This window comes from Periophthalmus magnuspinnatus, chromosome 16, assembly GCF_009829125.3.
Source record: "Periophthalmus magnuspinnatus isolate fPerMag1 chromosome 16, fPerMag1.2.pri, whole genome shotgun sequence".
Taxonomy (NCBI): Eukaryota; Metazoa; Chordata; class Actinopteri; order Gobiiformes; family Gobiidae; genus Periophthalmus; species Periophthalmus magnuspinnatus.
The window spans coordinates 8,859,323-8,931,411 of record NC_047141.1 but is presented as its reverse complement, the minus strand read 5'-3'; the positions used below and the strand labels follow the sequence as shown (position 1 = coordinate 8,931,411).

The 72,089-nt window shown below is 40.2% G+C and overlaps 1 protein-coding gene across 6 annotated transcripts; it reads left to right on the top strand.

Moving 5' to 3' along the window:
• The first annotated feature begins 15,528 nt into the window (after nt 1–15,528).
• cspg5a (chondroitin sulfate proteoglycan 5a) lies at nt 15,529–71,431 on the top strand. Of its 6 annotated transcripts, XM_033981391.2 has the most exons (7): nt 15,535–15,991; nt 36,857–37,820; nt 55,275–55,463; nt 63,043–63,118; nt 66,533–66,589; nt 67,388–67,489; nt 69,568–69,636. In XM_033981391.2, the coding sequence occupies exons 1-6, from the start codon at nt 15,919–15,921 to the stop codon at nt 67,472–67,474; spliced, it is 1,446 nt and encodes a 481-aa protein (XP_033837282.1). In that variant the 5' UTR covers nt 15,535–15,918; the 3' UTR covers nt 67,475–67,489; nt 69,568–69,636. The 6 variants fall into 6 exon arrangements, with proteins under 6 accessions (XP_033837279.1, XP_033837282.1, XP_033837278.1 ...); XM_033981387.2 differs by lacking the exon at nt 67,388–67,489 and having other exon boundaries at nt 69,568–71,398; XM_033981388.2 differs by lacking the exons at nt 66,533–66,589; nt 67,388–67,489 and having other exon boundaries at nt 15,529–15,991; nt 69,568–71,431.
• The last annotated feature ends 658 nt before the right edge of the window (nt 71,432–72,089 follow it).

Below are 72,089 nucleotides of genomic sequence, written 5' to 3'. Positions count from 1 at the left end.
ATTTTTGCTCAAATACATGGAAGCAAAATTGGATACAGGCCCTTCAAGGCAAACAGTCCTCCAGGAGGAATTTAAACAGTGACATTTGGTCCCTATTGAACTGGATGGCCCGCTCTGTGCTACATTAGCACGGTACATGTGCTCACAGCCAGTGCGCTGAAGTGACTCGTATACTTTCCATTTTCCACTCCACTGAGCCCACTGCACCGCTCAAACACACTCACGGCGCTATCTATAGAATCCACAGTCACTCACATGCTAATGCTAATGCATATCACCAATTATACCACGCCATCTGAATGTCAAAGCTGGAGGACTGGATTTTTCTCATAAAAAGTAGTTTGAAATGTTATTCGCGACCCAAACTTATTCCACATTGCTACAAGGCCTATTTGCTTGCCTCACGCACAAAACCTGCCAGGTGGTCCACCCATACACTGCACAAGTATTAGACTACTTCTTCCAGGTTTGAAATTGATCAAATTTTTTATAATTAGAAGCAGACAGTGTGCAGCAGAACAATTTCATCTCAATGTACTTAAAGGGCCCATGTTTGATTTTGTCCATGTATTTGAACAAAATGTGCCTTGTCCCAGTAAAGAAATATTGCATAAGCTGCTCTTGAGGTCAAAATATGTCCACTCTGTGTGTGGTTAGCATGCTAGTTGTTGTTAGTATTACCATGATAGTAAAAAATGCAACTCTGGACTCTAAATGTTGTGAAACACGCTGAAAGGAGATAAGCTTATGGAGATAAACAGGAAGGAGCCCTCCTGCAGGACAAGTAAGGGCACATATAAATAACATACTTCGACTTTAGTCTATATTTTGTTACATGATGGGGCATTAATGTATATGCATTTTGAGAGAACATCAAAAGTTTTTTTTGCGATACATGCCACATCAAATATTCCTCTTTTTAGCAAAATTACGTTATAGTTTATGAGGATAGAATTCCATTTAACCTGCATGTTTCTTTATGCCACCCCCCACAGTGTTTCTATGCAAAGTGGCCAACTGGACACATTGATTGTGCTGCCCTGTCTATATGTGCTGTAGTTACATTGTACACGTGTGACTGTCAGATGATTCATTATTAACACTGTCCCCACATGTGCACTGATTCTGCTGCTTCTCATCAGCTCCCACACTCCCCCTTTAAACTCTGGCCTTCACTGAACAGGGGTCTCATTTACAGACTTTACGCAGAATAATTCTGACCAAAAGAGTGAGTCCGGACAAAACACAGACTCATACCTTAAAATCAAGTGAGAATCTCTCCTCTTTGCAAAGTTCATGAAGGGTTTTGGGATTGGACCACAATTTTCTCCATGTATCTGAAGAAAAATGACCCCAGTACAGATTATATAAACAGCTTTCAGAACAAAATACATCCACTGCGTTGTATTATCAGATAATCAGGAAGTGTATCGTTAGCATTCTAGTTGTTGTTAGCTTTAACGTGATGGCAAAACTTCGACCGATCTCTCAAATTTGTGAAAAGCACTCATCACTAATTCCTGTAGTGGGACATGCCTGTAGGATTCAAACCACCAACACTGTCTTACAACATTACCAAACCCAAAGAAGCGAGGCTAAACAGCAAGCCTTGCAAATTCCTCCCACCTCTCCTCCATAACTTGCTACATCAAAGCTGCAGTACCCGATTTTTACTGTCTTATATAACGTGAAAAACAGTTTGCAGTGGTCCAAAGTTATGCCTCACTTACCTTATACATTCCGAGCATCATAATTATCCGCTGCAATGAATTTATCAGCGCTTTTCACAACTTTCAAAGACCAGAGGTGACGTTTTCCATCACTGTAATGCTAACAATAACTAGCATGCTAACAGCTCACTTCCTGGCTATCAGACAGTAAAACATTTCAGATGGATACAGCATGTAGTGGTCTCATCTTAACCCTATGAGCTGATTTTGACATATATCTGTACTGGGGCAAGACACATTTTGCTCAAATACATGAAAAAAATAAAATAAAAAAATCATGTACAGCCACTTAAATTATCCATCCTTGAAATAAATAACAACAACACAGATTTGTAATAATAATAGCTGTATTATGTGGCTGTGTGGGTGGTAGAATTGCACATGTGAGCGGGCCCAAATCCCCTCGTCCCCGGGTCTTCCCAATACCCCGGGCACCATTTGGAACCGTGCTCTGAAATATTCATGCGGAGCTGCGTTCTCACGTAGTCCCTGCATGCGTGCACGATGGGCTGTGAAGCGCCGCGGGTCCTTGGCCTTTTGTTGCTGGAGCCTGTTGCTATGACGACGCCTCTGTAGACAGTAGCTGAATCCGAGGCATGCAGCGCTTTCTCTCTCTCTCCAACTCAGAGTATGACATCACTCTCTTCATATGCAAAATATGAAATGAAAAACGACGGGATGGCCTTTGATGATTTCTACTTTTGATAGAGCAGGAACACCCCATAAGTTTCTATTTGGGATATGGTCCGGACATGTTGTCTAGCCAGCGCAATTAAGCCCAAATCCTGATTGTTTAACCTTTACTTTACCAGGCAATTTGTACTGCACTTGACAGGTTTAACAAGCCTCTCAAAGTACCACAGTTTAATCATTCATTCCCTTCACATTTGGTGGTGAGATACATTTATAGCTGCAGCTGCCCTGAGGTAGATCTGGCTGCCAATTTGTGCCAACCACCAGCAACAACACACACACCTCATTAGCACAAAGTTCTCCATTTTCCAAAATGGACAAAAGGCTTGGCAAATCCAGACTGTTTTCTCATACAGATGGACACCAGTCTTGTCTCCACGTCCTGGCCAAACGCGATCGTGCCAACAGATTCGTTTTTTTCATTGACGCATGTGAAACGAAGGAGTAGGCCTGTCACGATAACATTTTTTGAAGTGCGATATATTGCTGAAATCTGTATAGACAATAAACGAGAATATTGAAACCAAACCATAAAGTGGAATTATCCCCCAAAATGTATTCCAAATGTACAAAAGTATGAGCTGCAAAAGATAAATGGCCGAATCCAACACTTAATTAATTAGTTTGTATCTAAATGAGTCATAGAAGTTCATAACTCAATCGTCTACAGCTCAAATCTCATTGTAGTACAGTACAGAAAAATAACCGAAATCCCAGTAGTGCAAAGAAAAGTCCCTACGATACATATTGGTCCTCAAAAAGTATTGCTCCATCTAACATCTATTGAACGATGAGTCAATATGTCTGTGTAATCCCTCAGTGGTTCAGGTCTGATTCAAAGCAAAAGAAAAGTATAAAATCTGGACAAAAAGTTGTAGGAATGAAGACGTTTAGCTGCTCATCCACGCCGCTTCTTCAGTTCTGGTTAGATTTAGATTGCATACTGCGTTAATAATAGTAATCTGACCAAAGCGGCTTGGATGAGCAGTGAAACGTTTTGCCTCCTACAGCGTTTTGTCCAGTTGACAGATTTTATATTTTTCTTTTGCTATGGATAAATCAATATAGTATTTATCATGATGGCCTACAAAGGAGCTTAGTACTTCGCTCATAGATTCTGCAGAAATCCGCAACTTTTTTCAGCCCCCTGTGATATTTTTTCCCTTTATTTTTTCCAATACAGATGGACCATGCCTGTCCCCGATTGGCTAATCCACAAACATGGACCCTTGGGAAAACGAGGAGATTCACCGGTGACCAGACTCACATCTCCGTAAAGTATTGAAGAAGTGTGGATTCTGGATCACAGGCAACACAAAAGCAGATTTTAAGTTTTACTTTTAAGTCCTACAGTTGGCACGGCATGTTTATTTGTATAGCACAATTCCTACACAAAGCAATTCAAAGGGCTTCACAGAATAAGAAACACATTAAAATCACAAAATAATCCCAAATAATAATCATAAAATTAGCATTAAAACAGACTTCAGTTGGTTCAGGTTGGATCGTCGTTTTTATTTTGACCCAATTTGACTAGTAAATGAAACCATGGGCATTTTTAATTTAATTTAACCAAACTTATTGTGCCAAAAAGTCTATTAAAATATCACAATGCAGAACATAGTTATTGCATATGGCATCTTTTTTTTAATATTGTGCAACCCTACTACTGACCAACCAGTATAAAAAGTGGACAAAATCAAATTCATATAAAAGTGTTAATCTATTACAAAATGACTGTAGGGAAAATCTCTTGTCTCTGAGCAAGATATCCTTAAGTCTTGTCTCTGAAAGCCCCGTACTGTCCATTTCTTTGTCAAGCTGTCTTTTTTCGAAAACACTTCCGTAGTTGTCTCTAGGGTAAAGCGCACACAAATCAGACAACAAAAGACAAGCCGCTCTGTTTAGAAGTCTTTATTTCATCTTGTCTAGTGAAGATGGAAACGCACACACCGACACATCCTTCATCAGGGCACGAGGACTAGCCTGAGTGTTGTGATAGGGCGGCGCAGGCTGGTGCTTGTGGTGGTAGCTCATGAAAAATGGAGGAGGTGAAAGTAGGCCAACGCTGGAGCTCCACAGGGTCTCCGAGCTACAGACATCCCCAATTCAAGCCACACCCTCCTCCGCCCTAGTCAGCTCTCCTCAACCCTCCTTCAGCCTCCTTCTCCACCCCCCAAATTGTTTTCTAGTACTTCCTAACATTTTTTATATATATTTTTTTACCAGCACATTTTGTTAATTGTAAATCCCATTATATACACAACAGAAACTCCTCTTTTTAACATGCCTCTGAAATGATAATAATAAGCCAATTTACATCAGCAGCCACTTCGAGAATCACAAATAGTCTCACACAACACTGAAACCAGGCAGGGTGGGTGAAGTGTGTTGCCTAAGGACACAACAACTGGAGCACTAGACACACTGCTGCCCCACTGTGGAACCTGGTAGTCTCAGCTGTATCAAATCCATGTACTAACCAGGCCTCACCCTTGCCATGCTTTCCAAATTATTAATCCAAATTAGAAAAAAATAAAATAAAATAGGAGAGCTCGGGGTAGATCTGCTGCTCCTCTTCATCCTGAGCCAATGTTTCTGAATGGAATCTTCTAAAACGACTGACTAAGAAGCAAGGGCATAACCTACGCATCACAGATAACAGCAAAAAGAGGCATGAAACCTCAAATCAGCGCTGTAGTTACTGCAGAGGAAAATGTGTGATGTAAAGTTTGTAAAGTTAAACAAAAAGAACGGACAGAATGAGAGCGGGAGTGATGTCTGCGTACACATCAATTGGGAGAAAATAGAAAGAGAAATGGGGTTGGCGCAGAATGCTGTCTGGATCTGAACTGTCGTCTAAGTATAACATACATATTGGTTGGGACTGTCTCCGGTCAGCGCAAAATTGGTGGGGACATGTCTCCACCAGAGCCTCTGTTAGGAAGAGGCAAGAGACGTAACAGGCTTGTTTTTGGTGAATGGGGCATTGTTGAGGTCTGGTTTGGGTCCAGTTCACATTGGTCTGAATGTTGGACCATGGGCTGATGATAGTTATGAAACAGAACTAGTTAAGCTCGCCACACTCTTCAGGATAATTTGCCTGATTTAGGAACTGATTTGTTTCTCCCCGACAATTTAAGATCCTTGTATTGTGATTTTTAATCCACTGTGCTCTTCCTGTGTGGTGTCAGTGCGACTCTGAGCTGCTGTGCCATAGTTACCACAAAACATCACCACAGCAGCAGCCAATAAAATAGAGCACCAGAGTCGGACGGAGTGAGGGACACAGATGTGCACGATACAAACTCAGGAAATATCAAAAATAATGTAAAAATGATTTTATTACTCACCTCTCGTAATGTTGTAGTTAATCTGCAGCATTCTCGTCCAAACTATCCGATAGGATCTGTCCAACGCAAATAATGACACCCACTCCACAAAATGTTAATCCAGTTTAAAGTAAAAAGGCGACAGAACATCCTCTCGTGTGTCTTTTTACATTAATGCACGTAACGAGGATATAGTTAAAGTTGCTGCAGATTTGCGATTGTGAATGTATTTCTCCTGTAGTTTATTGCCCGTCTTCTGTGCATTAAAAAGCATTTATCTGAACTACTGGGCACATTTCACTAATTATAACACAATTTTGACTTGCATCTAAAATAGAAATGCAATGGTTTGATATTTGGAACATTTTAGAGTTTCAAAGTGAGTTGTTTTACTCGTTTTATTCTAGACACAACTTTTAGCTTGTGGTGCATAGTCTCTTCGTTGCCATATCCCGCTTCTTCATCTTCATCTTTGTGCTTCTGAGATCGTAAGTTTTAAAATCTCATCTGATTCTCTTCATGTCTGTGATGTGTACCTTTTGTCACACATTTGAAAAGGCTGAAAAACCCTGTAATGTGTGGCGGGCTTTAGTTTTGCCCTGTTTATCAAAGACAGCAGAGTGCACTTACTGATAAGAACACTTCACAAGGGTGTATAAAACCAGAACTCATCCATAGTGAAAAATGAAGGTACAAGGAAACCTACATCTGTAAAAGAGGTTGTAGTCATTAAAGGTGGACTAGGAAGCTTTTATGGATGAAGTTTTATAACCTGCATATTTTCATGGAGCAGGGTTGTGAAAAATCAGATACTGTCATAATTCACGTGTTCCTGCTCCTTGTTTTGCCTCCTGTGTGCTCCTTCCCCTCCCTCACCTGCCTGAGTCTGGAGCTGGGCGGAGTTCCTGCCTCCTCCTGCGCGCACCTGAATTCCATCAGCGCAATCATCGCCACCTGCCGTGGATAAGAGGAGCCAAGACCAGACCCTCAGGGCCAGATCGTACTCTTGTCAACACCCTGCTTGCTGGACCGTCCCAGCTCCAGTGCTCCCGGCTCTGCTCCGACCCTGCTCCGACCCTGCTTCCCAGCCCTGGTACTGTCTTGTCTTGTCTCTGCACTCCACGTCACTGGATCCTGCCTTGCAACCTGCTCCTCGTCCTGGCTCTGATCACCTTGTCTACGCCCCTGCACTCCACGACCCCGGACCCTGGCTCGCACTCTGCTCCCTGCCCCGGTGCTGCCCGCACAGTCGTCTCCGCTGGCTCCACGTTCCGCCCCTGGATCCTGGCTCGTAACTTGCCCCTGTTCATCGCCAGATCTACCCTCGTTTCTGTACTATTTATCACTCCTGTAAATAAACACTGTAAATATTCCCGGAGTTCTGCATCTTTTGGTCCAATTTGCCTGCCATTACAACAGATACTAATCAATATTAAAACTTGTATACAAACTAGATACTAATTTGAGCAGGTATCAATACTTAAAAAGTCACATTCACAGGACAGAAATGAACCTTTCCTGAATAGATTTAGAATGATCTTGAGCTGTATCAGAACAAGTATAAGACACATAGACTAGTATACACCCATGGACCACTGTGGAACCTACAGGACACTGAGGGATTATACAGATATAAGACTGCATGGTAATATGAAAGTACTATGATTTAATGTCAAAAATCACATTTTACTGGCTAAATAAAGAGTTGAATCATTGTGGGATGGTAATCAGTATTGAGTATCTAGCATATTCTTTAGTATCAAAATTGAGTTTGAAATTTGTGCATTGTGACAACACTACTAAGGAGATGTTATTGCTTTGCCTGCTCTGGATGCCTGCGGAGAGGCTACTCGAGTCACAGTAAGCACAGTTTTTTGAGAAATAAAACAGCTGTACATTGAGAAATGCAAATCATTTTAATGCCATACTGTGGATCATTCCCTGCAAGCAATTACATCTCCATGGAGACAAACAGGTGATAGAGGTGTAGACCAAGGACATACATTAGGAGCAGACTAGGAGAGCCATTCAACTACACAAGGTAAGAAGCAGAAAATATTAGGCATATGTTTGGATGTGTACTGACTCGTTTTAGATTATCATCGTTGTAGTCCAAAACATTAAAGTGAAACTAAAACCAAATGGAGTGTGTTTATTTGTGCTGTGGAGAGCAAATAATTTATAACGCAGTTCCTAGCATATCTGAAACCTAACGAGATGCTGTTTATTTTTGGCTGGCAAAAGTGTAGTCATGTGTATGATAGTTGGTTTTATTAGGCGATATAGCTACAAAGTATTATTGCTAATGCTACATCACTAGACACACCTGAACGTCTCATAGCCGTCATTTGTGCTTATTTGGTTCTTTGACCTCCTGTAGACTGGGGCAAGAGTGGTTTTGGTTGTTTAGCACACTCTAACTTCTCTGTGCTCTGTAAACGTGAGTGAGTCCTGAGTAGCTTACAAACATTTGTTCGAAAGGTGTCTGTGTAATCTCTCTGTCTTCCAGGTAGGGTCCACAGCAAAAGAAGGTCAAACTTTTGTCCAGTTGACAGAATTCAACCTTTTTTTCTACCACCCTGTACCACTGAGGGATTACACTGATTTAAATTAAGTACATAAGTATACTGTGCCTTCTACTTTCCTTACTATAAGACATGTATAGAGTGTGCTGATGCTCCGAGGCAGCATCTCATTTATTAGCACGATAACAACACAATGTACAGACCAGGCTTCATGGAGGAGATATGGGTCATGTATGACTCCGGGAGCAGAGCACAGAGTACACCGGCTGTTAGCGCTGTTATGAGGAACACAACACACACACAACACATGTGAGCAAACAAGCATCAGTAATATGGGCAAGGCAAGTTTATTTGTATCGCACAGTTCATACATAAAGTAATTCAAAGTGCTTTACAGAATAAGAAAGACATTAAAATCACAATACAACAAATCAAAACATAATTAATCATCATTAGAGACAAATGCACGTAAAAGTCTCTCTAAGTCTGACTTTGACAGTATGCATTTAATTTTTGCAATGTTTTTTAAATGGTAAAATGCTTCAGATGTTATTGATTTGATGTGGCTGCTAAAGTCCAAATCTGAGTCAATTATTACCCCTAGATTTCAAGCCTTCCTACATAGAAACTAATCAGCAGAGATTTCAGTTACGTAAAAAAGTTGCTAAATCAACTTTCTGGAGTTTTCTGTCACGTTATAATGTTGTTCCCTCATCTCATATCGCCTTTTAGATGTCATTCAGGCATATTTCTGTAACTTAGCGAACCCTCCTTATGGTTAGCAGTAGGATTCTGTCTAAAGCTCGCCCCACAAGCCTACGATGCCCATGCTCCCACACCACCATTTTTTCATAACTATACAACTGCATACAAATGATATGCTACAACTTCACAAACCTGATGCGATGTGTGATGAGTTTCATTAGCACGCTGATTGTGTTGTGATATTGTTCTGAAGGAGGAGCGTCAAAAATAAAAATGAAACTTGGAAAACATGTTAATATGTTGTGTTTGGTGAATATAGCATTTTCAAAACAGTAAGCGTTAACATGGTGATGTAAATATGTTATGTGTTAGCAGTTAATACCCCATAGAAGTAAAATACCCCATCTTTTACTATTTACTAAAACCACATGCATTAGTTTTAGGTGAGACTGTAGAACATTTCAGGCAAAGATGTCTGTGTAATCCCTCAGTTGTCCAGGTCTGATCCAGTTGACAGATTTTACTTTTGGCATTTGCTATTTTAGGCAAAGGAAGAACATTTCCCTAATACATGCACGCAGAGGATCCTTCACAATTTTAAGTTACCAAAGAGCCTTTACAGTGGCTCTTTTGTGTTTCCTCTCATAAAACTATGCCCACATCACAGTTCATGCTTGTAAACATCCAAAAAGCAGGCGTTATACCCATAGTTCCATGGTGTTATTGTCAGCTCAGGCAGAGGAGAGCGGGGCTGTGAGGCGATCTGATCAAATGGCCTTAATCCTAATGATATGTCTCTGTTGTCACCTGTCAACATCACACATCACAACTGAGCACTGTTTCTATACTATTCATGAGTTTCATTGGAAAAACAGACAAAATGGAACCCAGTTGAACAGTGAGCATGGATAGTTAAGACTGGAGTTGTTGAAACCTGGTTCAGACACTGCAAACTTTAAGAAGTAGGTGTCTGTATAATCCCTCAGTCATCCAGGTAAACAATAGCTCCTCCCTTCAGACAGATATAAGGCAGTGTCCAAAAGTAATCTGACCAGAACTGAAGAAGCGGCTTGGATGAGCAGGGAAATGCCTTCACTCCTACAACTTTTTAGTTTTGCGGAGGGTGGAAGGACGCTGGCATTTTGATGATTGCATGAATGGGGTTATATTGCCAAGAGAATGTTAAAAAAAATCTGTAAAAATTCATCCGGTCTTCTTAGTACACTAATTTATCAGACTAAGTTGTAGTTTTTCATACATGACACTTTGGACTGCTCAAAACCTAAACCTTGGTCTGAGAAAAGAATCTACTAAAATAAATAAATGGAAGACTGAATGAACCTCACTGGATTAAGACTAATGTAGCACTCACACTCATACCACAATGATTACAGGCAATGTGGGGGAAGTGTCTTGCCAAAGGACACAACAACAGTTTTGCCGCTGCTGTCCCACTGCGGCACCTGATATTCCCAGAGGTCTCCCATCCACATATTAACCAGGCCCGGCCCTGCTTAGCTTTAACAAGGAGGTTTTGCGATGTTCCTCGTCAGACGCATCTTTGATTTTGGTGACGTTGGTATGATTTTGTTTTGTCATTTCAAAATAATAAATGCTTATGTAAAAATTCACGCTTCACAACAAAGACTTGATGTTGTATAACGCACAGGACTCCAGATTGTCCTCGTGACCTACTTTCCACACACCACTGAGCATCGCACTGCCACATCTGAATTTTGTATTGGATTCTGAATAAACAACTGTTACACACATGCAGCCCTATAATACACCTCTCTCTCATCCCTTTGTCTCTTTCATTGCTTTTCTTCTTCTCTCACCCCCCCACCCCTTTCTGCTCTAACTCTCTCCCGTCACTTTTTCTTCCCTATCTCCCTCCCTTTGTCAATCTTTCTTTCTCTTTATTGTTTCCGCTATTGTCTTCCTCCCCCTTTCACCTCCCCTCTCCCTTGCCCCCTCTTTAATTCTCTTTCTTTCCTCTCTCTCCCTTTCTTCTCTATCTCTCACCTTTCTTTCCTCTTCATCCTCCCCATCTTTCTCTTTTGTTCTCTCTTGTCTCCCCTCATTTCTCCCTCCCTCCCTCTCTCCCTCATCTCTCTTTCTCTCCTCTCTCACATTTCCCTCTCCTCCATCCCCGGCCCTCCTTTCCCAGTCTTTTGTCTATCTCTCTCACCCGCTCCCTCCTTCTTTTCTCTATCCTCTCTCCAGTCTTTCTCCCCAATCTCTCTCTCTCTTTCACCTTCCCTTCTTCCTGTCTGTTTCATTCTTAAAGCAAACATATTGTGCTTGTGTTATAATCTATGACACCTGTGGATCATTATGTTATAATCTGCACATTTTAAATCACAATATTCACCTAAAACAACCCGATAAAAGAAACAATTCTGCTGATTTCCGTGTTAGAAAATTGAGGTTGCCATAAACAACATCGCAACAAAGAGCGGTGAAGTCGTCAGCACCTCCAATGCTCCTGAATTATACACATATACACATATCAATGATTAAGAAAATAAAATTGGAGTACAAATAAAGTACGTCACAGTGGGCGTGTACAGGTGGCGGTAAAAACGTGGATTACTCTGCAAAACGCTTCTTGAAAATAAGCGATTAAAGATTGCTCAAATGTGCATGAATCACTCCAAATACAACTTTGACATGCTTAAAAGATCTGAAAACTTGATAGAGAGAGTAAATATAATAGGCCTGTTTTCATAGTAATAATAATAATAATAATAATAATAATAATAATAATAATATCAATAATAATAATAATAATAATAATAATAATAATAATAATAATAATAATAATAATAATAATAATAATAATAATAATAATAATAATATCAATAATAATAATAATAATAATAATAATAATAATAATAATATCAATAATAATAATAATAATAATAATAATAATAATAATAATAATAATAATAATAATAATAATAATAATAATTTTATTTATATTGCACTTTACATTTCAAGGAAGGCTACAGCAGGTAGATAAATCAGTGTTTTTTAAAAAAAAATCTTTCCCTCTCACCCCCCTTCTCCTCCCTGCCTCCCTTATCCTTTCTCTCCTCCCTCTCCAAACCTTTTTCTCTCACCCCATTCTTTCTTCCTTCACTCTCTTATCTTTCTCTCTCCCTCGCACACCCCTCTTCTCCCTTTCTCCCTTTCTCAATCTTTCTCATTCTCTCTTCCCTCTCTGATTCTTTCTCTCATCCCATTCTTTCTCTCTCCCTCACACACCCATCTTCTCCCTTTCTCTCTCCATACCTCCTTCACTGACTCTTTCTCTCTCTCCTCTCATTATGTCTCCTTGTGTGCTAGCCCTCCTCTATGGGCATTCATCACAGTCTCTACCCCTCCTATTCTGTTTGTTCCCTCCCAACCCTCCTCCACCGTTCACCCAGACTCCCCCTTGTGCCTGCCACCCCACTTCTAATGTCCCCGCCCCTTTTGTTTTCTGCTCTTTGTGTCACCCCATTCACCCCCATGTCCGGGAAGTGCACAGGAGACTATATAAGTTAAGTGAAATAATGCGTTTTATCGGCTCAGATGTGAACTTTAAACATGTTTGTTTACATGATTTGCAAAGGAGACAGAATAGAAGAAGGAAGTTGAAAGAGCATTTCTAAACTTGCTAAAAACTGTGAGGTAACTTTAGGGTTAAATGCTGATGTTCTGTTCATTGTCACCAAAGAAATAAGAGTGATTGGTACAGCCCTCCCCATTGACCCTGACATGGACCTTTAGGGAAAAGAGTTCAGGACACAGGTCAAACGGACATAAAAGTGCACTCATTTGTCTGGTTATTGTTGTTGTTATTATCTGTAGCTCTACGTAGGCAATACTTTAGTTAAACCTGCATTACCCTAAACTGGCAAACACCAAATTGATACCTGTTGCACTTCCAATGACTTCTTCCATTATCAGTCTGGAACGGCTCCCGTCAGTATCATTCTGCAAGAGGCTGAGCTCTTAGCAGAGTTTTAGCCAATCACAGCAATCGATATTAACACAACACATTTTCGGCTTAATTAAATACCAGAAAATACAGACTTTCTGCTCTGCACCAAAAGTTTTGTGGACTCAAACAGATCAGAAGGAGCCGTAGTAGATGGACTCTCATGAGACTGACACTCAAACCTTGTAACAATCCAGCACAATCATTATCCAACTTGTTTTCTTTCTTTCTTCCTAATAAATGAATCATTAATCATTGTAAATCTGGAATACCTTTCATCCTTTTTCATTCTCGTGTTGTTTCGTTACTATGAATTGCAAAACTGAAATTTTGAGGGACAAGTAAAGGTTCTCTTCTCTTGTCTTAAAGTTGAACCAAACGCTACATTTTTCACCACTAAACTGTGCATATGGTGTTTTAATAGTATTATCTACTGACATCATGAGAGACTGTCCTAATTAAAGGTTAAAGTTTCTGGTTACAAACACCTGGCTGCAGGGGCGAAGTTTCAAGTTTGAATAGTGTTTCTCAAAAATCTACACCCCACCCTTCGTCCTCCTCCCTCACTTTCTTCTTTAGTCCTCCAGGTACTGCCCAGATTAGCAGTTTTATTTGAAATGTGGTTTTGAGCGGAGTTTAGGTGTTCGGTCCCACTTTAACTAAACTGAAATACAGAGGTGACAGCATTAAAAGTGTTAAAAACTCAACTCAATAGCTGCCATATCATTTTACATAATGTTAGTCTGTTATATCAGTGTCACGTTGATAAAACCTGTGTAACGTCCATCTAATTTGTGCATGTTTGGAAAGTGAAAACTCAATTGCTGGTAAAAACTTGTCCTGTATTTAATGAGGCATATTGCAGCACTAGACCGAGCAGCTTGTTTTGACGGCATCAATAGTGGGAGTGGGACATAAAGGAAACAGAGGCCACCAGGAACCAAAGAGGGACACACGGCCCCCGAACTGAGAGAGTGTGAGCGGCTATTCACACCACACACTGAAGGAATGAATGAGACCAACGGAAGAGTGGGACAGACCGAGAGAGGGAAGGGGGGGCTAAGAGAGTAAGAGAGAGGGAAGAGGGGGGCTGAGAGAGAAAGGGGGGTCATCCTATTTTGTTGGGCTTCAGTACTCATCTGGTGGTAATACAGTAGTGCTCCTCTGTGTTTTTTAAGACTCATTTTGATCATGTTACATTTATTTTATTTTTTTTACTTCACATCTAACTAAATAAGCAGCTACTTCTTACTTCTACTTCTTAAACCAGAATTCCTTCTGTATATATACAAGCATGAGGCCTTGGATGTAAAGAAGGCAAGGCAAGGCAAGGCAAGTTTATTTGTATAGCACAATTCGTACACAAGGTAATTCAAAGTGCTTTACAGAATAAGAAAGACATTAAAATCACACAAATCAAAACATAAATAATCACAAATAATCATCATAAAATTAACATTAAAAGAGAAGAGTGCAGAATAAAAATCTTTAAAAAAAGAACACATTAAAGTTGATCACGGTTGATAAAATTGTATTGTAACCTTTAATACTTTGAAATAATGTTGTTGTTTTTTTAGGTTTTTTTTTTACTATATTCTTACAAATACCAACTAAAGGATATTTTTTCTATGTCTTACCAGACCAACAAACCGGCTATAGTGATTTCTATTAAACACAGTGCCTTGCCCATATTGCCCTAAGGTAAGGTATGGTACAAAGAGGTCTTTTGTCCCAGGCCCCGTGGACTTAGGAGTCTAGAATTAGAACCTCTGCTTATTAATATCAAAAGGGGGGGCCCATGTGAGCCTCCTAGCTTTGGGCCCCCAAATTTCTGCAGACGGGGTTGGATAAGGTACACTTTTATTGTTCCCGAAAATTGCCCCATCCTTCAATGCCACAGGACAATCTGTCAGGAGCAGTGAGTGCCGCAGTGCAGCGTCCAGCCAGGGGACACATCTCCATATTTTGAGCTAGTCTTGGTCAAGAGTACCTTAGCTGGATTATAAATATGGTACATGTTTTGGGTTGATGGGGGAAACCGGAGTGCCCCAAAGGAAACTCACCCAGACACAGGAGGAAACATGTGCAGGAGTTGAACCGTCAACCTTGTCGTGCTCAGCTACAGTGCTTTATATGCAACCGACATGGGACTGGAGTTGAGCATGGAGTGTCTTGCACAAGGACACCACAACAGTATACAGTCAAGTGAAGTTTGAACTCACTTGACCCATCTAAAGGAACACTACTTTTAAAACGCATAAAACCACTATTGTGCTAAACATACGATCAAAAATAAATGCAGTTTGCTTGTCATCCATTGCACTGCACTATGGCTCAATAACACGACGTAATGAATCGAAGGGACTCGTTCAAAGTTGAAGGATGGAGGGAAAGAGGGAGGGAGGAGGGGGGAGCGTGTGAGCGAAGGAGAGGAAGGAGGAGGAGGAGGAGGAGGAGAGGAGGGGGGTCTGTTTGGAGAGGCAGAGGCTGAGGGGGGAGGGGGAGGGGTCCGCTGGTGCGTCTGCCTCCTCAGCCCCAGATGAGGAGGAGAAGCCCGCTCCGCCGGTACGCACCGCGCTCCACTCACACTGCGCACACACTGACGCCGCACCGAGGACTAACCAACAGCCAACAGCACCGACCGACCCACCGTACCGCCAAGACCACCCCTCTCCCCCAGCCTGCACCTTAATCTGATGGACCCCTAAACCCCACCGCTGCCAAGAAGAAGAAGAAGAAGAAGAAGAAGAAGCAGAAGAACCATCATGGACGAGACGCGCGTGCTGGCTCGAGTCTAGACATCGCCAAAACCGAAAACTAACGCGCTCGCTCTGGATCACTCCTTCAACGGGACGATCTCGAAGAACTAGGCTTTTTTTTGCTCACTTTTTTTCCAATTGTCCTCGCTGGTTGGATTTGTGGTACCTCGCTGACTCGCAGGGAGGATGGAGAGAGGCGGGAGACTGGCGCTACTCGCGTGCGTCCTGGCTGTGCACTTGATGCCGCTGGCTGCGCACGGTAAGATTACACTGACTACTCCAAAACCCTCCATAATTACAAGTAATAACTCAATATATTCAAAAGTCCACCACGAAAATGACTTCCTTTACGCATTTATAATTTGCTGTCAAAACGTTACTATCAAAACGCACGGATTTGACTAGAACTGTGTAGTCGAAATGATCCACCGCTGGTTTGAATTCGAGTAAACGAGTAGACTAACCTTTACATGACAAGCTTGCCCAATAACGCCCTATATTTGCAATGTATTGTGATGTTATCGTTCTCTGATTATGCTTTTATGATTGTCATTTAGTGCCAAACAGTCCATTTTCCATATTGTTCTGTTGGAATTGTGCCAAACACTCAGTCACTTTGGTAATGCTGTCCAAATTTGGCACATGGGTTTTTGACTAGTTTACGTTATGAAGAGTGAAATTTGTGCTGAATTTTGGGTATGAATTCTTTGCACGGTGCACGCTCGTTGCAGCTTTCTTCTTGCAACAGTGTCCCTTGGGTGCAGCAGCGGCACGGTACAGAAAGGAGGTCAGTGAGGCTGTGATTGTGGGTTAGGGAGACAGCGTTAAAACACCTTAAGATTTGTGTTCATTCAAAGACTATTCGGTGTTAAAGGTGAAACCAACGCCACAAATGGAGTCAGAAAGGCCTAAAAAAGAAGACAAGAAGAACATTTATGAAGATACATGGGAAGAATGAGTATGTTTTGGAGAGGATATTGGCATCAGTGTTGCAATTGAGAAAGCTGAGGTTGTGTTATTTTATCAGTTTGTGGATGGAGGAGGCAGTGTAGGTTTGATATGACTTTTCATCCCATTGTCAAACTGGTTGTAATCGATTTTCATGGCAATTATTGGAGTTTACTGAATAATGTGCATTTTGCTAATTTGCATAGGGAGAGAGAGACACAAAAAAGCTAACATTCCCAAAGTGTCAAAGGTATTGCTGACGACTTGAATACAATGGGAAATTATATTGAACAAATCATCAAAACAACACGATGGATTAGGACGCCTGTTATCTCAAAGTGGGGTTTCAAGTTCAATTCCCAAACCCGTCAGAACTCTGGAGTTTGCATATTCTCCCTATGCTGCTCCAGTTTGACACCCTTCAGATGCAGGGCTAAATGTAGATTTCTATTTGTTGGCCTATCAAAGGAATTTATCTTCGTCAATGTCCTGAAAAGTAAATAAAACATTAAACATAAGGCAGCTTTATATTTTTGCAAGCAAGCTATGTTTTCTGTTCTATAGCCTCATTGGTGCTTGACCTGGACCCTGGATCAGTTTACAGACGACCTACTGTGCTTGTGTTTGCTGTATAGTTATAATCTATGACACCTGTGGATCATTATGTTATAATTTGCACGTTTTAAATCACAATATTCACCTAAAAAGAAACAAGTCCGCTGATGTCCACATGCCCAATGGAAGCTGACGTTGCTATAAACATCATCACAACAAAGGGCCATGGAGCTGTCGGCTCAGATTAAGAAAATAAAATTGGACAACGAAGCAAGTAAAGAGCAGTGGGAGTTGTTTGGCCAAATGGTGTTGGAAGTAAGCGATTAAAGATTGCTCAAACGTGCACGAATCACTCCAAATAATATTATGGTGAGAGAAAACAACTATAACATGGTTAAAAGCTCTGAAAAGTTGATTTGGGTCCCCTTCTGAAAGGTTACCCCAGTGGCAGGGACAGGTCAAATGCCAACAAATTCCCTATCATAAGTCATAATAGGTCTATCATAAACAATTGTCGAGTTTTCATGTAGGATCAATGCAATCCTTTCAGGTAGGGATGTGCCATTTATCAAATTTTAATCAAGATTGCCATTTGGTTATTTCTAATTGCCAGGCTTGGGTCTTAGGTCTACAGCCAGTAAAAGCATGTGTTTAGACCAGAATTCTGTCCTGCCCTACTTTCATGGACAGTTAAATAATTTCTTCTATATACATTTAACACAATCTGGGGAACTCATTTGGGATCCCTGCTGCAGTTACAACGTGTGCACTATACACTTACTACAGCCGTCAGTTGTGTGGGGGTGCCAGAGGGGGGTTCTAGGGGGGGTTCCAGAGGGGGGCAAGACTGGCATCAGCCCATGAATTAGGTCATCATGGAGATTTGAGCTTCGCGGGTCTTTGTTGTCTGGCACTGTCTCAACAAAGAACTCACGACACATAATCAAGAGTCATATCCAAAATGCAATACAAGCACTGCAACAGAATCATTGAAAGGAAAATGATTTGACCTTTTATTTAAGCAGGGAAGTCCCATTGAGTTTATTAACCTCCTTTTCAATTGAGTCCTCCTGGCCAATATAGAAGTCCAGATACAACAACACACCAACATGCATTTAGTCAATTGCGAAAATGTGTTAGCTACAAACTGTTACAATGTGCCACATGGGCACACATCTGGACCTCAGCACTCTGACCTGAAACTGTCCTGCTTTATAGGCTATTTTAAACCAGGGTTTAACCACCAGGGATCTGCAAGGATTAAAGGTGCTGTACCTGATTTATACTGTCTTAAAAAACGTGAAATACAGAACTAGTTCATTTTAAATAGAAGTGATCCTCTCCTTTCTCATTCCATGTAGAGATAGACCAATATATTTGCTGTCCTATATATATATATCGAGACAAATTTCTACATAAACTAAATTTCTAACACAGGCAGTATGTCGGTTTGGCCACTTTAGACCAAAGAGGACATTGCCTAAAATGTGACTACACAGCTCTTTTTTTTTGCATTTGTGAATAAGCTTGTTTTGCAATTTCAATCCATACAATTTTGGGAAAATTATCAGCCCAAAAGTATCGTCAGAGCTTATCGGATATTGGTTGTTCGGGTTTCAAAACAACCGTATTGGCATCGCCCATGAAAAACCCCACACAGTTCGATCTCTAATTCCAAGCATCCTAATTATTCACTGCGATAAGTTTATAAGTTCTTTTCACAACTTTCTAGACCAGAGCAAGTCACAGTAAAGCTAACAACTACTAGCATGCCAACACAGACTTCCTGATTACGAGACAGCTGACTTATTTTGACCTCAAGAGCAATATATCTTGTGCTGGAGAGAGACATTTTGCTCAAATACATGGGAAAAACCTCAGGTACAAGCCCCACATAAATTCCTTCAGTGAACACCATTATCATATACATAATGGCACGGACAAAGCATTTGCACACCATTAACTCCACCCCCTCAATCTAATGGCATACCACAGGAAAAAATAAATATATAATTAAAATAAAGCAATGGGGAAGGAACAGCGCTGGTCTGGTTTAGCCAAAAGATGTGCCAAAACAAGTGAGTGAAAAATGGTGGACTTGTATTTGGTGTAAAGAGCCTCCCCCCGCGCGGCACAAAGACGAGGATTAGGGACGATCTGCTGAATAATTTATGAGGGGAGCAGGACTGCATTCTCATACACAGATAGGGGGAGGAGCGGGAGGAGGATTTTTTATGTATTTATTTTTTCAGATTTTAGCAAATAGATTGTGTTCACGTGGCATCACAATAATATAAAATGCTTGTATAAAATTGAGGTGGAAGTTTGCTTTTGTATAGGCTGTGATAATTTAACAGTCGACTTTGTGGTTAACCTTTGGCTTGTCTCTTTATTCGTGCATAATAGACTAAAACAATCCTAGCTTGTTTTCGATTAAAGCGAGCAATAGCTGTAGCCATGGCAGCAGCATTAGTAGTAGTAGTAATAATAGAAGTAGTAGTAACAACAGTTGCAGCAGTAATAGCAATATTAGTAGTAACAGCAGCAGTCGTAGTAGAAGTAGTAGATGTAACAGCGGCAGCAGCAAAATTAGTAGTACCAGTAGCAGTAGTAGTGGCAGTTTTAGTTGCAGTAGTATTAGAAAAGTAGTAGCTATTGTAGTAGTAGTAGTAGTAGTAGTAGTAGTAGTAGTAGTAGTAGTAGTAGTAGTAGTAGTAGTAGTAGTAGCAACATTAGCAGTAGTAGTAGTGGCAGCAGCAGTAGTAGTAACAGCAATAGTAGCAATAGTAGTTGTAGTTATAGTAGCAGCATTAGTAGCAATAGTAATAGCTGCAGAAGTAGTAGTAATAGAAGAAAGTAGTAGTAGTAGTTGTACAGCAGCAGTTGTTGTAGTAGCAGTAGTAGTAGCCTTGGCAATAGTAGAAGTAGTAGCAGTTGCAGAAGTAGTTTTTGTAGTAGTTGCAGTGGCAGTAGCAGTAGTATTAGAAATAGTAGTAGAAGTAGTGTGTCGTCTTGAATCTCTTCACTGCATTGGTGTATCAGATCTACCCAAGGTAAAACTTTGAATAAAAAGACTAGATTAAATAAAGATGAGAGTGTCGTGTGGAAGTCTTACAGGAAACAGAGTGTCAGGAGCGCTGTGTCCAGCTGTGCACATCTGGACCTCAGCACTAACCCAGACCTGTCCCAGACCAGAGGCTATTTTTAACCAGGCTTTAACCACCAGGGAACTGCAAGGATTAAGCTCAGACAGTAGTAGTAGTGATAGTGATGTCTTTTATTTTGTATTATCTGGACACAACAGCTTGCACGTTTTATCAAATAATATGCAGCGGGGTAGAAAAACAAAAACATTATTATTGTGATAGTTAAATATAATTTCTTGACATAATAAAATGAAAGTAAATATGCACTTTGGTCTCCATGGAGATGTTGTTACTTTGTCTGGAATGTTCACTGAATGATCTTAAATTTATTTGTCTCCACGGACACAAACAGGTGGCGCCACAAGGACAAGTTACAGGTCAGATCTGTGGAGAGGTGATCCCACTCACAAGAAGAACGATATTGAGCAATAAAATATTTGTTGTTGAATAAATGAAGTGAGGTATGTCTAATGCCATACCCCCCCCCCCCCCCCATTCAGCCTTATATTTTTCGAGTGGGTGCATTGACTAAACTTATATATTTCAAACAATCGTTTTTGTCTAAATTGCTGTGTAATTGAGTGACTTAGCAATTAAAAAACACAGAGGAGCATCGTATGTAGAAGAAGAGAATCACCTTATGACATCAGCTGGTGGAGTATTTTGAGAAAGATGCTACATTTTTGTGTCTTGGTTGATCTGACCGATAATTCAGTGCTACTGGAGCCAGCTTTCAGGGGCAGAGGACAAGCACATATGTCAAAGCATTTGTCTGAAAATGTGTCCCCCAAGAAGATGGAGCGGTTGAGAGGCTAATTGTTCTGCTGCTGCGAGATGGTGAGGGAGAGAAGTGTTGTTGGTTATAGCGAAGACAGCAGGTAAACATAGGAAGAAGAGAGTATATTTAAAGGAATGGTTTGAGGGGAGTTGAGATGTTGGGATTGGTTAACTGGTCATAAAATGTAAATGTAATGGTCCATTTCAGTCAGAGTTGCCATGTTTGCTTCTTTGCAGCATCTTTTGGCTTATAATTTTTTTGAAAGTTGCTTGCAAAGTTAACTTTCATGCACTTTCACTGCATAAATTATATGAATTTTATTTTTTTTACAGGTCTGTTTCATGATAATAATACTCGTAGTAATAATGCAGGCTATTAACAGTTAATTCCCATTTTTAAAGAAGTTGATGCTGATGTTAAATATGCTATTGAAAATAAGTGCGTCTTATTTGCACTCGTTCAGCTGTGACACGCAACATTAAGACATTCTTTTTTAACTTCATTATGGATTCTATGACTTTAATTCCCTTTTAAACATGCTTTTTGGGATAAGTATTTTACATTGTATCACTTAAAATCATTTCTACATTTGGAAAATAGATTTATAAACCACATCTCCGTTTCCAATGAGGCACTAGACGTTGGACCTCCCACTGCTGTCTGTCATTATGAACACAGTCTGACCACAGAATGAGTCCAGAGATGGTGTATGGTCTTAAAAACTGTCCTTCGTTTTATCTGTGATGCAACAATCTGGACAAAATGCAAGTATCCAAGACAAATTTGGATGAATGGATTAAAGAAACAAGAAAAATATATGGTTTTGATGAAGGGGCAAGAATATAGCATGGTTAAAAGCTCAAATAAGTCAATTTTGCATATATGTCCTTTAATATTTATGGCTGGGGTTGGTGGTTTTGGTATTATTTTCAAAGATTTGGTTGCTTGTTGCTCTCTGAAAATCTGGCAACCCTGGTTTCAGTCATGAACAACAGCATATTTATCATGTATACAATTTCTTTGCGTTGCGATAAGATTTGATCTGTAGATGATTGAATAAATAACTTCTATCACTCATTATAGACACAAACTAATACTAATAATAAAAAAGTGTTATTCTCCTATTTATCTATTGCACCTCATATTTTATTTTATTTTTATTTTTTTACAATATTGTACATTTAGAATAGTTTTTTGAGGAATAATTAATTCGTTCCAATATTATCGTTTATCATCTATATTTTATTCAGCAATATGTCATACTTCAAAATATGTTCAGATCCAGCAACAGCAAATTGAATCAACCAACATGATTTGTAACACAATTTGACGAAATATGTAGGTCAATGATTATCCGACTCAATCCGTATAACACACTTTAGACCAGTGGTAGAACTGGTTCAGTCTTTGTGCACCGAATTCAGGTGGGCGTTGAATAAAACAAGTTCTGGCGCATGGTCAGCTATCTGACCTTGGGCCAAAACCCGACCATCACCACTAATCTGCTCACTACATCCAGTCTACCCCCCGCCTTCTCTCTCCCCTCCCCCACAAAGGTGCTTGTACTGTGGGCTGCCTCTCCGGTGGATCTGCTTTGTTTTACTCTTGGCCTCCTGACACACTTCTGCAGCTCATGTTTCAATTTTGAGCCAAGTCTAATTAGGGTCCTCAAAATCTGATGCTAACTGATATTGAAACTAGTATTGACACTTGATACTCATTTGAGCAGGTATCAGTAATAAAAAGTCACATTCACAGGACAGAAACGATCCTTTCCTGAAAAGATTTAGAATGATGTTGAGCTGTATCAGAACAAATATAAGACACAGACTAGTATACACCCATGGACCACTGTGGAACCTACAGGACGACTGAGGGATTACACAGATATAAGACTGCATGGTAATATAAAAGAAAGTACTATTACTTTATGTTCAAAATTACATTCTATTCGAGTATATTCCTTAGTGTCAAAATCGACTTTGAAATGTTACTACCATGACGTCACTAAGTCTAATAGGTTACATTCGTGTCCTAGTTCTGATGATGTCGTAATTTCAGATGGAGGGAAAGGGTGACGCTGCAAGTTTAAGTGCAATCTAATCGAAATCACAAGCTGAATGCCAATGTCATAGGCGCCAAGTTTTAGTTTAGCCTTTCTCTGAAAAAAAGTTGTAAAGGAGAGGTCTTAAAAGCAACCAAATTTGGCCACTCTGTATTGTGCGTTGCCCTCTTAACATCATCGTCTTCATTTACTACGTTTACATGCACACCAGGAAACCGGATAACTACCCTAGTCCAATTTAAACCCATTTATCAAAATACATGTAAACCCGGGAACTATGATTGAGGTGTCCTAGTTCAAAGAGTTCATAAAGATCCCAATGTAATGAGATACTCATCATATGTAACAGCACAAATTTTCATTTGGTGCAGTCTAGGAGAGGCATTCAACTGCACAGGCTAAGAAACACTGTATCACTTGTTTTACTTTAGTTACTTTTGAATCTATCAGCCATGTAAGCATCATAGTCAAATGCAATATCTGGGTCAGAAATGGTCAGGGTATTAAAAGATACACATATGAATACTGGAGGCTGTACACTAGTCTCTCCATCTCATCTCCTCCCCCTTCATCTCCATGGCAACCACACACATCCTCTCTCACTGCTGGGTGAATACTACAACAGTGAATGCCTTTACATGCACTAGCTGAATCTAAATCTGAATTATCGTGGCAGTTACTGTGGCAGAGCAAAGAGGCGAAATCATAGCTTATTTATCAAAAATGAGGTGGTGTATTTTTGTAGAGGAAAAAATCTGATGTTGGCCATATTATAATGCACTGGTCTTGTATTATGCTTTTCCAGACGCTCAAAATCGTTCCACAATTTCGTACATTTTTCATTCACCCTACACTTGGTGGTGGTAAACTCAGCCCAGGGGTAGACTGACGAAGTAATCCTAGGTAAGTGCCATCATAGGTAGAAATATCAAGATTATTTGTTAAGTTTATGATAAATTTGCCCACATCTACAATTAAAGGGCATTTTTTAACCATGAGGAACATTTCACTTAGTTTCAGTGTTAGCTCCGCCCACTTAGCCCTTTCTATCCATCTAATGTTGAATCATGACGGAGAAGTAATTGTTTCTATATGATTCTCATCTGAAAACGTGTATTTGGACAATCATAAGTTCCCTGGCAGTTGCTTATAACCTAACGCTTGATGTGTGTAGCACTATGAAATTAATTGTAAACACATCAATCGGCTCTCACTAAAAGCGAACAGGAAAAGTGATGAACACTTCAAACTGATTGTTTGAAGGATCACAACTGCGAAAGAAGCTGAGAAATCAAACATTTGTCAAATCCAGTTGAGAGAAGAACATCAGCCAGACATCTTTCCCATTCACAAATGCACAAAGTGGTTCCCTCTGCAAAACAGTCCGTACTTCTGCTTTACTACATGTGGGGGCCATTCGTGTCGCTTTGTTTGAGTGCTTGACCTTTGACTTCCACACAAAACAATGCTGCTCTGTGACTGATCCAGTCTCAGACCCACTGATGCATTCTGTCAATCCATGTTATGTTGAAATAACTAAAGTACAGACCCAAAAATTCCACTTTAAGTCAACCATTACCATTAGTATTTCCCTGTATCCTGCTCCACTGGCATCTCCAAACCATAAACAGTATAGGGTCAACCTGTGCGCTGACCTCATGTGCTACAGTTTTCTTTCACTTTCCAGCTCACGTTTAGCCCTAAGCAGAGAGGCCGTAATTATCCCTGTAATGTGTATTAGCCTCTCGGTGCTAGCTTCCACATGACTTATAGCCCGTTTGGATGATATCGAGAGCAGACGGGGAAGGCGACAGGTTTACGCGCGTTATCCAGACTGCGGCGTATGATCCGTGAAATCAGACGGCCACAAAAGGGCAGGAAGAATGGAGCAATTTGTGCCAAAAGTGAAACGCTCTGATGCGCTAATGGAATAAGGCTGTAAAGGTGTGGTTAGGTAGACCTGTCACGATAACACATCTTTAAGGGTGAAATACTGCTGAGGACAATGTAGGCGATAAACTATAATATTGCAACTAATTTGTGCCACTCACACAGTAACTCTAACGCCAAAAAGTCCCAAATGCACACTCCTTCAGCACTTTACAGAGGGACATGTGTTTGTTAATCAATGGATTTTTTGAGTAACTGTTGTTGAAGATAAACTACAATGAATTTTTAAGTCGAACTAAAAACTAAATGCACTTTTTCACCACTAAACTGTGCATATGGTGTTTTAATAGCTATTGTCTGCAGTTCTTAGACATATTTTGGCAGCTTTAAGTAAATCTGCAGCTTTTATTTTCAAAAATGCCTAAAAATAAATGTGCTGCCATCAGTGGCTGCAGTCATTTCAAGTAGTTTCAAGTAGTAGTGACATCACGAAAGACTGCCCTAATTAAAACCAGGTGTTTCTGATTACAAATGCCTGTCTGCAGGGGTGGAGTTTAAAGTGTGGATACTTGTAAGACCAATCACACTGTTTCTCATATATCCAGACTCCGCCCCTTCTCCCCCTTCACTCTCTTCTTTAGTCCTCCAGGTACCGCCCAGTTTAGCAGCTCTATTTGAAATGTGGTTGTGGGAGGAGTTTAGGTGTTTAATCCTGCTTTAAAATAACTCTTTCAATTGTTGACATTTTCTCATGAATGTTTGTCTTCGCCACATTAATTTGCGTATTTTTCGTGGATCATTTTGTTATAATTTAGAGCTGACATCTCCATAAGTCATCACTGGCACTTCCGATGGATACCTGCAGATCACGCTAACGAGTACCAGATTTTTTTGTACCAAAATGACTACACAACGCTGCCAAATTCTACATGGATCACCGATTAAGAAAAAGAAATTGGAGACTGAAATACAGAGCAGTGGGTATGTATTGGTGGCGGTGAAAACGGGGGTTGATCAGAGCAATTACGTCTTGAATGCAGGAAAATAAAGATTACTCAAACATGCACGAATCATTCTAAATACAACTTCAAGTGGGCAAACAAGAAGAAAACAACTATAATATGGTTAAAACCTCTGAGAAGTCTAGTTTGCATTATAGGTCCACTTTAATTCAAGTTCTGGACCAACTCATTTTGCAGGTTTTCCCAAAAATGTCACTAGCACAGTCAGGCCTTAAAAGGGAACATTTCAGTAAGACAAAAGTGAAATAGCAAAAACATATCTAGGAACATTTATCTTTTGTGTCCTTGTGAAAGCATTGTCCTTGTCTCTGCCCAACTCTCTTTGAGCTTATCCACCCTTGCATACTTATGTCCCACCTGTCCCAAGTCCATATGCTAGTACAGAGAAGGTCGTTGGATGTTATGTAAAGTTTTTCTTGGCTGCGTTGGCGATGGTGCGTTCAGGTGTCGTCGGTCAAACGCGCAGATGGTTCAGTGTGCTTAAGTGCTGAGTGGGCAGTGTCCCCATAACTCTCCTTGGATAATCATTTTACATATTTGAGTGAGACAAAAGAAAGTCTCTCAGGAGTGATACGAGTTGAGGTGATTTGAGGCTAGAAACGTGCAAAATAATGGCTTGCTTAGAGACTTTTGGGTCAAATGTATTGTCTTCGCTGTATCTGATTTTTACTAACTTAAAAACACGACTACACACGACAACTGGTTCATTTTAAAAGGTTTGCAATCGTCCAAAAATATTCCTCATTTACCTTATGCATTCAGAACATCCTAATTATTCAACGTGATGAGTTTATAAGAGCTTCACAACTTTCAGAAGCAAGAGGGGTCATCGTGGCCATCATAATAAATCTAACAACAACTAGCATGCTAACAGCAGACTTCCTAAAAAAAACGCTTTATAATAATATTAACTTGATTTTTTATTTTGGATGTTTGGATTGTTTCTCAAAAAACTTGTCAAAGAAATGAAGCAAAACTAAAGCAAAAAAACCCTACATTTTTAAGTCAATGGTAAAATTTCCTGCAGGGATTGCTCCACATAAGCACTTACATAGACAGAGACATACATAAAGTTAATTTTGAATCAAGATTTTTATGTATGACTCTGAAATAGTTACGCGTGAAATACTTGATCTTGTACCACAAGATCTTACAAGACAAGTTTGTATACATGTGAGAACTTTTTTCCTTCATTGTGCTTACATCTTCACTGGACAATAAAGGGTTAAGCTCTGTCAAGTTACATTTCTTGAGAAGCTGTAGATCAGTGCAACAGTGGTAGCAAAAATATGAAATAAATGTCTCGTCTCATCTTGATCTCGTGGACCCAATCACGTGTCGCGTCTTGTGTCAGGGCATTTTCTGTATAAAAGTCCAGTCTGGGAGCGCTCCACTCTGGGGTTCACTGAACAAAGCCCAGATGTTGTCCTTCTGTGTTGTCTCTTTTTTCATTCAAACCACCACAAAGACAATGTTTTGACTCAGGATTTATATTCAATTTAAGATTTCCACAATACTGTTACTGGAAATATTTTGGATGCATTTTTCCGGCTTTGAAAGTATCTGATTTCCCAACTTGAGTTTTTCTTGCTCCTTTTAACACTCAGGCCTGACTATTAGCTGGGGATGGATTGCATTTCTGTGCTGTGCCAGCTGCACTCTGCCAGCTCAGCCCTTATTATCTTGGCCTATGTCATCAGAGGTATAATGCTCCCTACAACAGATGCATAGCTAGACTGGACTGTGACTACACTGGACTACACTGGAATGGCAAGTACTATGCTGCCACAATGCCTTGAGGGTCCTGTACTGTATCTGAATATGTTTCGATATAAAACAAAAACATTGGTGATATTTGGCACCAATATTTTTTTCTACGCTGCCCCAGTCTGTGTGTGTCTATGTGCTATTCCCTGTTTGTGCTCAGTGCATCAGATCTGTCTTTTTGAACAGACTCATGTGTAAACGTGTAAATAATAAATAAATCATTATACCAGATAAATGCTTGCTAATTGCTTATATATACATGCAATACATTTTTAAAAGTTAATCTGGACCATCCCTATCTTTTAGCAGCTGGACATAATGTTATGGCTGATTGTTTAAATATTATACCCCTGCTGTGTGTGTGTGTGCTGCTGTGGAGTGTGTCCCGTGTCCTTGTGAAGAAAGTCACTGAGTTCATATACGTGCACACTCCTCCGTATGTGCACGAGCCTGCCTGTGCCACCTCTCCCTGTTTGCACATGCACGCTCCTCTCCACATGCACACTCCTCCATCTTTCTCATAGTGACTTATTAGCATTCAGGCCACCTACACACAGACATGTTGGGTGCACATGCATGTTGGGGACATTACATTAGCCGACATTACACTGACTCGAGAACGACCCTAACCTTAACCTATTTTAACACATATCTGAATTGAAATATAGTGAACATATAGTATAAATATAGTAAAGCTATGTCATGGGAACCGGATTTTTGTCTCCATTAGAAAGGCATCAAGTCTGTAGATTTTAGTTAACACAAAAAGTACTGAAATAACAGAAAAAAACAAGAGAGGATTGTCTTTGCTTATTTTTAGTGCAGACCAGGTGAGCAAACGGTGCATGTGAAGGTTATCACAAAATCCCATTTTATTAAAATTCCTACACCAATGTAAATGTAAATGAAATGACTGTGTCCATATGGTCTGTCTGTGTTGTATGATACAGTTTTATTGATGGTGCTGGGATTTGTTGCTGTTGTCTATGGCTGTGATTGGTGTATATTTTTGTAGGCCTACAATAACAAAGTTTGTATCATTGATAATGATCCAGAGAAATATTGCAATAAAGTATAATATTGCAACTGCAACCTACAACAAGTATATTGTTCCATCTATCATCTATTGTTCGATATATTGATATAGTGACTGGTCTAACTTTTTGTCAGATGGTTGAAACACTTTAGAATTTGTATATACCACAGTATCATGTGAGAGGACACTGTGAACTTGTGTGTACTTCATACTGCAGCTTAATAGTACTCACAATACTCTGGAGATTGGTGCAGAGGGGAATGTCATTTCAATGCCCTCAGTACCTGGAGTAGTAGTATTTAGTTTTCAGTGTTGTTTTAGTAATTCATGTTTCGAGAAGTATGACCATTTGCACAGATGAAAATGATGCAGCTTTTAGACCTTGAACACATTGCATGTGTATTTTGCCCTACTTTAGTCTAAAAATGTGCTAGTTTTGAACATATTTTGTTAAACAGCACGTATGGAGCAGCCCGTCCGAAGTAGCACGTCGTGTGCACATAGATTTCTGAAAATACAATCCAACCAATTTAAGCTTGACATGTAGAGTGTATGTGACATTCAAAATATGTAAAAAGCATAGGTTCTGCTGTGGTTTTTCGAGCCTATCCATGTAAACATTGACGCCTGCAGTATTTGGCTCCTTAGACTTTTCTTGAGAATAGTCAGGCTGCTAACCTGTAGTCTCAAAATGCATTGCTTTGCTAAAAGTATACCAAAAATGTGAAAATTCTCCACGGTTCAGTATGAAAATTCAAGTGCTTTAAACTTCCTGAAACTTTTTGTATGATGCACTTGAAGTTTGAAATGCTAAAAAACCTTTAGAGCACTTCCATTTTGGTCAGTGCTTAGAGATGTTAGTGCTTTGTCTAAAATGTTCCACATTATAGCATGAAGCTCATCTATCATGCCATTTTCCCATTATAGTGATTTTGCTCCAAAATACCTTGTAAAATATGCATTCTTAATGTGAGTGGATTCGTCTCTCCCTAGATCTGACCTGCAAGATAGATGAGATAAGAGGGACATTTAATGACATACTGTGCATCTTCTTGAAGATGAGTGGCAAATTGTCCAACAGAAAGGTTACATACTGCCCCTTTAAATACCTTGTTTAGGCCTATAGTTTGCTGTGCCACCTAATCCACACCTACACATATGTCTTTGAGTGACTTACCAATGTGAATAAAAGAGGTAAAATGATGTTGGCTGCAAAGAAAATATGCTGTTCCAGTCACTCTATGTTGTTGGTCGTGCTATAGGGGACACTCTATGTGGGTTATGCATTATTGGTGCATATAGAGAGATGTGCAATTGCCTTGATTACAAGTGCAGGGCAGAAGAGGCTGAGTTAGTTGCATGGATGCACTCAGAAGCTGCCAGCATCTGTGACTTTGAAGCACGTTACACAAGAAGAGAGGAGCATATGGACTACCATCAGTTTACTTTTAGTCAAGCTGTAGTGATATAAACTACTTTAAAGAGGGGGTATTATATATATAAATTTGAAAAACAACTAGTTCTTTTTAAACGTTTTGTATTGGTCCAAAGTTATTCCTGACCTTACACTGCGAGCATCCTAATTATTCACTGCAGTGAGTTTATGAGTGTTTCGCAACTTTTGCACGATAATGCTAACAACAACCATCATGTTAACATTCCTGGATAAAAATGCTTTATAAACAGATATACATATCAGTCTCATTATGACTCTAAGAGCTTTTTTTTTTTTACAATGTATCTGTACTGCGGCAGCACAAATATTGCTCAATTATGTGGAAAAAATTTTTGCGCAGCCCTCTAAAAATTTCCTTTCATGACATAATTTAACTATTAGCACCAGTCCCTCTCGTCTCCATCAGCTCCATTGCCTGCGAATACCACACGCTTTCATTCTCACCAAATCAAAACTGTGAAATCCATCTATTTCCACTGCGCAAAGACAAACACAATCTCCTCCTGTCTCTGAACCGCCACCGCCGCATCCTCAGTTACCCACGGTTACCAGGCTGGGAGTGTAGCCATGACAACTGATCCGTCCTGCATCCCGCCACCTGTGGAGCCTCAGATGAAAGCATTTATGTGACGAAGGGCAGGTCCAGAAGAAGAAGACGAAGAAGAAGATGGGAAGAAGAGTAGTGGTAGTGATGTAGATAGGAGCAGGTTAGAAGGCTGTGTGTGTGTGTGTGTGTGTGTGTGTGTGCGTGTGTGTGTGTGCGTACGGGGTGGGGGAGGGTCGTTAAGGTAAAATCAATGGTTTTAATTAGAGCTCAATGCGCAGTATAACCCCAGTGTCAAACCTATTCATATTAAAGAGACAGTATAAGATTTTGAACTTCTTAAAGAGGGGGCAAAAACATATTAACATGTTTTAGAAGTTTGTGTTTCATTTTTTCAGTTTGTGTTTCATTTCGTGTTTCATGGCCTGTTCATATACTGAGAATGAGAAACTTGTATGTGTTGTGGTTGTAGTACATCAGCAATATGTTAGATGCAGTAAACTGTATGTAAGTATGTCATTTATAGGCAGCAGTGGCTTTGTGGTTGGAGCAGCTCCCATTTCGAATTAGTGCATACTGTCGTTGTTGTTGTTGTTGTTGTTGTTGTGTTCTTGGGCAAGACACTTCACCCACCTTACCTGTGTATGAATATAGTGTGAAACTGGCATCCTCACTTCCACCTGTTGCCGTGGCAGCTGTTGTTTGAAAGGTTTTGCCTGGTATTTATATCTATTTTTGCCATTTTTTTACTAGTTTTCTTGCTCAATATTACAATACTGAGCATATCTTTATGAGTGTATAGGAAAAACTTGGTAGTCGATCTCCATTTCGATACCACAATGATGATAAAAACCTGGTTCGTGGGCTCAAAAATCTGCACTTCTGCTTTTCTTTATTCAGCAAAATTGGCAGTTGGAGGCTTTTTACATTGGATGCCCTTCCAAGAGTGAACAAGGACTGATCTTGCCACCATCACTGTATGTGTATGTTCTAGTTATCCTAGTTGCGTCACCTGTGTTGCTAATGACCACAAGCGTTGAAGTGCTAGCGATATGTTTACATTTACGGCCTTCTCTCTGTCCAGTGTTATGTAATTGTCTCCCACACACACTCCTTTGTCCACGGTCTGGGTCAGCTGTCACTACCAATCAGCATCTACTTTACAAGCTGCCGTGGCCAATCAGAGGCCCTCGTGTTTGAGGCCTCTCTCTTTGTGATCGGTGTTAAACGACACCATGGTCAAAGCACGTGCAATGTCATGTTTTAGTGTTACAAATGGATTAATGTGGTGTTACGATTGTCATAAACGATTGGACAAATTTATTCACTAGATTCAATTATTCTGGACTTGTTTAAAATGAGAACTTTGAGTAGAACGTATTATTAAAACATACATTGCAAATCCTAATTAGATATTTTCTTAAATCCTTCAGCCATATTATCTTCACGCAGACAAGCAGGTGACTCGACCAGGCCAACTTATAGGTCGGATCTGTGGACAGACGAGCTTGTTCATAGTAAGAATGTTTTTATCGTATTTTTTCTTTAAATGCAGAAAAAAATAAAATAAATGAAACAGTCAAAAAAGATGTCTCCACAGACAAGCTGGGGACAAATAAATAAATAATGTGTGATTTAACCTCATTAAATGTGTTCTTCCTGACATGGGTGAGTGGGGCGTGTATGCAGATGGGGTGTTGTGGGGGCAGTCTCTTGGCATCTCTGTATCACCCCAAAACAATCACCCACACTCTCAGTCTGCACCCTCCACACGTACCCCGCTACACGTGACGCTGTCCCCACACAGGAGGGGCTGGGACTGACCCCAATTACCCCGTCTACCAGCTCACACAAATCTCCTGTTTCTTATTGCTTGCTGAGTAAATTAAAACAGTTTTAATTAGGTCACAGCTTATATCAAGTGTATTATGTATTTTAAGTGTATCTGCGGTATATATTAAGGTAGACTTTATTGTCCCAGTAGGAAAATTTGTCCTCTGTATTTGACAAATCCTTCAAAGCCACTGGGGAAACTTGTCAGGAGCAGTGCAGCATCCCATCTTCAGATCTTGAACTACTCTTGGTCAGGTTTACCTCAACTGCATGTTTTGGGTTGATGGGAGAAACAAAATGTGTGTATACAAAAAGTAGAGACATGGATAACAGTAGAGACATGTAACGTCAGCATTTAAATGGGCTCTAGAAACAAGAAATGAAAAGCTTAGTGTCCCTCATAGACTGTGTGGAGTGTCTGTATTTGAGTTTTTCACTTTCCTATTGTTATTGTATCATCTTAGTAGCTCTGCGTCTCAGGACAGAACACTTCATGTAATCACACTGAGGTTTACACACAGTGCTACGTGAACTCTAATCTGTATCTAAAGTGTGATGTGAAGCAATATTTTTGGCGTACTCCTCTGTTGTCTTGAAAGTTCCCAGTAAAAGCAGCTCTTCAGGCCAGAATGATACCACAGTGAGCTCTCTGTTTATAATTATAGGGACGTGTGTTTATCATGCTCTGTTTGCATGCTAGTTGTTGTTAGCATTACGGTGATGTCTCCGAGAGTGGTAAAAAGTGCTTATAAACTCATTGTGGTGAATAATTAGGATGTTCATAATGCATAAGGTAAGTGAGGAAAAACTTTGGACCACTGTACGGCCCGTTTAAATGTCCCTATGGGGAAATTTGTCTTCTGAATTTGTTCTGCATGTTTTGGGTTTACAATGGAGTTAGGATAAAATAATATAACACAATGTCCAGGCTGATGTGTATAACAGAGATGCTTTGGGACTGCTGCAGAGATTAGCCTCCGGACAACCCCAGTCTTAAAGCCAGAACTCGCTATGACTATGAATAACACTATGACTTCAATAAAAGGCTTCAAATACTCTCATAATGAAACATAACAAGGACTGAGCAACTTGGAAGAAATATCTAATTAATGGTTTTTCGGACAAGCATTGCAAGTAACAAAAAGACTGAAATCTGAACTGACAAACTAACAGAAAAATCACATTTCAGAACATGTTTGTACAGATCTAAACTACAAGGTTAGCAGTTTTTATGAAAATAAGACAGAACATTTTGTTATTTTTGATGAAATTATGGTATTTAAAGGCAATGTACTACATTTTTTCCATGTAATTGTACAAAATGTTCTGTTCTTGAAGTGAAAATAAGTCCATATTGTACTGTCTGCATGTAATTATAAAGCGTTTTATTGTCCGAGTTTCAGAAAGTGCACTATTTGAATGCTAGTTGTAACTGCGAAGGCAAAACTCCACTTTGACCTCTGAAAGTTGTGAAAAGCGCTTATAAACTCATCACTATGAATAATTAGGATGTTCAGGATGCATAATGTAATTGAGGAATAACTTTGGATCACTGCAGACTGCTTAAAAATAACGAGTTCTTTTTTTCGCTGTTTTTTTTTACATTTTTAAAACAGCAAAAATGATGTCGATCTTGAGTTTGAAGTTCTCATGACTTCCTCCTCTACACTAAACTGAAGAGTCACTGTGCTGTCTGCCCGTAATCCCTAATCCCAGCTCGCTGCCTCAAAAGTACATTAGGGAATTACTCCGATAATCCAGGGGGCAGCGGAGAGCGCCTTTATGCATGAGGCAAAGGGCCGCCCACTCAAAGTATCGGCCAATCACGGCTACGGTTAATTGGATCCAGGGTCTTTATGGCTGATTTGTCTTCTCACTTGAGATCTTAAAGACTCAAGTGTGAAAGGCAGGACTAAACCAAGACTGGACCAATTCTAAACCAGGACTACTCAAGAACTAAACTGTGACTTTATGATGCTACATTTTTCATAATACTATAACTCAGTGAACAAGAATTTGATGTTATTTTCATTACTACACTGCAAAAACTAAAATCTTGGCTGAATTTAAATGACTGAAGAAAAATGTATCTTGTTTTGCAAATTTCGCTTGATGACTAAAACCATCTACCCATGGAACAAGACTTTTGTGCTTAAAGGGCCCATGTTACACTATTTTGTGATTTATGTTATAATGTTCCCTCATCAAAAACATACCCGGAGTTTTGTTTGTGTTTTGTTTCATTCACAGTTTGTCTCACAAACAGAAAACGCTCTTTTCCACCTTGTGATGTCATGGGGTTGTACAGGAAGTGCTCCACTGTGTTTTTGAACTCCATACACCTTCAGTAGAAAAGGTCAAATGTAGCCGTGAATTTGAACTTGAAAACCACTTCATGACATCATAAGGTGGAACAGAGCACTTTGAGCTTTGGAGATGTTGATAGACATGATACTCAAACATGTGTGAAACAAACAAAACAAAACTCCAGGTATGTTGTTGATGAAGTAACAACATTAGAACATGGTTTAAAGCTCAAAGAGTCCATTTTGCGTAATATAGGACCTTTTTAAAATAAGAAAACTCAACTTGTGACACTTAAGATAAGAAAAACAACAACTTTTTGCATCTAAATGTGGCTTGAATTAAGAAAATAAAACCTATCCCATATTTTTACTTGTCAAGTTGAATCTACACAAATTAATTCTGAAATGTTCTGTATTTAAGTAAGGTTAATTTACCTGGATATAACTTTTTGCAACGTAGATGGCAGTAAAATAAGTACTTACACTTTTTTTTTTTCTGAATGTAATTGTAGTACATGCAATGAGCGCAGATAATGGAGCATTTTTAGATTTCCATTATTCAAACAATGGAGGTTAGATCCCCAACCAAAATCATAGAATTTCCCATAGGTTAGGGGATTTTTTTAAGAAAGTACAATAATTGAATTTGCACATTTAGCCATGCACTATAGTTCTCTGCTAAAACACGCTTCAAACATTTGGCCAATGAAGAAGCCAACTGTCTATTTTGGGAACACTTTCCTCCACTTTGAACATGCTCCAGTCTAAAAGCACGCCCCACCAGCCCAGTGTCACACCAACAAAGTGACTTTACATTTATTTTACATGGACTCTGAAATCAAGACTTTCTGTTCTGAGTCATTTTATTTTGGACTTGCAGTTAATAATTCACTGAAAGTCTTACAGATTCAGTTTTTGCTCCAAACCCGACATAGTTGTGTATTCGTAATTGTCACAATGGGTTGTTCCAACAGCAAAACAGATGTGATGACATAAGGGCATGATTATTGTATTGGCAATTATCAAATGGAAAAAAAAAGTGTTGCCAAGTTGTTCAAAAGTAGAAGCCCATCAAGGGAATCCCTAAGCCCCCATGAGTAGGCACCCATCCAGCTTTTTCAGTTCTGATACAGTATCAATAGAAGCAGAAAGAAGAGTAATCTTAAAATTTCAAACCTTATGACGTTTTAGCCGTATTATTATTACATCCAATAAAAGGTCTAACCAGAAAATCAGCGTAACCCATATCATGGAACTGTTACCTGATCCAGCTCATTTCTCATTATTGGCACCAATATTTAATACCGGTATTGGTATCGGTGTAGCCCTATTCATCAGAGGAGCAAACTGTTCACAAATGTCCTATCAGGTCTGGGAATCAAACCCAGGAACTTCTTTGCCAGTGACCGCACACTTTAACTATACTTGACAATGGCATTAGAGTCTGGAACCATGTCCTGTCGCCACAATTTTTGACGTGATTGAGAAAAACACATGTCCATTCATATGAAAGAGGATTACGTGTATAAAAGAAAAGAACAGAGGGCTAACCTCCAGAACCAAATCTACAAACTTCTTTTATGAATGTTTAGAAAATATTAAAGTGAAAATGTCTTCCATATTTGAGACACTTGCTGTAATTAAAAATGTCCCAAAGTTGCTGGTTCTTGCATTCAAACAAAAAGTAGGACACGAGAGTGTTAGCTGTTAAATGACCATGGAGTCAAATCTCCAGTCACAAAAATAATGATTCATGTTTTGTCAATCTGTCTTTTTAGGTAATGAAGTTCTAACCAATGGCACTGAACCGGAGATTTCAGCCAACCTCACGTCCCTGCTGCCTGAGGAGGCAGAGCCCGAGAAGGCTGCGGAGTCTATTGTCACGGTAACCGAAGTGAGCGCCTCAGCCGGTCCTGACACTGTGAGCACCACCAGCTCTCGAGGGGGCCGCCTGCCCCGTGCAGGAGAGCAGGGCGGGCCCTCAGAGCAGGGCAGTGGCATGTTCTCTGAGCCAGTGGTCCCAGCTACAGAAGAAGCAGCCGTCCCACCTCATATCAGTCCCGATTCAGCCGAGACCGAGCATCTGCTGCCTAGCAACACCCAGGGACAGGAAGTTACGGAGGGGGAGGAGCCAGAGGAGGAGGAAGAGGAGGAGCTTCACACGGCACCACCCTGGATCCACAACAAAGACACAGCTGTTTTCAATCTCGACCGTTTTACGACAACCACGCCCCCACCCTCCACCAATCCACCCAGCCAGGACGTCCTGCATGTAGACTTCTTTGACCCCTCTTCTCGCGGGCGTGGGCTAGACCTAGCCCCGCCCTCTCCCTCCTCTCAGGCTCATGAGCTGCAAGGAGGTGACCCCACTTCCTGGGCCATGCCGGATAACTACGACTATCTGACGCCCTACGATGACGGGGTGTCTCCTACTGCCGAAGACTACTACATGACAACCACCGACGCCTACGAGAGCGATGTGGACCTCCGGCTGTCCCGCACCAGGTCCCGCCTGCCGGGACCCAGCTCCTTCCTCCCAGGAGTGGGACGGGCCGGTGTGGGTGGCCCTGTGGCGGCACCCCCTGCTGCCCAGCCTGTGGACGGCTCTGACGGCCGGGGCGGGTGCAGGGTGGGCTACCAGAGGGTAAATGGAAGCTGCCGCTCGCCCTGTGACCTGCAGCAGAACTACTGCCTGAATGGGGGACAGTGCTACCTGCTGGAGGGGATGGGCGTCTTCTGCAGGTATGTCACTGTCTTTACCTTATGGTTTGTACTGATTGTGATCATGTGCAGAATTTCTGCTTTTAAGTGCAGTTACTGCTGTCATATTGTTTGGATAAGTCCTTCATAACTTTCTTCATGTTGGCTGCACTGAAATGGACTGTGGTTTATGTAGTCCAGTCTTGATGATCTTTTTTGACAGATACCAGGATCAAGAGCCAACGGGACTCCCTTAGATAATATACCAACTCCGGCAAAATGTGATCTAAAATGCATATAACTGTCAGACTGTGGAAAAAAGTTCGGAAGAAAACTATAGAAATACAGGAAAAAACAACAAGATCTAAAACAGAATACCTCTGCCAGGGAGTGGGCCAAAAAATCACATTCTTAAAGCCACATCACAGTTTGGATTTAATCATGGTTAACTATATTCATGTAGTCATCTCCTGCTCTGAGTTCACTCTTTACTGTGATTCTACATGTCACTAACTCAAGTTGACAGAAGCTGACCAATGGGAGTAGTGTGATCACGATTCAATTTTTATCACTATATCGCCCAGCCGTACCGCTACCTATATCATCAACAAGCAAAATCACGTCCAAAATGCAGGGACAGTTTATGCATGGAGGCATTTTTGTTTCTATGCCAGGGGTCTCCAACATAGCCCAGGAGCTACCTGTAGCGCAGCAGAGGAAAAAGGAGAACCCTGTTCTACAGTTAAATCTTAAAAAACAAAGACTGCATTTTCCAGGACTTTTCACCTGTAACTGATAAGGATTGTAAATATGATTTAGGCAAGGGAGGGACAATGAGTCTACCTGAAGTCCAAAATAGGAAAGAATGCTTCTCCTGTTGTTCCATAAAGTTTCTCTTTCTCCATCTCTCTCTCTCTCTCCCTCTCTTTTCCACGGGCGTGCACGTGTAACCAGAGCTCCGTGCGTGGTCTCAGCCGTACAGATAGCACTAGTGGGTGTCTCCTGATCCTGCTTTAGTCCAGAGATGGTAGATTCAGATTTACTGGTGTTTGTATCCAGGACATATGGGAAGGCTTAGCAGGCAACAGCTTTACGAGGCGATGTCCTCCTGCCAAAAGTGTTTTTCTCTCAGAACTAGAACTACAGCAAGACAAGTGAAAAGTACGTGAAAAAGTACTATTGTCTTGAATTTATATTTAAAGAGGAGGTATTATACTTTTAATACCATAAAAATACCATATTTGCAGAACATAACATATTAAAAATGTTAAAAGTTTCAGTTTTATTTTTGCCGCTCTGACTCCCCCCTCCCCTTACTCTCATCACTGCTATTACAACACAATCAGTGTGCATCCCACTAATGAAACTACTGCACATTGCATCAAGTTTGTGAAGTTAGAGTGTATTGTTTTGGAAAATGGTCGTGTGGGAGCATGGGTGACGTAGGCTGGTGGTTCTGAGTCATGGATAGAAGGAGGTTCAGGAGAGGTTGATAAAATACTCATAAATAACATGCATTGATGACATCTGGGGCCAGAGTGGTTCAGTGCAGTGGTTCCCCCAAACCAAAGGTCGGAGGATCAATTCCCGCCATGTTCTTAGGCAAGACACTTCACCCACATTGCCCAGTATGAAAGTGGTTGAGAAGCATGTAAAGTGCATTACAAGTGTAATTTGTCAAGAAGCTATTTTTGTTAGGAAAGTCAATCCTTCCTTAAACAGGAATGGGGCCTGAAACATTATCTCTCACAGATCTATGATTCCACCCTCAGACCCAAAACAAACAAAAGAAGCAAAAGAGAACAATAGTAGGGCCATTCAAGGTTGAATATGGCCATTAAACTGGAGACAATATCTGTTTACAGTTTCAGTGTAATCAGCTCCTCCCTTCAGATAGAAATAAGGCAGTGTCCACCAGCAATCTGACCAGAACTGAAGAAGCGGCTTGGATGAGAAGCAAAACGTCTTCACTCCTACAACTATTTGTACAATTGACAGATTCAAACTTCGTCTTTTGCTACAAATGTAAGGGATTATTATTATTACATGTAAAACCTCTTCAGGCATGTTTTTCATGAGGAAACTTTAATCTGAACTTTATTTTAACACAGTCTCACCAGAAAGAGCTTGTTTGGTTGGAACTACAGCAGGTGAGCTGATTTGTGCTGTTAAACAAGTCCCTCTACCATAGCCTTACAGTCACAAGCTAGCTCGCATTAGCCAACAGTTTTTCACTCTCATCTTTTTGTATATAACGAAACACCTAAACAGCACCATGAACGCAGCACCATTGATCACAGACTCCTGAAAAGTGTTGTTTAATTTCATTTTGTATTTTTCTTGCATTTTCAGACTTTTTGTCTTTGTTTACTAATATGTGTATTGTGTCACATGGAAACAGCTGAACATTCCACCATAGGCATACATGAATAACCCCCAGAGTGATATCAGGTCAGATGCCACATGTTTTATTGCTCAGAAATAGGTGAAAAACAGGCATTGTTACTGTGAGTGGGCTTGCCTCTCCACAGATCTGACCTGTAACTTGGCACTGTTGCATCACTTCTTACTGGCCTCCTGCCTCCATGGAGGTTAACACAGATAAACACAGTGCACCTTTAATTTCGGTTTAACCATGTTTCAAAGTCATTGTAGTTCTGTTTGGTCATATTTTAACCGTGGTGTGGCATTTTTAGGTTAGTGTAGTCCTGATTTAGTTAGTCTGGATTAGCCTGGATTTAGTTTGGTTTGTTCGGTTTGTTTGGTTTGGTTTGTTTGGTCTGAGATTATTCCTGGATTAATTTTACATGAGTGAAAATATCTTGATGACCAAAAAATGTTGACATAATCTCCCATTAAAACAAATGTGCTGGGACCATAACACGAGGTCCACCAAATAGACTGTAAATGGCATCAGTCTACGATCAGCAGGTAGAGCCATGATATGATCAGGCGGGAGCTCCAAATACCAAACCTGCACAGACTGACTGAGAAAAGCTTTATATTCAGCCTCATGGTAAATGTGAAAATGTAATAAATCCATTGTGACATATCAGATATACTGAATACCACCAAATCACAGACAGTGTATATACAGGCTGTTCATAGTCTCTTTACAATTTTAAAATTTAATTACAAAGGCAATTGATAAAATATATTAACTCGATTTGTTTTATTGTACTCAGTGGTTATAATTTTTATTTATTTTTTTTATCACATTGCATTTTTGGTCTTTTTCTTCCACGAGAGATGACTTACTGCAGATGTCTCCTTTGACCTTTTCACTGAAGATTCGGCACCACAACTGCAGGAGCTTCAACCAACCATCATGTTCCAGCAGGATGGTGCCCCACCACAGTGGGATCTGTATGTTTGTGAGTTCCTCAGTTAAACATTTCCAGACCGTTGGATTGGAAGGGATGGACCAATTCCATGGCCACAACGTTCACCAGATTTCACACCTCTGGATTTTTTCTATAGGGCTATGCTAAAGATATTGTGTATCAAACAAAGACATGGGACTTTATTGAACTAAAGCAAAAGATAATAGATGTGACTGCAAACATTGATGAGGCCATCTTGATGTTCTTTGTGCAAATAATGGTTCCCATTTAAAGGTATATGAGGGGAAAAAACTTTGGAAACCACTGAGTACAATAGAACAATTTGATTAAAATATCTTATCAATTGCCTTTGTAATATATATATATTTTTATTGTAAAGAGACTTTATGGACACCCTGTACTTCCATAAAAATATCTTAAATACAGATGTATGAGTGCTTAAACCTGCAGATAGATTCAGATTTAAGCACTATATCAGGTAGGCAGGTTTTTTCAGTATATCTGGGGACATGGATAGGTTGTGTTGATGAAATTATATCATTAAAAAAATCTATGTACCGTCCCCTTAAGCTGACCACAGTTCTGCGAAAACTCCAAATTGTAATTGTAATTGAGTGCATATGTAGTCTGCCTGGGACTCATTAAGCAGTTTTGTAAGAATAATTAGAACTTTTATCATGGTCAGTTATTACAGCTGTTATGATAATAACCTGCCATTTTTGGACTTAAATTCCATTTGTAGACTTCGTTGTACCTGTAGGGAATGTTCCCATTTGAGTCATCCTCCAAACAGTCAGGAGCAGTGAAGGGATTACGTGTTTTCATGTTTTTCTTATTATGACTTGGTTTGGTAATACTTGTTGTAACAACTTATCATAGTTTTTACACCAGTAAAAAGACAAAATAGAGCAGAGTTCTCAAACAGAACACCTCTACTTATTTCACCAACACTGAAAATTGCATCCAAAATGCAGAGACAGTTTACCTGCAAGGACAGAATGTCTATTCAACATTCATTTAACAAAAGAAATGTGTTGAATAGTCTAATCATGATTATTGTGTAATTTATTTCTATTGGCCTTTGTTAACATTATGGTTGCTAGGTAACAGCTATGGATTACCTCTGTCGTTGCCCGATGGGCACCTTTTTAATCAAACCCGTTTAACACTCTTAAATGTGTTTATTGTGTTCTGTCTGCTGTTGCCACAAGTATTGCTTAGCTTAAATGTATTCATATTGAGGTTTGACAATTTCATGGATTTTATCCTTAGAAATGAAACAAAAACTAGATTTGACTATAGTCTTTAAAGCCATTTTAATTATGGGTCAGACTTAAATCAGCTCTGCTCTCCTTTTAACATTTATTTACATTTTGAATACATACATTTCACGGCCCTCAAGCAAGTATTTATCAGTAAAAAAGTTCATATTTCAAGAGTAAATTTGATCAAACGAATCTCAAACAAGAGACTTCATGCGCTTGTGTATAGTTTGAGAAATGGTGTCAATCATGTAAAGTTCCAAATTGGGCAATGACAACTTCAACATATGTCATATCTGCTGCCCATGTCCAACCAGGAAGTCAAATGATACACGAGAAAGTGTGAGCTCTGGCGACACAGTGATATGTTTCCTTCTCAAAGAAAGATCAGGAAGCTCTTTGTAGAAACATCACTGAAATGACTTGGTCTGGAGACAGATGACCAGCATAGCAAAAAATGCTAGCATAGTGAGAGATGCTAGAGTAGTGTCAGTCAGCAGATGTGTGGCATTTTGGACGCCCTCTGCAGATCTGGCACACAGGAGGATTCACTGTCTGTAGTAACATGAGGATGTGGGGCAGTGGGACAGCCCAGAGTGACATTGAGCCCAGTGCAGTTTAAAACCATCATCTTTTACTCACACTTAATACAAACATAGAAGGATCATGAACTCATACACTACCAGTCAAAAGTTAGGAGCCAATATGTTTTTGTTTACATTGTTGATTTTTACTGAAGGCATCAAAGTTATCATTGAACACATAGTAGTAAAGTGAAATATCATTAACTCAAACATTAGACTTTATATTCTTCAAAACAGCCTTTGCCACTACCATTACACTAACGAACCCTGACAAGGCACATCTGTGAAGTAAAAACCATTTCAGGAGTGTTCATCATGAAGTTCATTGAGAGAAGGCCAAGGTCTTGCAGCTCTGTGAACAAAGCAAAGGGATGGATACTTTCAGGAAGTAGTGATTGGGCAAGTTTTAAACTAGATGTCCTTCACATTGGCCACAGAGAATTACACATTAAAAAGCAATTATGTGGGCGAAGTGTCTTGCTCATGGAAACAACAACTGTAAGCTACATGGTTTGTGTATTTGAAAAAAAACAAAACAAAAACATTAAAAATCTATATCTATAGCTGTGTTACTCCTCCCACACGTCATGTCAGTAAGAGGTAATAGGCAACTAAATAAGACCCTGTCCATTCTATTAAATAAAAAATATATATTTTATAAAGGTGTAACATAAGTAACCACTATACTTGCTCCTATCAAAAGCAGCAGAGATCCAAGGACATTGCATTAGTATACTGTGATCTAAAATGGCTGAAATGCCCAAGAAGGTCCTTTGGGTATCTGATTGTCCCTTGAGGGAAATCTGCTCCTGGCGTTCGGCCCATTTTCCAAAATCCCCTGGGAGATTCTCCGGGCGGCACCTGGGGACACATCTGAACATCAGGAGTCAGTGTAGGAGCACCTAGCTGAAGGGTTAGACTACACTGCACATGATCCAGTGTAGGAGTGAGCACCTAGTTGGAGGATTACTACACTACACATGAGCCAATGTAGAAGTACCTAGCTGGAGGGTTAGACTACACTGTTTATTAGCCAGTGTAGGAGCGCCAAGCTAAAAGGTTAGAGTAGGGATGGGACGACAAACAATAATATCGTTTATCGTGATAAAAACCGTTGACAATAATTGTTCGTGGCACTTTTTATATAACCGTGATAATCACCAACAAAGATAATCGCCAGAATGTGCAGAAAAAAACTATTTCTCGCTGATAATCTCCTTTAAATACAATATTTTAACAGCTGTTTAAATATGGAACCTATTCACAATACTTAAATTGTAATTATTCATATCCATAACATTTTTAAACTGGTCAGAAACAAATTTAAATTTTGTCCAGCGCTTAGGTTAGAGTACACCACGCTGGACATGAGCCAGTGTAAGAGCACCTAGCTGGAGGTTACTGTACCATATATGAGCCGATATAGTAGTGCTTAGCCGAACGGTTACCAAAAACTAAAATGAACAAAAATAGGTATTAGAATGTATTTCATTTGAGTTCCATTTTTTTATATTTATGTATTTTGTTATATTTGAGGCCAGTATTTTTTGCGATTACACTCTTTAATAGAATATATTACCATTATGTATAAAACTGCCATAGGTTAAAAAGTACCTCTTACAAACAACTATCATCACACAACCAGAAATGCTGTGTGTTTGCTTGTTCTTCCTGTGTCCGGTGTTTCAGTAATACTAATACTGGCTCTGTTGTTGCTGTGTTCTTGAGCAAGACACTTTTCATTCCACATTGATTCCAGTTTATGCGTCGAATAGTGTGAATAGCAGAGAAGCACTATAAACTATGACTTTACTTTGCGAGTAGTTATGATCTTCTGGTAGAGCTGAGGTTAGGGCACTTGTGGCAGGTCTTTGTGAGTCCCCCTCTCAGTGCAGTCACACATCAGCCTAATTCAATTACAGCAGCAGCAGCCTCCAGCGGGTCGTTAGCCGTTAGCCGTTACCCTGCACGCTAAAACACATGGTACCCGACAGAGGAGCGCTGACCTGAGACTAGCCGCTGTAGCTCACTGTCAGCTCTCGCTAAAACACCACACTACCTCATGTACTGTGCGTTTCTTGTCTTCATGAAAATAGAAACGTACAATGCCATACTGTGGAACGTTCAAGGCAAAGCTATGTGTTTCCATGGAGACAGGCAGGTGGCAGACCCCCCTCTGTTAGACACATTTTATAGCAATCATTGGTGATTTTAGACAGCCCTGAGCAAACTTCTGAACCAAAAAACAAATTTCCCAGTGAAAGACATATTATTCAGTGTTTTTGCTCAAATTGGTGTATTGTTTTGTTTTAGTGGATGGTGTAACACGGTATTTCAACAACAAACGTGTTCCATGACTCAAAAAAGGTAAAAAAACCCAAAAAAACTGACATAAGGCAGCTTTGACGTGAGATTAAACACCTAAACTCCACCCACAACCACATGTAAAATAGAGCTGTTAAACTGGGCAGTACCTAGAGGACTAAAGAGACGGAAGGGGGAGGAGGGGCGTGGTCTGGAGGTATAAGGAACACTGTGATTGGTCTAACAGGTGTCCACACTTCAAACTTCGTCCTTAGCCTGGTGTTTGTAATCAGAAACACCTCACTGTAATCAGGGCAGTGATGTCACCAAATACTTAAAATTTTAGTTGCCAATGCAGCCAGGACACACCCATTTTTTATACTTTTTTTTGCCACAAAGCTGCAAAGGTAACTGATTTGCACTGCCAAAAAAGGACTAGGAACACCATATACATAGTTTAGTAGCAAAACAACCTAATTTAGTGTTTAATTTCACTTTATGTTTCCGTTTTAACCCTTCTAGACACAGACAGAACATGCAAACTCCAGTTGACTACTTTCTCAATAGATAGCAACCATTTTGAAGTAGATGTTACTCTGAAAATGGAACAAAACCCGACATAGTTTTTAGCAAAGACGTTTTCAGTCCATTCCCATGAATGTTTACGACGAGCACACTGCTGACAGTTAGCAGCTTTGCAGAGACCGGCGCATGAGCACGATGTGGATGTGAGCGGAGGTGGAGGCACAGAATGAGTCACTTGGCCGGACCAGTGGAAAAGTTCGGAGCAGCCAGGCCCTGTATTGTATTGTAGTCCTGTTTGTATGAGCGCAGCTTGATGTCATTAGCACAAGCTTTGAACGACACTTTGGATACACGCTACGACTCAAGAGCCCATCGCAGATCATGCCCACGCACTCCTAGACAGAACAGCAAGCGTCTGCCAAACATGCACTTGGGAATGTTTCAACGGGAATACACAGATGGAATGGTTAGTCTGTGGCAGAGGTGGTCGTGGCCAGAAGTTCTACTTAAAGTGACGTTTTTTTAAATAATTTTGGTTGTTTTTATTGCACTGAAAAACATGTGTCCTTACTCTGCATCTCCACAAACTTGACTCATATTTGACCTGATGGAGGACTATGGAAATGCTGTTAGTAATCATGTATCCATCCTGTTTCTGTCTCCAAGCAGAATGTTCCAAAGTATGGTTTTAACTTTCTATTTCCATGGAATTATGCAGGTGATGTGCCACTCCAGAAAATTACAGTGTTGCTGTAAGGAAGCAGGTGCTGTTACTTCAAAATAATATTACTCACTGAAGCGCAATGTAGTAGTCCATGAATTGACTCAAGTAAAAGTTAAAAAAAAAAAACGTGCGGAAACTTCTAATCAAGAATTGTAAGAGTAACTGTCTGGAGGTAACATCTGATGTATATTTTGTAGTTAATGTCAGTGGATGAACAAAACTTTATATAACACAAAAAATAGAAAAACAAATTCATATCAAGATGTTCTCAGGTCTCTCGGCTGGCCTGAGAACATCTTGGAGTCCCTCTAGAGGAGCTATAGGAAGTGTCCAGGGTGAGGGAAGTCTGGGAGTCCCTGCTTAGACTACTGCCGCCACGATCCAACTCCAGATAAGTGGAATAATGTCAGAATGACTGGTGCAGGAAACACAAATGTTCAGCATATTGTCAACATAAAGCTTATTCACAGTGAAAAGAGTAAATAAAACTCTTACTCAAATAACTGGCTAATGCTGTGGCTAGCATTAGTCCACACTACAACATTTTACACACTTCCTGATTTATTACAACCTGCTAATGTTGCCTTCAAAGCCATTCATATAAAGACACTCTCTCTACCTTCTGCAGTCTGGCACCTCAGCTTTCAGCCACATTCTACCTCTGAAAAAAGGTAGCTCATTGTAATGAAATGAAATGTAAAATAGCCAGTTTTAATATCACAGTGAGGAACATTTCAAACAAAGCAAAAACATCTCCATGGACACGAGCAAGTGGAAAAGTTACACAGCGCCCTTTTCCGTAGTTACTGAGCCTGAATTAATATTTGCTCATTATAAAGTCTTTGTTCAAGCTTTATGATGTGTGCGTGTTAATGTGTAGTCAAGTTATAAAGTTATAAAGCGTCGCCAAACGTCATCATCAGCTTCTGTCTCCATCTGCAGAAAAGTGTATTTTTTAAACAATAGACTGGAGTTTGAGTCTGTAATAGCACACTCCAGATTCGTATTTGTTTTCTATTAAAATGCTAATTGTCAGTGTATTATGGCCTGTAAAACATCCAATCATTAGCGCTTCAAGCTAACGCCAATCCAATATCCACGGCACACAGCTGGGGCCTGTTGTAATGACCTCAAGGTGACTGTGAAATTGATTGCTCCAAGTCAAAATAATCATAAACACAGTCACCTCTGATTGGCTGAAAGCTGGTTCTGTTTTAACGGGTGATCGCCGTAAATAGTTGCATCTGATTGGTTGATAGTTGTGTAATACATTTGATTGCTCCATAGCTACCACATAACATCTGATTGCCTGGTAGCTGGTTCTGTCTGATTAGCCAGTGTTTTGTTATGTCTGTATTGGACTGGTTAATGCTTCTTTTGGTCCCTTCTGATTGGGCGATTGCTGCCATGGTTACGTTTCATTGAGAAATAGATGCAGGGTTTTCTAACACCATCTGGCTGGCCAACGTTTTAGAGTGGGCACATCCTAATTAGGTGGTCACTTCTGATTGGCTGTTGGCTTTTGTAGATGCTGTGGTCACATCTGATTGGTGAATGCAAATGGTGGTCACTTGTGATTGGCCGCTCGTTTCTGTGGTCACATCTGATTTGTTGGTGTAAACAGTGGTCAATTCCTGATTGGTCGCTGTCTACCGGGGCTGCTATCGTTATGTCCAATTGGTGGATGCAAACAGTGGTCACTTGTGATTGGCCGGCTGGCTGCTGTGCTCTCATCTGATTGGTGGACGTGTACAGTGGTCTCATCTGTGCAGGAGTAATTGTTGGTTGAGTTGATGGTTTTCTGATAGGTCTCTGGAGACGGGCTCTATCTGAACACATTACGATTAGACTACAGACATCAATACAAGCAAAGAGCAATACCCTGCATCATTCTACAGAGGTTACATACAGTACACACGAAGCAATACTAAAAGGCTAGTACAAATTTGTTCCCTTTACGCTTAAATTAGAACTACAGAGACCTAGATTTATCCTGTAAAGCAATTTGGAAATTACTCATTTCTGTAGCAACGATATATATGATTTTTTTTTTTAGGCACTATCCATTATCTTACAATGTATTTCTCAACACACATATACACATGTTAAATGGTGCTACTGCTACTACTACAGTTACTGCTACTAATGCTTCTGCTACAGTTACTACTACTACTACTACTAACGCAGCTGTTACACATACTACTACAGCTGCTACATCAACAATAACTACTACTACATCTGTTACTACTAATAGTACTTCTACGGGATCTGCAATCACTACTGCTACTAATAGAACTACTACTGCTACTACTACTACTTTGGCTGCTACAACAACAACTACTACTGCTACAAGGAGCCTCAAACCAGATAGGTCAAATAGCACATGAATTGCATTTAAGGGGAGGTGCTATAGAGCGAGGTAGAGGTTAGATGTGCCGTCCAACAGCTCAGAGAAAACTTGCCTTTTATGTAGTTTTTCTTACATACTTTGTCAAACTAATATCTTGTTGTTATTTGGGGTACCATACTTTTTGGCAACATTTTGACTCTGGGTTTGATAATGAAGAGGGTAACACGAAGGCCTCCATCGAACCACTTCAGCGTAAAGGTCGAGTCTCACGATGTGGCCGATGTTGAGCAGGCCGCTAACAACATTGTCAAGCTGGAGGCTAAACTCGAGAAGCTAACTATTCAGGTGGGCCATTTGGATGAAAAATACCAAGATTTAGAAAGCAGATTGTGGAGGAATAATACTGGTGTGATCAGTGTTCTGGAGGGAGTCGAGGGAGCCAGCGTCATGGTTTTTGTTGCTGGTCTGTTGGGACTGAGTGAGGAATGACTACTTGATGGACCGCACCGTACAGAACTGGAGCTACACCCCTCCCATTTTACTTTCACGCTCATTATATAATTCTATGGTGCGCTGGTGGGTTATCTTCACTTTTTGCATGACTCAAAAGATCTTTGCATTTCCAGATTTGACCTCTGCCGTCACCAAAAAAACAACTTTTGCTTTCGGAGTCGTTAAGCACATGCGTGAAGTATGGACTTTTCTACCCCATGACGCTGAAAATAACCTTGTAAGATTAAACTTCACAGCAGTTTGAGGAATCATCTTTGGCCACTGACTTTATTCAAAAGAACTTGAAACAATGAACAGTCTGATGCGGTGCACAGGTAATAGTTGTAGCTAGTTTTCATTGTTAAACAGCTGCATGACCTTTAATTCTATACTTACTTCTTAATAGTGAATAGTGATATGCTTTACTTTAACATGGAAAGATATTGGAGCTGGGTTGTTTTTGTTTTTTCTTGTCTTTTCCTCTCCTTCTCAAGCTTAAATAAGAAAAAAAGATGTGAAATGTGTATTAAGTGTACTAGATACATGTATACTGACTTCTTATGTTCATTAATCTTCTCGAAATTAACAAAAAATGAATGAATGAATGAATTTATCTTACAGTCGGATATTTAGATTGTGATGATGGTTCAAATACAGGCTACTTCAGGTTCCCACTAAACATATAAATGGTTCTACAAAGGATGAGACCTAACCCTGACAGTGGTGAACTCAAAAAGTCTTAACACTCTGGTGAAGTGTATCAAAGTATTGCGCCAGCTTCATCATTTTGGAGCTCAGGGATGTTTTTGTTGTTGCAGAAAATTCACTTAACACCTACTTCGCACTCTCAAATTAAAAGTAGGTGGATTGGCCCAACCTTGTATTCCTCTTTTCACAAGAAAAGCCCATTGAATTCCCATCTTGCTAGATAAATCAATCTCATTTGTCTGTTCCAGAGTGACATAAGATCCGAATGACAGATATTTCATAGTGAGCGGTGCATTATATGGTACCTTTTTGCTATTGGCCAATGTGTCTGCTCCTAAGTGGGACAATGTAGATTTTTTTAGACAGCTTTTTTTCAGAAATTCCAGATATGTCATCTAATTTTCTTATATTCTGGGGTAATTTTAATTTCTGACACTGTCAAAATCAGCTAAAATTCTAAAAGATTTCATGACGGACTTTTTTCTTTAACCGTACTCCTAAAGTGTATTCATTCTTCTGACTTGCGCATCATACATTTAGTAGGATTAATTATTTCTTAATAGATAATAGACGTCTTTCCAATATTAGCACCACTTCTTGTCCAAATGAACCTGTTGTTATTTCAGCTCGTTCTCTGTTTGCAGTTGGGGTTCAATTTAACAAGAACATTCACACTTTAATGCATGTTTATTCTCTCTCTTACCAGATTTTACTAGTTTCTTTAATCGCTGTTTAATTATGTGTATGTTAAGGGACATTTTCATGACGTTTATTTGTGACATTGAAGTTCTTGTCTTTGCATTATTGCTTTTTTGTTTGAAAACTGATAAAAAAAATTGGAGGGAAAAAAAGAAGTGCGTTTAAAAGGGATTGACCTAGATTTGAGCAGTAGTTCTGATATTGAAAATTCTTTAGGAACTGAAAGTCGCTGACAATTACAGATTCTATTCAGCACATATTTTTCATGTTGTTTACATATAATTACATAGAAGTGGAATAGGAGTCGTACACTTTTGTGTTCAGTGGAAAGAGACATGTTTAAAACCCAACTGTGCAACATTCCAGGCAAAGCGTCTATGTGTAGTTACAAAAAAACATGTAGCCTACAGTATATTTCTAATGTCATTCTGAAACAAAAAGTCTAACAAAACTACCTCGCTACAGAATGCACCATCAGCACTTCCTCTCCCCTCTACGTGCCCTTCCTTCACTCGTCCAGCATAATGTTTATTAATACAATTTTACAGCCTCTGCACTGACGGACTAGCATAGCATTATAATCTTTTAACCTTAGCTGTCTCAAAAAGAAATCGCAATATTTCCAGGCCCTGTCAAATCACACCAGGTAAAGTTGGACTGCTGAAGTCCTCATTTGAATACCGATTATTTTTATAGCATGTCTTAAAGGGCTATATTGTATAAGCAAAAGGTCAAAATAAGTTAGCTTTGTACTGTCAAAAAATGCATAAGGCAAGTCAGGAATAACTTTGGACCACTGCAAACCGTTTAAAATGAACTACTTCTGTTTTTCATGTTTCATGACAGTAAAAACAGGCACAGCACCTTTAATAGACCTTGACCCGCACTGACCCGTTCACACCAGCAGGGGGGCTTATTAGAGGCAGCACATCTGCGCCACGACCACCCCCCGCTAGCTCAGTATGACTTCTTTATCGATCTTTCTTATCCCCAAATGTCTCTGCTAGGCTAGGCTAATCTAAGTACTGACTGTGGAGAGAGAACAAAGGAGTATAATATAAAGACAAGGAGAAGGAAAACTAGCATAGCACATATTCAGTAGAGCTGTAGTTGACAAAAGAAAGTATTTTTTGGTTAAAAATGCCCTTTATATCAGTTAAAACAGGGGCATGGTGCAGTAGTGCACAGAGAAGTACTAGTAAAAGCATCGTTGTAAGTGAAAATGCAGATTAAACTCTCCAGTCACTCCCCAAAACTCCAGCTAAATGACTGTGTATACATTCTGATTAACATTTAAAGTTTCATCAAATAGTCAAATAGTCAAATAAGTGAAGGACTGCAGGATATTAAAATGTTGCACTATTTTAAACCCCTAATGTCTACCCAAAACAGACTAAAATAAAAGCATGTTATTTTCAATTTGGCTGAATTTGTAGCAGTGAAAAACATATCCAGGCTTGCATCTCCACAAACCTGACTCTTATTTGGTCTGAAGAAGAACCTTTTTCTTCTGTTGTTTCCATAGAAATGCTGTTCCTTTGGCAGTAGCTTCCACAGTACACACAAAGCGCATCTCTCTCCATGAACAATGTTTCAAAGTATGATTTTCCATTTCTGTGTACTCATGCAGGTGACGTCTCAATAATCTACCCAAATCTAGCCAACGCGATGTCATCTCAGAGCAACATATGAGGTTTGCAGTTGATAAAATGCACAATGACATACACAAACATTGCAACTGACTATTGACATATGTTTAGTCCAAGTTTGACCAAGACTTAAGATTTGATGCACAGGACAAAACGCACAATAGTACAAATCTGAGGAGCAGAGTGCGTAATGGCTCCGTTACTCCGTTGCACTATTTTGTGTAGATTTGAAAAGAAAGCACAGACATGATTCAGCTGGAAGTGGGGAGGGGGAGGGGCAAAGGAGTGGAGAAAGAGGACTGAGCGGGGGAGGGAGGGGCTAATCCCAGCTGAAATAAAGACACACGCATACACACACACACAGAGAGAGAGAGAGGTGTGTGTGATGGAATGACATCTGCTGCTGCGGTTGCCATGACGACCCCTCTCCTCTCAGCATCCTCCTCTTTATACTAAGGGTGACTTACATAAACCGCGGCTTTGTGCGCGCGGACACTTAAGAGCTCGGAGGCGATAAAATGTCTCCTTTGATGAAGTAGCAGAATTCTTCAAATTCTCCCATCGTTTTGTAGTGAAGATATAGAAGTATGAACTGAGTCTCTATCATGTTACATCCTTAAAGGGGCATTACGGAACTTTTTTGGTGGTGGGAGGTGAAGGGGTCTGTTGCCTGCTTGTCTCTATGAAGATGTTGTTGCTTTCCACAGTATGGCACTACTACTATTGCAATTATTAGAGTATTTACAAGAAGAAAAAAACAAAAAAAACATTATATTGATCTTACTTATAACTTGGCCTTGTGCTTTTCTTCATGGAGACACACAACTGGAATGCTGCACTGTGGAACATACTAGGCAAAGCATTATTGTTACCATGGAAACAAGCAGGTGACAGACCCTCCACCAGAAATGTTACACAGTGCACCTTAATATATGTATTGATACCAGAATCACCATAAGTGTTTTCATGATAATAGCATTTCAAACTCCATTTCGATGCTAAGGATACCTGCTTAAATTATACTATTTTGATACTTTTGGCAACCCTATTGGGCATATCATATTAAAATGAAGCATAAATACTTTTTTAGAGTAACAACTAAAGTAATCCAGTACTTTGTTCAATCACTATTGCATTACAGAGACGTGGATCTCCATAAAGGACCTATATTAAACTACTTTCTGTATGTTATAATGTTGTTTCCTCATCACAAACAGACCTGGAGTTTTGTTTTGTTTCATTCAAACATGTTTAACACACAAACCCTACATATTTAGGTCCACCTTGTGATGTCATGTGGTAATACAGGAAGTGCTCCACTGTGTTTTTAAACTCCATATAACTTCACTAGAATCATTTGAATCATTTCGACACACCACCAATTTCTGCTGAACTGAAGGTAAAAGGTAGTTTCATGACATCACAAGGTGGAACAGAGCATTTTGAGCTTTGGAGATATAGCCAGACCAATAAAGCAAGAACTTCAGGTATGTTTTTGATGAGTTAACAACATTATAACATAGTCTAAAGTTTATAAAAGTCAATTTTGTGTAATATAGGACCTTAAAACTACTTTGGCAACCCTGAGCAGGACTAAACCACGTCCACCAGGTCTGTTTGAATGAGACAAAACACAAGTTAAAAAGGAATGTTTTGGAAGAGGGAACAATCTAAATAAACCAGTTTATATAAGTATTACAATGACGTATTTGCTGCCTTCAGAAAGTTTCATTTCTTCCCGTGGTGTGTGGAGTAAGTCTGCGTTGTCATGGCAGCAGCACAGTCTGGTTAAACCCGAGATAGATGGTGCCATAAGAAATGCCCGCGAGTGTGTAGACAAAGCCCATCTGTGCGAGACTTTTTTTGGCCCTGGGCAGACGCCGTAGTGTGCCGGGCTCCCGGGGCACGGCCGGGGCTCAGATGGCTGTGTCACATGTGTCTGCGGGCCGCACTCACACATGAACGCGCTGCTGATGGAGATGCTGCAGAGGAAGTGGACCATAATGGAAGGTTATGCCCTGTATGGGGGTGGGTGATGAAGCGATATCAAATAAATTGTGACGAAAGACATATCTATGAAACGTCCCACAGTATGGCTTTAAATATACCTATCTCCAAACATAAAACCAGGTGATAGCAACAGGGCAATTAGACCAATAAGAATGCATATTTTTCAAAGGATTTTTATGTTGTTCAGTCTGATTTTTCATGTTATTTTATTATTTTGACAAGTTGTTGTTCATTTTAGTTTAACAAAGAAAGAAAGCAGCTGGCAGATTCTATCGTAATCGGCCATTTTTTTTATCTTTTTCTTGTGTGACCTCTGACTCAATCTTTTCACCGTGACCATAATTTGGAGAAAATGTAATGAAATATATTCAACAGGTGACTGCACAGAGGATATAAAGATTTTTATTCTCTTAAAAACATGAAATCCTAATTTAATTTAACCTGTTTTAGACCCGAGTCGAGTTTGGCAGTTACTGTAATGCAACAACTAGCATGCTAACAGTGTGCCAGCCTAACTTTATGGTTCACCAACAAAACAAACAATAAATAACCATGCAAAATTAATGTTTAAATTGCCAGAAAATCGCCTTCGTTGTGCATTTTGGATGGAGTTTTTGGAGTTGATGACATAGGTAGAGGTGTTCTGTTTTATAATTCATTGCTGCTTCCTGTAATTCTGAACTTTTAAATTCAACTATGATAAATATTTACCAGAGATGCTGTCCAACCAAACCAAGTAATAACAGACAAATATGAAAACCTGTCACGTGCAGGTTTTAAATTTGTACCCACAGTAGACACATAAAAAGCCCTTCACTGACCGTGCCTCTGTGCTCCTCCTGCAGGTGTAACATCCAGGACTACATGTGGAACAAGGGGGTGCGCTGTGAGTCGGTGGTCACTGAGTTCCAGGTCCTGTGCTTGGCTGTGGGGGCCTCCGCCGTGGTGCTGCTGCTGCTCTTCATGATCATCGTCTGCTTCGCCAAGAGACTGCACCTGCTCAAGACCGAGAACAAGAAGCTCCGGCGACGCAGGTCAGCAACCGCTAGTTTAATCTACTCTCTGTCATTACCCAGTTTGAGTCATTTACCCGATTTGAAAAGTACAAAAAGTTATCAGTCGGTTGTAGCCGTGGATAGAGGGAGTGTGACGTCACCTGTAGTGTTCCTGTTGTGTTCAGATCCAGCCAAATTAAGCCAATCGAGGCTAGCAGTTATAGCAGCTAATTTGCAGCCAATTTCCATATTTGGAAGCCAATCAATCTCAAACAATGCCAGCATGAAGACCTCTAACTGTGATGATGGCTGTTGGTAGAACTGATTGACAGTTGGAGATAGTTTCAAAAGGTAGTCTAAGTTGAACTAAGTCTTAAGAAAAGGCGTTTCACTTCTCATCAAAGAAGCTTTATCAGGTCTGAAGAAAAACTGGTTTTATCAAACGTACCTCACTATCTTCAAATGAATGTCTTAGTGTTGTAGTTTTGCTTTTATTACAGGTAAGATATATAGAATTCTGATGTCAAATTTCATTTAAAAAAATGACATATCTGTGGCCCTATGTACAAGGTACAAAGTATAGCTTTTACTGATTGCAACTGCAGTGTTGCTTTCTTCATAGTTCAAAATATTTGGCATGATGTCCAAGTAGTTGATGTTTTCATTTGGTGTTTTGGTTCTCAAGATGATTATTCACTCAGAAAGCAGAATCTCTCATTTGGGTTGCCAATTTCAATGCTGAAATCCAGTTGGTTTAATCCTAAAAGGACTCTCTCTGATCTGAGCCTGAACCCCAATAGTCAATCATGACTCAGTGCTAGTGCAGCCTCTGCAGCTCAGTGAGTGAATTCTGGAGGTTCTGAGCTTTCACACGAGGCCTGTGCATATACTGAGAATGAGAAAAAATGTTTGTGTCCTCTATCTGCATGTAAATTTTTTTTTTTTTAACTGGTAAGAACACAGTCTACATAAACAGGGGCAGCAGTAGCTCAGTAGAGTGCTCATCCTTTAACCAGAAGGGTGGTGGTTCAAGGCTGCTCTCGACATAAACATCATTGGCAGAGTGGTTAGATCCACTAATGTTGTGTGTGTGAATAGGTGAGTGGTTCTTGATGTAAAGCACTTTGAGTGCCTTGAAAGGTAGAAAAGCACTATATAAATCTGATCATTTATATGCTACGTTTTAATATCTGTTTTTTCTTTAGAACTGACAAAGCAAAGATTACAACCTTACAAAACCATATGCACTAACAACTTCAAACATTACATTTCTATCCAAAAAAATGTATGTTAGAGGGCCAATATAGCAGTGGCATGTGGTCAGGGCAACCAAGGCAAGCGGTGGTTGTCCTGTAACATCTAAAATCATCCAATGTCAAAAGTGTAATTAAATAGTTTCAAATTATATCCAACTAATCACATTTTCCCTTCACTTCTGCCTGTTTGAAGTATAGTTGAAGTCACAGTGTCCTTTTGTACACCTACTGTCCACTGAGCAGACACAGGAAGCTATATTATACATGCATCTGTCTGATCAGCACTGTTGTTGTTATATCTCTTCATGAATGTACATTTTGTGTAGTAAGTGCATTACACACCGGTAGGTCTGTCATATGTCACTCATATGATTTCTTGATGCATAATAACAACTACTGTACATGGATAACTATAGTACTGAAGGCTCAGCTGCATAAATGAGGTGTAGGACAAATCTGTGACACAAACACCCACTGACCCGCCCTGTTTGTATAGACAGGGTGTCAAACACAGTCCAGTATATACAGATATTAATAAACTCTAGGTCTAGGCTTCTCTAATTTGACTCCATAATGGCTCAGTATATATGCATTTAATATCTCAGTGAAAATAAATATACTAATTTACAATGTAGTTCTTATAGAAAGTGGTGTTATTAAATTGTTATCGACTAAATATTGATGTCCACCCCAGGTCTGCTTGCTTACCCATAAAAGTCACAGCACGCTCCTGCGATATTGTAAGTTAAGGCATAATGTGGGCTATAACACTGGGCTGATCACTATAAGGCTCTTAGCTGGAGGGGCCCCATGTGTCTGTGGGTGGTAAAGTGCTCCACTGTGAGGTATTGAGCTGCTGTTAATGCACTGGACTGCGGGCATTTATTGATAATGTTAATATGGATTCTGCTCCGTCCAAAGTGTGGCCAGTGGCAAATACATTGGGACATAATGGGAACAGCTTAACCACAGATAAAGCTTTTCCAACAATGGAGTCGTGCTCATTTGTCCGTCCCTGGAGAGCGCTTAAACGGCCCATGTTACACTATTTTGTGATCTATTCTTTAATGTTGTTTCCTCATTAAAAACATACCTGGAGTTGTGTTTTGTTTCATTCACACAAGTTTTTCTCTCAAACTAGAAGCACTCTGTTCCACCTTGTGATGTCATGTGGTGATACAGGAAGTGCTCCACTGTGTTTCTAAACTCCATACACCTGGAACAGAGTGCTTTGAGCTTTACAAATGTAACATTCTATGGATTAAAGCTCACAAGTATCTATTTTGTTCAACATAGGACCTTTAATCAACGAGCACAACTATTTACAAAACTTTAAAGCTGCACCAGGTAACTTTTCTGGCGCATGGTCAGTTTGTTTTCATGGAGATATTATAGCTTTCCGTGAAATGTTGCATCTTACAATTGGGCAGGGTCCCCTCTCCACAGATGTGATCTTCAGCTTGACCTGGTGGCTTCGCCTTCTTGTTTCCATGGAGATAGATACAGTTAATGCCAGACTGTAGAACATTCCTGACCGAGGAGAAATGTCTGATTGGAGATAAGTGGGTGGCTTCACTTTTCTGACATTCAAGATAATGATTATAGAATATCATTTTCAGATGGATAGCTAATAATTGAATGGGATATATTTAGTTTTTTTGAAAATATCTATCATGTCTTATTCTGCTTTCTGATTGGATAATCAAAACACCAAATAAATGTGACATCATGTCCAATGTTTTTGTAATAAAGAATAAATCCACATTAGAATTGTTATCAGTAAAAGCTATATTTGATTTTATTTACCTCATCTTTGAGAACGCAGTTAAGTTTATGAAATTTTAAATCAAAATCTTACTGTACATATAATTCCTTTCATCTCATGGTTTAAAGCGCTTTAACTGACAACAATCACAATCTTTTGGGTTGAATAATGACACAACTTTTTTTTAAAACTGCAGTAGCCTTACCAGTTCAAAAAATCTGCAATCTGGCAGTGTAAGGACTTTAAAGTGTGAGCTGTACACCTGAGCACATTGTGATGCTTCGTGAACAGAACCTTTGTGTCCTGCACAAAGTGAATAGTTGTAGGCTGACTGTATACGGCAGAATGCAGTCCATTTTCACGGTAGACTGAAAAAACGGAGTGTCCTCAGTACACATGAAAGGGTGCAGCTGCGTTGGGGGTTGCATTGCTTCGCCACTGAGCTAGCCGTGTGTTAGCCTCCGTCATCTCCATGGCAACAGAACAGCGGTGGATGAGCAGAGGAGCGGGTTCCATGCAAATGTGATCGAGTTCGACCCATCGTGCCATTCAAACAGAAGAGAGGGGGACGACTAACTAGCATGCAGCTACAATCACAGCCTTTTTTACACTCGTGGTTTCCAAGCTGCCTGTACACCTTTGTCATAAAGTGTGCTTTAAAGTGTCTGCATTACATGGATTTTGTGCTTGGTGCTTTAAAAAGGTTACAGAAAGATCGGAAATTAAAGACACTGCACCTGATTCTTACACAGAACTAGTTCATCTTAAATAGTTTGCAGTAGTCCAAAGGTAATTAACTAATCAACTAGCATGCTAACGGCACATTTCTTGATTCTCAGAAAATGTGACGCTTTAGTGCTTAGTTTGTTTTAGCATCATGTGGCGTCATTTGTTTTGCAGTGGTCAGGAGAGAAAAAGCTTTTAAAGATGCACTATGTAACTTTTCTGCTTGGGGATCTGCCACCTGCTGGTCTCCATGGTGATCTTATTGTTTTTTTCACAGTATGGCGTTGAACTTACGTATTACATTACAGGTGTTTTCCTTCCTCAAAAATACTTAAATGTCAGCGGGGCCACTGGTAGCGTTTGGTGTCGATACTCGCTTATTTCCACGGAGACAGCTATGATTAATGCTGTACTGCGGAGAATTCCAGGTAAAGGAATATCATCTACATGGAGACAAGCAGGTGACAGATCCTCCACCTGAAGAAGTTCCTTAGTGCACCTTTTACAAAAACGTTAAAAAAGCCTCAAATAAAACATGTACTTCTGCATGAGGCAATGACCCGGCAAATCCAACAGGTGCACACTGGGTTTTTGTCGTAACTATTTTTAGCACCGCGATGGAGAAGAGAGCAGGACCGAGCCGGGTATAAAAGTGCTGCAGCAGGGAGACAGAAATGATGTCATGGCGCACGGATCCAGCTGAAAGTAGGGCAGTGAGAGCAGAGGGGGGAGGCGAGGGGCGATGATGAGGGAGGGGGGTGACCTACATACAGCTACAAGGAACCTGCTGCATCTACCATGAGAGAGCGAGGGGTCGATGAGAGAGGACAAAGGAGGAGAGGAAAAAGGATGAGGAGAGGACATGAGGGAGAAGAGAGGAGACAGAGATGAGGAGATTCGGGAGGAGCAAGGGGTTGATGAGAGAGAGGTGAATGACATGACAAAGGAAGAGAGGAAAAAGGATGAGGAGAGGACATGAGCGAGAAGAGAGGAGACAGAGATGAGGAGAGGAGATGAGGAAGAAGAGAGGAGACAAAGATGAGGAGAGGAGATTAGGAAGGAGAGAGGAGATTCAGGAGGAGCAGGGGGTTGATGAGAGAGAGAGGGGGATGACAAGACAAAGGAAGAGAGGAAAAAGGATGAGGAGAGGACATGAGGAAGAAGAGAGGAGACAAAGATGAGGAGAGGAGATGAGGAAGAAGAGAGGGGATTCGGGCCGAGTGAGTGGTCGATGAGAGAGAGGTGAATGACAAGACAAAGGAGGAAAAAGGATGAGGAGAGGACATGAGGAAGAAGCGAGGAGACAAAGATGAGGAAGAAGAGAGGAGACAAAGATGAGGAGAGGAGATGAGGAAGAAGAGAGGAGACAAAGATGCAGAAAGAGAGGAGATTTGGGAGGAGCAAGGGGTCAATGAGAGAGAGGTGAATGACAAGACAAAGGAGGAGAGGAAAACAGATAAGGAAGGAGAGAGGAGACAAAGATGAGGAGAGATGAGGGAGAAGAGAAGAGACAGGGATGAGGAGAGGACATGAAGAAGGAGAGAGGAAAGAAGGATGAGTAGAGGAGAAAAGGAAAGAGAGGGGATTCGGGAGGAGAGAGTGGTTGATGAGAGAGAGGTGAATGACAAGACAAAGGAGAAGACAAAGGAGGGGAGGAAAGAGAGAAAAGAAAAAGGAAATAGAGAGAAGATGAGGATAGAGAGATGAAGAAGTAAAGAGGAGACACAGTAAGAAAGCAGATGAGGAAGAAGACAGGGGAGGAGACAGGAGAAAATGAAGGAGAGAGATAAGAAATGGGATGAAGGAGGAAGAAAGAAGAGAGGAGACAAGGAGGAAGAGAGAGGGGATTAGGGAGAAGAGAGGGGTCAATGAGAGAGAGGTGAATGACAAGACAAAGGAGGAGAGGAAAGAAAAAAGAAACCATGAGAAGAGGACACGAGGAAGAAGAGAGGAGACAAGGATGAGAAGAAGAGCCAAGGAAGAAGAGAAGCCTTGAGGATGAAGAAAGGAGAAGGGATGAAGGAGGAGAGAGGGGGTCAATGAGAAAGAGGTGAATGACAAGACAAAGGAGGGGAGGAAAGAGAGGAAAGAAAAAAGAAAATAGAAGTAGTAAAAATAGAAGTAGCAATTAGGAAGTAGAGAGGAGACAAGGAGGAGAGACAAGGAGGGAGAGAGGACTCAAAGAAGGTGAGAGGGGTTGATGAGAGAACTGGAGAATGACAAGACAAAGGAGGAGAAAAAAGAGAAAGGAGGAAGAGAGGAGACCAAGACAGAGAGTTAAGGAAGGAGATGGAGATTAGGATGAAGAGAAGAGACAAGGAAGTAGAAAGGAGGAAGAAGTCTTAGAAGGAGAAGGAGACAAGGAAGGAGAGAGGGGATGAGGGAGGAGAGAGGAAAGAAGGAAAGAGAGAGGACAGACCACTCAGAAGGAGATAAGGAGATGAGAAAGGAGCGAGGAGACATGGAAAGAGAGAGTGGATGAGGGAGGAGAGAGGAGACAAAGACGAGGAAAGGAGATGAGGAAAAAGAGAGGAGAGGAGAGAGGAGATGAGGAAAAAGACAGGCTGTGAGGAGGAAAAAAGGAGAGAGGATGAAGGAGGACAGGAGACAAGAATAAGAGAAGAGACAAGGAGAAAGAAAGAAAAGGAGGAAGGAGAGCGAGAGACAAGATAGTAGAGAAAAGAGAGAAGACAAGGAAGGAGAGACGAAAAGAGGAAGGAGAAAGGAAACGATACAAGGAACGAGAGAGACGATAAGGGAGTGGAGAGGACTCAAGGTGGGAGAAAGGAAACATGGAAGGAGAGAGGAGACAAGAATGAGCAGAGACGAGGAAGGAGAGAGGAGATAATGAAGGAAACGGAGAAAGACAAAAGAGATAGGAGACAAGACGGAAGGAGAGGAGACGAGGAAGCAGAGGAGACAGGGACAGAGATGAGGAAGGAGAGAGGAGAATGAGAGGCGGACATGTCGCGTCGGCTGTCGAAACTCCCACTCTCCCATCTGCTCTGTGATTACAGCCATCGCACCAGAAAAGAGCTAAAAAGCGCCAAGAAAAGAAAGATGGAGACTTGGAGGAGTGTGTGTAAAACCAAGCAGAATTAAAAAATGATATCACTTTTTTTTTAACCCTGACTGCCTTGAATCATTCCCAAACTTGTTTAATCCTGAAAGTGAATGAAGAAAACCATAGTCAAAGCCATTAAAACATTACATTAAACATTACAGCATCACTTATATAAAACATCTGGCATATTTTTGCTCAAATACATGGTAAAAAAAACATGGATGAGAGACACAAGTTCTGCAGATTTGACAGATTTTTTTTGGAGCTGGGAAAAGACTGACAGTTAGCGTTGGGCTAATTATGACTTCTGACAAACACGCTCCTTCCACAAGAAAGAAGCACAATTTCAAAGGCGGTTCAGAGCAGCAAAGAATTAACTTAAATGGAGCTAGCTTTCAATTAGTCACTTTTACCCTTTTTGTTCCTGAAAATGTGTTTAAATCTATGTTCTATTGGATCTTAAAACTTTTTGGCAATGTTTGCTAATGTGTGCATTGTGTCAGAACGGATATTACTGAATATTTTGCTGTAAACAAACATGCAGAACATCCCCAGCGTGATGTCACTGCAAAATATCAATTATCTGTTTATTTTTTTATTTTTTTTTATTGCATTACATTAAAAAGTCACATTAAAAACCATACACTGGTTTTGATTTTATGCTAACATCCTGCTCTTTGTCTCTCCTCTCTCTACCCCCACTTCTTTCGTCGCCTCCTTTGACAATCCGTTCCCAAAATGTATCCCTCTTTCCTCTCCTTCTCCTTCTCCTTCCCCCCCTCCCCCTCCTTCTCTCTCTCTCCGCAGTAAGTACAGGCCTTCATCGGAGCAGCACAATGACAATTTCTCCCTGTCCACCATCGCTGAGGGCTCCCACCCAAATGTAAGGAAACTGTGCGACACCCCTCCTAACGTCCCCCATGCCCGTGCATTGGCTTACTATGATAACATTATCTGTCAGGTAACGTGGTTCTTGCCTCTCTCTTCACCCCTTCCCTGCATCTCCCCGACCCTACCTGCGACCCTCTGGCTGACCTTTGACCCCTAATGCATGGGCATGAGTATTCTGGTTTGACATGAGGTGGGAATGCCACGATTTGGGGGGAATTGAGTTTAGAATTTGTATAAAGCAGCTTATACTGATTTGAGTTTTGAATTTGATCTGTAATAACTGAGCTGGAAGTATAATGAATATGTTATGCTAGTTTATGATGCCAACAGTCTTTAAAGAATTGACCCTTAATCAGATGTAACTGAAATTATACATAAAATAAATAAAAATAATATCAAAATACAGTTTAAGTGAAAACATAAAGAAAACCATTCAGAAGAAACAATTTATAACAATCAGCATTTCTAATACTGCTGACCAAATATTCTTCAACATGTCATCTATAATGACTATATTAAGGTTACATAGTGCACCTTTAAAAAAAAAAAAAAAAAAAAAAAAAAAAAACCCGGAAATTGCTAAAGCCTACCGTTGCCTAGTTAGCTTAGTTTGACGACTTCCCCCAAATAATGTAATAATCACACTGTAGCCCTGTACTTGTTCTTATGGCCTCACTGCCAGTTCCCGTGGCAACCCTCAAGACTCCAGTCGTTACAGTTTTATTGTGGTTATTGATTTTGTTTCCCACTTTATTGCTTATTGATTTAATCTTGAGGCAAACACTATACGTCACACTACAGTTAACCCACAGGACTCCAGATCTTTTACTTTTACTGAGCATTATAAATCAAATAAGTAACATTGATGGCTCTCGAAGGTCTGCCCTAAATAGAATAGATCCAATTTAAATAAAAAAATACTTCATTGTGCATTCCCACCTCATGTACTCTGTGGAGCTAACATGCTCCAAAACGGACATGCTAGCTAGCTGGTGCTGCGCTGCTTTGCTAACTGTGTGCCAATGTAACTTAATGTATGCTTACTTTGTTTATCCTGAACTGGGTGATTTGGGATTTGTATTTTTTTTGGGGGGGAGGGAGGATTTAATTAATTAACCAACCAGGTAAGATCTAACATGTGAATATCTGTGCTTTGGGAATATGTCAGGATAAACTTGAATATGCCTAAGGTTAAGAGCGTAACTAACAAAAGCATGGTCAGCTGTTAGCATCAACATGTTAGCAGCATGGTTAGTAGATTTATTTTGTTTTAGTTTTTTCATTTCATTTGAAAGATGTGGTACCACCCTCTAACAACTCCATCAGTAGTTTCCCAAGTTGCTCTACTGGCCCAGTCATGTCTCCTTTTTAATAATTCATAATCATTCATTCATGATTAAATATGTCCTCCCTCTTTTAACCAAAATAAATATTACCCTAATCTTGACATAAGACTAAATATCTTCAAAGTAGCCCACATCCTTTCCCTAAAATGCAACTTTTCACCGGCATTCAACAAGACCCTCTGATAAAAGTCGTTGGAAATGCTTGACACCAATGATGCAGAACATTTTTGTGTGGCTTAAAACAAAAGACTGAAAATCTAGCAAATGTTTTAGCAGGCTTGCCAGGTTTCAATCGATAAACTAGCCCGACTCTATCTAGAAACGTTTCCAAATCCCATGGCACATACCACAGCGAGAACAAAATTGTAAATGGATTTACTAGGTTTTGTTGTAGAAAAAAAGCTTTTATTATGTCTGTTGGGTGTGTTTTTTATACTGCAAATGGCAAATAAACTGAAACATTTTGTAAGCACAGAACTTAATAGATTTAGTGTATCTGCTGTTACACATTTTAAGTCATAAGCCAACACTAGCTTGTTGTTATTCTAATCAGAAAGTGTCCTTCAAGCATTTCAACTGGTGCCACTCATTCTTGTATTTTATTTATACCCTCAACACCTATTTTAACCAGTTAATTTTAGCTTGTCACTGCCTATTAAAATACCTTTTTTTCTATTAATGGGTTTCTGAAGCATTTCCAATGACTTTTTCTATTTTAGCTTCATGAAAATACCTTCTTACCATTACTCAAACGCTCCTAATTTATACTCAAAGACAACCATATAGCTTCATGTTTCGCCTCTTTTCTTGACGATAACAATAAAACCCTCTAATGAAACAAATCCCCTGTACACTAACAGTCCGCTGATGGCAGGGCTCACATTTTAAACCCAGGGAGTCAGATGCTCTCCTGATGAGGCCGGGCGGGAATATCGTCTAACAGGAAGTCAGGCTCTGAAAGTCTTTATCTGATCTCTGCGTCTGTTCTCCTCTCTTTCGCTCTAATGAACCTCGACAGCAAAAAGAGTGGAGTACAAAGTGATGTCATCCACAGATGAAAAGCAATCAACCATGATATTGTTTTTTCCTGAAAGTTTTGCCACAATGCTACATTACAAAATTCCCAATAACTGTAAAAAGTCAGTATGGACTAGAGCTGCTGTGGCCAAACCTTCTTGTCAAAGCTTGATCTCTACAGATCTCAGCTAAGCAGCACTGGGCCTGGGACTGGTTTGTACTTGGATGAGAGACTGCTGGGAATTTCAAGTGCCACAGTGGGCCTCCAGTGGCAAAAACTGGTTGTGTCCTTAGGCAAGACACTTTGCCCACATTGCCCAGTATGAAAGCGGTGTGTGGCTTGTGGCAGTCTGCCCCAGGGCAGCAGTGGCTACAATAGCAGCTTACCGTCATCAAGTGTGGACTGAATAATGCACAAAATTGTGAAGCAACTTTGAAAAAGGTCCCCTTTGGGTGTTGGAGTTCACCTCAGTGAACTCCAACACCTGATGGCTGATCTGTGTGGATATAAGCAAACCCTCACCAGCCCGTTGCCTCTCCCCGTGGGCGACACCAGAGAAGTGGAGAGGCTGTCTTGAGGTGTTGTTCATGGACGTGAGCTCGACTTTGTCCAGTTGATACTTCTCCACCTTCAGCACATGCTCCTTCTCTTTCCCCCCCAGTGAGGTGACGTGTCACATCCCTACAGCTAGACGCTGTGTCAGTGGACTTGGTCGTTAAGAGACCCGTTCTCGACCACCACCTAGACCTGATCTCATGTCTGTTAATCATAGAGTACATTATGGTCTACGTCACTTTGCCTTCAGTCACCTCCATTTCGTGATTTTTAACACTCTGATGCCATAGCATTTTAAGGGTCTCTGAGTCTAATATTTGAGACCATAATTGCCAACATCACATCTACTCCTCTTTGCTGTCTCTGGTTTGTCTCTCTATCCTTCTATCTATCTCTCTATCTCTCTCTGTCTCCTCTGCCGTGTCTTTCTAAGTTTGCCTTGTGTGCTTGTGGGAGTATAACCGTGTCCCCGTCCCCCTCCCCTCAGAAAACCATGAGCAGATACACCTGGGAGTGTAAGACCAAAGAGGAGTCCGACTGCGAGGTAAGGCCCGGCCAAGTGTCCCACCTCTCCTACACTTTGTCCCAGAGTCCTGTGCCCCCCGCCCCTCGCCATTATAACTGTGGCCCTGCTCTGTCAGATCCCCCTCTCTCTCCGGAACCAGTGGAACAGTCCGCATTTTACTGCCCCCGCCCTGACAACCAACCAGACAGACAACAACAGTTCAAACCAATTAAGACTTCAACAAAGGGTGGGCATTGTTGGTTTCAGAAGCGAAATTATCATTCATTTATGCCATAGACCAGTTGCTCTCAAACTTACCTGCTCTCAAAGAACCTCCAGATCTAAACTAGGTCTATAACATGACTATTTCATGGTTAAATTAGGTGTATAAGAGGACTACACTGCGTCTAACCCAAAGGGAACAAGAAATTCGATAGATAGATAGAAAACAAGCCCTATTTTATATAGTTTGTAATGTTTTCTTACATAGAGTAGAAAAGAAATAAATCACATGAATCAATTTGCATATAACTTGTTATACTTATTTCATGAAATGGCAGTTCAAATGAAGTTAGGCCTCATTGTCCGTCTCATTATGGTGACCAGGCTGCAGAAGTACTGAACTGAAACAAATTTTGGACCCAATCTTAAATTGCAAATGAAGGGCCTGTCCCTGTGCCTCCATCTTCACCCTCATCTCCATCAGACCTTGTTTATATCTGTTCCCACTTCCCAAACAACACCTGCTCTACAGTCCTGGTGCTCTGTGCCTCCCTGCCCCCTCACCATGCACAATGATACGAGCTGCAAACCAACAAACCAACACACGTTTTCCAGTTTCACGCTGACGGGAAGACAGAGGGGCCCTATCCCGTAACCATGGAAGTGACATACCCACACGTCCTGCCTGAAGTTACTATCTAGGCCAGCAGCCAGCGGGTAAATGCTCTCTTTTCAAAGTTCTCTCATCTCCAACACAAACTCAGGCTAGTGCTGCTGCCCGGCCCCCTCTGTGATCGACCACTGGACTGTGCTCTGTGCATGTGCATTTAGATTGGCCTGTCCATGCAGACATATGAGGAACATGTTTAGAGGTTAGCGCCAATAGGTCCCAACTGCAAAGAATAGATAAGTCCCCAGTGGGTGACAACATATCTCGTTTGCGGATTTGCATAATACCTGATTCTAAGTCTTCATTGGTAGGGTCCATGAAACAAAATTTGGAGAAGCAATATCCACAAAATGCATGGAAAAAGGAGAATTGTTTTATTTTAGTTTATTTGGGACTACTACATAAATCCAGATTTGTTTAATTAAATATGTGATAGTTTCCTTAAAACATCTAGCCTAAAATATACATAAATGCTAAATGGAAGGTCTTTGTGCTAAAGGAAACATTGCTAAAGGATATCCAAGCCATGTACGTGAAGCCTTGTGCTGAGTAGAACTCTTACTGTTACAAGCTGGGGTAGTAAAAGCTTGCAGACTAGTGAGCCTGGGTGTGCCCTTAAGCAGTAGTGTCGATCAGTCTCGGTGTTAATGGGGAAAAACAGCTGAAATGCACTCTGCAATCAATTCTCCCTGACCTTAATGTGCTCCAACTCAAGTCAACCGAAAGCCCTTAAAACACAATGTCCCTAAGAGACAGTTTGGCTAAGTCTGATGGTGGTACCCACTTCTCACACAAGACCCTGGCGAGTAGTAGGGCTAATATCATGTATTTGATCATGAACAAGAGGAGACGGAGGTGACCTGTGTAAGTGACTTGCATGAAGTGAATGTGCATGCGCTTCTGTGCTGCTCAAGTGTGGGGCAGGGGCTGGGAGGCGTCGCTCTGCAGGTCACCTCCAAGTCCCCTCAACTAAGCATGGGGTTCAAAACATTAGCCATTTGCCCAAAATGCTAATGCTACTACTACGTTTTATTAGCATTGCATTAGCAGCTTGTCTTTAGATATACACAGGTTTGGAGACCAACACTGGGTTACAGCAGCAATAATGTAGCATATGAGAAGTGCAAGTGTTTCTAGATTCGATTCTAGGTACATATTAACAATGAAATACAATAATTGAATATGTTATTGTTGGTGCAACCCAGTGTGTGCATGTGTAAACAACTGTGTAGACAAATACATCTGTAGAATGATGTATTTCAAATATATTACTGGATGAATTAGTATTGCAGTGTAACTTATTGTATCTTATTCAAAAAAACAGGTGTGGAAGTAAGTAAACTGTTAGATATCTTAATTTTAATCTTTAAAATTAGCCATAATTTAGCATAGCAATGTCATATAGTCATTGGTCTATCTCACAAAGTGCAGTTATCACAATAAAAGACCATAAGGCTTCTTGGCCTACTCAAGCTCAAGTAGCAAAAAGAGCTGCGTTTGGCTCCTGATAACTTATAGTATTATTTCAGTGTCTTTTTGTATAATATTCCTGAAGGATATTGATATAAAAAATGTAGCTAAACTTGATGTTTGTCCTCAGTGGGTGCGTCACGTAATTTTTTACGAAAGCGGAATGTTCATTTGTAAACTTCACTATAGCTTAACATCAATTTCATTCTTGCTATGGATTTTAAAAGCTTCATGTCGGTATTGGTAAATGTTGATGATCAGCCACCACAGCAAGGCCTTTATCAGATATCGATAGTGGGTCTCTATCTCCTTCAGACCATCCCTAAAATTAACAGCCAATGATATATCCAGTGCAAACACATTTTCATCCACTTTTTGATCTTCCCCCATTGCCATACAGACTACCAAAATCTGAGAATAAACATTTGAAAATTATGACAACAATATTTGATATCATGATAGGAAGAGATTTAGGCCACTGACTATATAATACTGTAAAAATCAATACTTTCTAAATGTAGATTGTGTCAACCTTAAGAGCTCAGATTAAGACGTCAGATTTGCTATACCTTGACTGACGCAGTAGTAGTTTGAGTAGTAGTTTGCTGATGGCGTTCTAACTGTCGTCTCTGCCCTGGCCCTCTTCTATGGGCAGGATGATCCTCACTCCCAGAACAAGCTGGAGGACCCGGTGAAGGCTCCGCCCAAAGAGGACGAATCCCTGAACATCCACAACTCCCTGACCCCCAAACCCGACCACCACAAAGTCCTGGGCGAGGAGAACTCCGAGGTAAACTCAATGCAGAACAACATGATGTGAACACAGACACACTGACAACAGCAGGGGGCGCCCTCCCAGCTCTGTCTGACCTCTGCGCGCCTGACCGGTCAACCAACCAGCCTGCCAACTACCAGCCCGACAACCCAGTCTGCTACCGTCTCTATACGGCTACACTGCCACCAAGCAGTCCCAGCTGCTGCAAAAAAGTCACCCCACCTCCGCTGCCACCATGGATGTATTATGAGAACTGAAAACAAACTGAAATTGGGTTGATTTGGTATTGCAACATTTTTAAGGGACATCTTCCGAAGCATTCTTAATCTTTGTTTCTACAAAAAAACTTTTATCGATTTTAAAATCTTTGTATTTTTGACCAAATTGGTTTACATGAGTGGTGAGGTGGGTTGATTACCTAATTTTTATCACAGTACACCCATGACTCCCATGGACAGTTGCAGTATAAATTGTGATTTCTTTACAAATTTAGGAACCTGCAATATTCTATTATTGTCAAATATATTATATTATAGCAAGGCTTCTGTAAAAGTTGTAATGATGCGGGGGAATGAGTTATTACCTAGACTCTCAGTGGAAGCTGACAGGAGCTGTTTGGTTTACTGTTCTATTGTGCCAATACTTTACAGTCAACATAGTGCAGCACTGAAGTCATTCAGGGCATCTGACAAGAATAATGACTTGGTTAACTTTAGCTACATGGCTCCTGTCTGCTTCTCTAAACTGGGTACAGCTTAAGAATACATATCTTCAGAAATGTGTCATCTTCTTTCTTAGAACTTTGAGGAATATAACATCCCTATTAAGCCTGTCACAAACACATTTTAAAGTGCGAAATATTGTTCAAGAAAATATAGACTTAGTAGTTAAGACACATCGACAATGAGTCATAAAATAGTTATTTATTCAACAAATAACCCATAATGTGCCCCACTAAATACAATAGTACCCATGATAAACAATGACCATAAAGAAGTATTTAACATCTATCATTAATTGAACACCAATACTCGTTATGGAAACTATCGTGACAGGTCTAAACCCTTCATTAGGTAGATTGGAATTTGAAGACCATACATTTTGTCAATCGTCCGAATAGATCAAGTAAAATTAGTCTAGACGCCAATGTGCTAATGCTAACGTGCTAATTCTCATTGAAAATAACAGGGACTGACACTTCTACGGCTACTATGGTTCTCAAATACATCCAAGGCTGCCACTGCCCCAGCTGAGAGTAACCCCCTTCTTCTTCTTCTCCTGCTGCCCCCGCTCCTTCCCTTATTCATTGTTTACTGTCACTCTACTGCCCCCTACCCCCCGACCTGCACACACGCACATATAGACAAACTGTGGAAAAAAGTGAAAAACATAGCCACGCTTTTAATGTGTACACTCAACACTCAATCCCTGCCTGCATCAGTGTATTTTGTAATAAAAAAATAAATCAACACAGTTTAAAGTTGTCATTGTATAAAAAAAAAAAAAAAAAAAAAAGATGAAACTACTGAGAGTTTTTGATGTTGATGTATGACTAATCCAGTGCGTGTGTATAAATATTGGAAACATTGCTTGGGTTGATTTTAAATGGAACACAGTGTCTTGGTTTTTTGTGATTTCTAATCCTTTGATGTATTTTGATTTTATTTTGTACTTTTTTGAATTTCGAACAGAGAATAAACAAAAGAGATTGAGACCGTTGTTGAAATAAAACCTTTTTAACATGATCAAAATGGCCGCCGTGTGTTCCTCCGCTTGAACTTTGACCCTGGCTGCATGGCTTTGATGGATGTGTAAAGCTGCTTCAAATATGTCTGGTGAAAATGGGCACCCCTGTCTCACATGTACACGTTACACACTTTTCTCTTTTTTTTCTCTAATTTGGTGATTAAAGTGGCTCAAATGATACAAGAAACATTATAGTAAAATGCATCAGTCATGTAATTGCTACTTTGAATACAGTGCTTTACATCAAACGATAAAATTTGCATATTATATTGAATTTAGTGGTACATTTTTGAAACGTTTTGACCAATTAACACAGCAGTTTTCCAACACTGATTCACAAAGTTGTTTTTTTTTTTTTTTTTTTTTTTTAATGCAACTGAAGCTATCCTCACACCATTAACTTTTTTGTTGTTTTTTTGCAGCATATTAATTTACATATTTGTATTTGTATTTATACATTTATTTATCATTCTTTATTTTGCAATCTCAATGATTTCTGTTTAGGATGCACGTAGGCTATTACTAAGAGCACTATAATCCTATAATTCAATTTCATTTACCACCTTCTGGTAAAGTACAGGTAGTATTTGTCCACTGTCTATGTAACAGTGTTGGCTGTTGGTTTGAAAACTCACAAAATTATGATATCAATTACA

What these genes read in the sequence shown, in the direction of transcription:
- cspg5a (XM_033981385.2), top strand. Translation starts at nt 15,919, where the DNA reads ATGGAGAGAGGCGGGAGACTGGCGCTACTCGCGTGCGTCCTGGCTGTG. An exon ending in AAGAAGCTCCGGCGACGCAG is followed by an intron (nt 55,464 to 63,042) that starts GTCAGCAACCGC and finishes CTCTCTCCGCAG; the next exon opens with TAAGTACAGGCCTTCATCGG. An exon ending in ATGATAACATTATCTGTCAG is followed by an intron (nt 63,197 to 69,567) that starts GTAACGTGGTTC and finishes TTCTATGGGCAG; the next exon opens with GATGATCCTCACTCCCAGAA.